Raw genomic sequence first — 67406 nt, forward strand, 5'->3', positions numbered from 1 at the left:
TCACCATGGTGCCGTAAGCCGCCGTCGTTGGTCGTCTCTTTGGTGCCTGGAGCGACGAAGCAGTCCATTAAGTCGCCAATCACCTTCTCGCCGGCGCCGGCACCAAGGTCCACCGCCACGATAGCACCCTGTTGTTAAGCAATTCCATGCTACAAAGCAGACCAGGAGGTGTTGATCGGCTCTTGGGAAGTCAATTACTCTCATTAGCTCATCTGGTATAATTGGCAAGCAGCCCCAAGTCTATCTCGTCCTCGCATCCGCTGCCTGTTTTTCTATCATTGCACGTTAGGTAGCCAATGGAGGAGTTAATGATAAATAGTCGATAAAGGATCTGTGACAATAGTTCATTGGCTCTGTGATATTTTTATCGGCTCAAGAAAATGAAGGATCTCGATTACGAAGCAATCGGCTGTTTGTGTTGATTTGAAAGCCGACAGATGACAGCAGTTGTCGTTGAACTCGGAAGCTTGCTAGTTGGAAATTCATTCGTGAAGGCAATAAGCTGATAGGACTTGCATGTATATATGTGGTTACATCACGTGAAGAGTCCTCGTTAACCAAATATGATTAGCACCTGGCCGGAATATTTTATGAATCTGTGACGGCATACATCTCTGCAAATCAATAGGAAAATCGGCTCATCTAAAAAAAAAATTCTGCCGGGGGGCAGGAAGAGCCGATTTACAATATACAACGGCCACTGGTGCTTTTACGGTACCGTCGTCATCAGCTACTTCAGCTCTGGCATTGGAGTTTCACACCTTAGCCGGTCGATTCAGCCATCGTGCTCCTTCGGTACGCATGTATCGTTTCCATTATATATATGTTTCATTTGTCTACTGCAGGCTACAGATGTTCGGCTTTCCAATGGCCGATAGTTGTGATGAGAATGCATTATGGCAAGTACGGACCAGGCGGGATTTTAACCATCGACTCGTCAACAACCAATTTGATTGGTAATATTCAAACCCACCATTGCATGATCATACAATATATGCGTTTATCACTTGCACTAGCTTCCTTGTATGCTTCCGTGTTTCGTGTATACATTTTGAGGTGTGGATGCTGGTGACCATGTGTGGTTAGGCTCATTTGAATATGTTGAATATCTGATACCGAGCATGGCTTTTATTCTTTTGAAAATCTTAAATATGGTCACCGCTTTACTTGGCTACTAGTATGTGTAGGCTGACTTTGCTTTTACTATCTTGTACACGCCTAGTAGCTATATCCTTTTCTTGGAATCATTTATGCAGCTCGAGTCTCAATGCTTATATGATAATCTTGTGCTAAATTACATTAAAATCTGAATGATGTCCATGTTGTGCTATAATGAAAAGATCCAGGTGGGTTTGTTTTATCTCACTGATCTAGTTCGAGACTGCTTGCTATTGCACTTTAGCATGAACTTGGACTAGGCTGTGAATGACCAAAACCTTGCTTTAAGCTTCTGATGGTTCAACGGACCTAGGCTTAGCATTGGTTGGTAAGAAGTGGCCTGATAAGCAAATAACCCCTGGCACAGAACAAAAGGCTTGTTTGAGTTTCAAATGCAATGTGTTTTAACCTGCAAGACCTGAGGGCATGAATAATCAAGCTTGTTAAAAGATCCTTGTATCGGAAAGAGCTCACTGGTGTAGGTACTTGCTGGTTTTTGCTTGTTATGCTTTAATGTACTAGTTGGTTGGGCTAAGTGGTGATGCTTTTTATTTTGAAAAATCCTAAAAATTGCTTGCTCGTGTTCTAATATAGATATATTCTTTTGAGCTTTTCTATGCGGTGTCTTTATGCTATACCCTCACTGTATATACATGCTAGCACTTGTAAATGCTTTAAGACATACCTGGAAGCTCACACTCACTCTTTGCATGACATAGCATATTTTTGTGGGGGGAAGAAATTTTTATCAATGATGATGGTTTGGTTTATGTGGACTGTTTGGCTAACCGAATATGATTCATCAGCTTTTAGCTGATTCACAATGATCTTTGTAGCGTCGGTTCGGCAAGTGATTGTTTTGCAGGAGAGGCCGTGTGTGTTGATGCTGAGCTGATGAAGCACGAGGATGATCACATAAGTCAGTGCCATCCATGGAATGTGAAAACTAGGACCGGTCTGCAACAACATTGAGATTGGTCGAGAAAGGCGTGAGGCCAGTTCAAGCAATCGGTCACAAAGTCAGTTGGCTAATAGCCGATCTATCGGCTCGGGGGGCAAGACCATTAGTGGCATAAGAAGATAATTTGAGGAGATAATGTTCTTATTTGGTTTACGGCTGGCGCTTAGAAGATTCTGTCATATTTGGCCAAACCTGGGGGGCATGTGTTATCGCCAGAATTTGACCAGGATTGGTAGGCCAAATGTCAGAAGAAGCCCACGGTAAAAGAGTCCATTTAGCCAGGCTTATATCATAAGTTTGGCCAAATATGATGATAACTGTGCACTCAAGGCTCAAGCCGAGATGGAGTTACAGGCCTAATCCATGTTGAAGCCCAGTTTATTCGCGAGGCTGGTTCGGACTGCAGGAAGAGGCCGGACGAAAATGGACGCCCAGGCCACATACGGACTCCGTTTGGGGCGTTCTATATATGCATGGAAAGCTAAGGAGATAAGCTTTCCAATACAACTGGAATCACGTCCAGATTCGTTTGGAGTCGACGGGAATTGCCGAAATAATAGGACGACCAGAATCTGCCACAACTATACGGCATGTTTCGGCTAATATTTGGAAGCTTCATGAGGATCTGGGCCGGTGGAGGAAAGAGTCCAGATCATATTATTTAGTCTTAGAAATCCTTATCAATTTGTAATCCATTATTTTAGGAAGTGTTTGAAGTTGCCTTGCACGGCAAGAAGTCTCCGGACTATAAATATGTACCCATATGCTATTGAATAAAGATGACGGCATTCATTTACACACGGCGGGTGTCTCCACCACAACAATCTCGGCGCATCGCCACCCCTAATCTTAGGGTTTCATCCAAGTAAGTGCCATGCTGCCCTGATCGCGTCTTGCGATCAGGGCCTGATCGCGTCTTGCGATCAGGGCAGTATTGTTCTTGCTTTTACCTTGGTATTACTCGTACTGAAGCGTTTTTGATGGCGAGTAATGCTAGTTATCCTGATGTTCGTAGCATGGTTTTTAGTAGATTCATCGTGCTTTCATTGCTTATCATCTACGAATATCATGTTGTCTCTGTGCAGTCACGTTTCAATCTTATGCTAGTTCTTGTCACATAGAATTAGTTGCACGGAGACAACACCCTGCTTCTCTTATATCTAATAGATCCAACCTGTTACGGTTTGCTCTTGTACATAAGAGTTGGCGTAATATCTGCTAGGTTAGGCCTTGCAAACGGGTTGGATAATCCGGTGGCGTATTTGATACTCTGTCTTAGCCTTGATAGGGATTGTTCCGGGAATCGGCTGTTGCTAGTTCTTAGGCCTCTGTTCTTGGTTATGGTTTAGTTATCTGTTACATTCATTAGGCCCAATCACGTGTAGAATGTCCCGATCTTGCAGTGAAGCTTTTACCGTTGTGGATTAGATTAGTTAGATTTAATTGAAACAACTTTACAGATATTTGCTTTATTTATCAATATCCGGATGCAAACAGATCCAATCTGACACCGGGACTCGATCGGCTCTTTAAAGCCGATGCAAGAGTCGTCCCGGGGAGCCGACCACGGCTCGGATTTTACGTTTACATATGTCTGTGCATGCAGGTAAATCACTGAAACGCGTTTCGCACCTTCCTGATCAGGTATAGGTCAGGTGGCACGCCCCGCGACCCTCGAAACAAAGGCGTGTGCCAGATTGCGGGCCGTTGACCGAGGGAGCAGTGCCTGCCAGCGCCCCGGCGACCTCCCGGCTCTTCGTGTTGCCTGTCGCTACTCGCCTGTGGGTTTTGACCGACAACAAGATCATGCTTGTCATTAATCCGATGCTCAACAATAAAATCCGCTACAATTTGGCCTCTCATAGATTTTAAAGGCTCACAAGCCAAATCATATTCAACCAAAACATAAGCCCACTTGCCGATTCTACCACTCAAAATCGGTTTTTGTAACATATGCTTGATCACATCGGTTTGACATACTACTGTGCAAGTACTAGATAGCAGATAATGCCTTAATTTGGTACAAGCATAATAAAGAGACAAACACAACTTCTCAATAAATATATACCTCGTCTCCGCATTAATAAGTCGTCGGCTTAAATATGTAATGATATAATCCTCCCCTTCGGTTTCTTGAGTCAAAACAGCCACAATAACCTTGTCTTCAGCAGCCACATAAAGTCTGAAAGGTACTCCTCTCCTAGGTGCTTTGAGTACGGGTGGCGAAGACAAATAAATCTTGATCTTCTCAAACGCTTCTTGCTGTTTTCCCCCCAAGTAAATTCGGTTTCATCTTTTAACCGAAGAATAGGAGTAAAAACATCGATCTTTCCAGACAAGTTACATATAAACCTTCTCAAGAAATTTACCTTTCCCAAGAACTTCTGTAAATCCTTCTTGCACGTAGGGGCTTCAACCTTCCTCATGGCTTCAATTCTTTTAGGATCAACCTCTATTCCCTTCTCATGAATAATGAAGCCAAGAAACTTTCCAGCTGATACACCAAAAGCACATTTGAGTGGATTCATCTTCAAACCATACTGGCGCATCCACTCAAGAGCAAGTCTCAAATCGGCTAAATGATGATCCAAACCGGCCGATTTAATGACAATATCATCAATGTGCACCTCCAAGATGACACCAAGCAAATCATGGAAGATTAAATTCATAGCTCTTTGATAAGTAGCACCCGTATTTTTCAAACCAAAAGTCATAACAACCCACTCAAACAAACCTTCAAATCCTGGATATCTAAAGGCCGTTTTAGATATATCTTCTTCGGCCATGAATATTTGATTGTAACCGGTGTTACCATCAAGAAAACTAATGACACGATGTCCGGAAGCCTCATTGATCAACATATCGGCTATAGGCATAGGATATTCATCCTTGGGAGTAGCTTTATTAAGATCTCTAAAATCAATACACACTCTAATTTTCTCCGAATCATTTTTCTCAACGGGCACAATATTAGAGATCCAATCAGCATAACGACAAGACCGAATAAATCTAGCATCAAGTAAATGAATAATTTCAGTTTTTATTCGGTCATAAATAATGGGATTGAAACGCCTAACCAGTTGTTTATAAGGTCTAAAACCGGCTTTAATCGGTAAACGATGCTAAACAAGATCACGACTTAAACCGGGCATTTCATGATACTCCCAAGCAAAGCAATCAACATATTCCTTCAATAAATTAACCAAATCGGCTTTATATTTAGCCAATAAATTTTTGTTTACAAAGGTCGGCCTAGGGATAGTTCCATCACCAATGTCTACCTTTTCTAACGGATCGGCCGATGCAAACCCTTGGCCCAGTTTGTCTAGATCATCAGAATCTTCAATGGCTTCACACATATCGTTCGTACGCGCCCGATACTGATCTAGCCTCTGCTGTAACCACTCTGTGTTGGATCGGTCTGACCGGTCGGGGTGTCCGGTCTGACCGGTTGGCTCTGTGCACCGAACGGGACTGGACCGGTCTGACCGATCGGCACAAGCGGTCTGACCGGTCGCTTCTGGAGCTTCTGTTGTACTCATCTGATTTACATTAAATGATTTAGCCGATTATCCATCGGCTTTAGTACAACAGAAACAAAACCATCCTTAGTGCAACTAATCAAATCATAATCGGACAGATCCATGCCTGATAAACACTTGACGTTGTCGTGTGCACTAATAGAATCCGAATCGGCTAAAGCAACAAAGGATGAAGTGTCCCCATGGACAATCTCAACCTCATCGCCGATCCACTGAACAAGAAACTGATGTAAGGTAGAAGGAACACACTGATTTGCATGAATCCAATCCCTCCCAAGAATCAAATTGTAGTTACCTTACACCTCCGAGACGAAGAAAGCCGTAGCAAGCGTCTTGCTCCCAATGGTGAGCTCCATGGAAGCAACTCCCTTGGCGCTATGGGGCTCGCTCCCTCCAACACCATTGACCGTCATGTTTGTCTTGATCAAGTCCTCGTCTTGGCCACCGAGCTTCTTGTACAGCGAGTAGGGCATAAGATTTACAATGGCCCCACCATCCACTAGCATGCGAGTCACCGGCTTCCCGTTGATGTGTCCCCTCAGGTATAGAGCCTTCAGATGGTTGTCCTTCTCGCTTGGCTTCTGGAACACAGCTTCACGGGGCCCAAACTGAAGATGAGCCAAATCCTCTTCCGGAACCATGGAGTAATCCGAAGACAAGTGCACCACATTAATCTCCAAGTTGGTGTGCTCCGGAGACGCTTCATAATCCACCAATTCCTCGTCTTCTGTTGTCAGAGGAATTGCTGGGGCTTCGTCTACAGAAGTAACCGAAACGGGCGGTGCCGATTCGGCGGCTGGCTCTGCAGTAGGCTCTACCGGTCTGACCGGTTGGTCAGAGCGGTCTGTCCGGTCGGCTGCGGCGGTCCGACCGGTCTGGCTGGCTGATCAGCTGTCTTGACCTTCCAAACCTTGCTCTGAGGGAATATGGGCCTGTATCTGTTGATGTCCTCATCCCTCATCTTCTCTTTCTCCTGCTCCTTTTTTTTGTTGCGAAGGCGCTACAATTTCCTCTTCTGTGTATGAGTTAAACCTGAAGGGGCACCACCTAGGCTGATGGTACTTGTTCGCTGCGCTCTTGTTGCTACCGGCCTCATGATCATTAGCTATGACCGGATTTTGTGAAGGAACATCAGCCGATTCTTCAATATCCATCGGCTTTTTGCCCGTGTCTTTTATGGGCACTTTGATTTCACCAATTTGAATAACATCGGCTTTAGGCTTCTCTGGATCAGCAACAGGCTTCTGCTCCTCTTTCTTTTCCTTGATGCGATACTCGAATCTTGGAGCAGGAATCTGGCCCGGCCTCTGGTGAGACTGGTCTGACCGGTGCAGCCTGCTGCACTGGACCAGATTGGCATGGTCCCAATCGGTCGTGCACGAGCACTCTGGAGCTTTCTCCTTGATAATGTGGAGGATAAGGCATCGGAAAGCACTGCATGCATATCCCCCCATGCTCCCATGCCGGATTTGTCGCATTTGAAGCCGGAAGCACCCATGGCATGGTAGCACACATCTGGGGAGGATACAATGTGACAACATCACCCCTGCGCCTACTGGATTCCCTCCTTGGGGACACTAGACGGTCTTGACGCGGTGGTGATCGCGGTCTCTTTTTTAGCGTCCGATCGTTTTGAACGGTCTTTGTGTACTTGTTCAACAACTGGTTGAAGGTGGGCTTCTAATTAGCAGCCCTTCCCTGCACCTTCACCTCGTTGGTCTTTCAAGTACCCACTTCCGAACGCTTGGGCTTGAAAGTCCGGGGACGGTCACCAGAGCGGTCTGACCGGCTGGAGGAACCGGTCTGACCGGTCGGACCGGTCTGACCGGTCAAACCGGTTCCTCCAGCCGGTCAGACCGCTCTGGTGACCGTCCCCGGACTTTCAAGCCCAAGCGTTCGGAAGTGGGTACTTGGAAGACAACGAGGTGAAGGTGCAGGGAAGGGCTGCTAATTAGAAGCCCACCTTCAACCAGTTGTTGAACAAGTACACAAAGACCGTTCAAACGATCGGACGCTAAAAAAGAGACCGCGATCACCACCGCGTCAAGACCGTCTAGTGTCCCCAAGGAGGGAATCCAGTAGGCGCAGGGGTGATGTTGTCACATTGTATCCTCCCCAGATGTGTGCTACCATGCCATGGGTGCTTCCGGCTTCAAATGCGACAAATCCGGTATGGGAGCATGGGGGGATATGCATGCAGTGCTTTCCGATGCCTTATCCTCCACATTATCAAGGAGAAAAGCTCCAGAGTGCCCGTGCACGACCGATTGAGACCATGCCAATCTGGTCCAGTGCAGCAGGCTGCACCGGTCAGACCAGTCTCACTGGGTTTGGCCTTTGATGGCCAAATAAATTCAGCAGCGTATACCTCCTTGCTATCATCGTCCGAACTATCTGAATCATGATCAAGAATATGCGTGTTGGACCGATGAGGCTTGAAGGTATCTTTGGCATTTTTAAGTTTAAACTCTAAACCCATGACTTTGACTTGCAAGAAATTCACGGTATGATATTCAAAGCCCTCGAGTTTCTCTTTCAAATAAGAACGTAAACCATTAAATGTCAAATCCACCAAATCTTTTTCAGAAATCGTCAAACTAAAACACCAATTTTTAATTTCTTTAAATCTTTTGAAATAATCTGAAGAATATTCATCACGTCCTTGCTTAATCGATGTTAAGTCCAACAATTTCGCTTCGGTCTCCCCGCTAAAGAAGTGATCATGAAACTTATGCTCCAACTGAGCCCAATTGCGAATAGAATTAGGAGCAAGCGAGGAAAACCAAGAGAAAGCCGTTCCAGTCAAAGATAAAGAAAATAAACGCACACGCAAAGCATCATTGAAACCGGCATCTCCAAATTGCAAGACATATTGATTAACGTGTTCCCAAGTTTGTCGGTACCCCAGGACTGGGGTACCCCCTCTTGCTGTGTCTAGGCAAGGATCTTATAGTTATCCTTAACTACATCCAAACAACCGGACCCCTGCGGTCCGGAATCCTGTTCTCCCAGCAGCGGCCTGGGCAGTTCCTCAGTTGGGAAAGGTCCGGAGACACCACGTGTCCCGGAGAAGGCAGGAACTCGTGCGCAAGCAGTCGGGACTCCGGACCTCCCCGAGGAGACCGGACCCCTGTATAATAACCGGACCCCTCGCTAAGGGAAGAGATCGACGCCCCGCGTCGGGGTGGTCCGGGGCCGCCACGTGTCTGCAAGACATGGCCGTTTGGGTTTCCATACCAACGTTCACCCACCATTGCATTTATTGCAGTAGGTGAACGTCTGCATTGATATGACAGAAGCTGAGGCGTTTCATTGACCAGGGGATACTATTGATCGCGTATTACCAAGGCAGTGGACCCGCTGGCGCCGCCCATACTGCGTCTGCCAGATGGATACGACGGCTCAGCTTCGCCCATTATGACGCTACATAATAGCCTCAGCAGGCCACGCCGCAAGCTACGCTACTCCAACGAGCGCCTAGTTGACGGGACAAGAAAAGACCCCCCTGAGTCAGGAGAGCAGCAGTAAAGATTCGCTACCGCTGTAGCCACAGTCACGTTGGGCCCACCTGTCGGGGCATCCACGCCCTATGTACCCGCTCCCCCTTGATCTATAAAAGGGGGAGGACGCCGCTAGAAAACCTCAGGCTGAGCAAGAACCAAGGCCAGCAGAGGATAGGTTCATACACAACCAAGAACAATACATCTCACAGTGGACGTAGGGTATTACGCTCCGGCGGCCCGAACCACTCTAAATCGTGTGTTCTTGAGTCCCCTTTCTCAGCGTAGATCTAGCCCCATTGCCTAGTACTTCCCCGAGTACTCCCTCACTGGGAATAGGCGGGTGCGTTCCGCCACCCGGCTGTGGGTACCCCTAGAATCCCCACGACAAAGTTATATGAGAATCACCACCATTAAATTTAGTAAACTCAGAAATACGCCAACCAGCAGGAAAAGGAGTAAAATCAAACTCAGCGGGATAAACTTTTTGATATAAACGTGTAGTACCCATATCCACCCCAAACTTACTTTTAGTCGCATTTGCCAGATCCTCTTTGAACTTAAGGAGATCGGCCTGATAGTGCTGGCTGGTATAAAACTCAGAAAAACGATGTGCATTAGAATTTCCATGCGCCATCGTCTGTAAAGAAGTCGGGATCGGTCCTTGATTAGGTCCAGATCCTCGTGGCCCTTCCGCTACAGTAGTAGTGCGAGGTGGTGTATACAGTGACAATTCATTAGTTCGGCTAGGGCAGCCGAACCTGGAATTGTCTCGAGAGGCGTCGGCGACGGTACTGAGTAAGCGGTCTGACCGGTTTGATAACCGGTCTGACTGGTCGGAAAGGTCTGACCGGTCTGTGGGACCGGTCCGGCTGGTGCTGTGTGCACGGTCTTCGGTGGCGGGGTTTGCCCTGAGAACGAGTTCAGCGGCATACCATAGAGTGGTTCAGATGTGAACTCAGGGGTAGCCGAACTCGGATCTAATGAGTTAGGATCTGACATGGATTGTTTACCTTTAAGCGCATCAACATCACTACTCAATTTAATCAAAATGTCACCCGCAACAGCTTGTGCAGCAACAATCTTTTGATCCATTATGGATGACATTCTATCAAACATATCAGAGGGAGAGAGGCTTACATTGGGGATCTCTTCAATCTTATTCTTGCTAAGCTTGAGAGACGGCAGTACGAACTCCTCCACCCTCTTGACGGGGCCACCACGATCCTTCTTGAAGCCTTTCAAGAATTGTGCCTTGACGTGCTCCTCCACAAGAAGATAGGCCTTGCGCTCCTCTTCGGTGAGCTCCTCCATTGTAGCCGTGATGATGTTTTCCTTATCGATCTCTGAAGAGCCCATCTTCTTCAAGGAGTAGATTAGATCGGTTTTAAAACCAGATTAATCTGTCACCAGCGGAGTCGCCAAAAAGTGTGTTGACACAGAATCGCGCCAACACACTCGAATGCGCTAGAACGCGCAGGAGATCGTTAAAACGATCTGAACCAGCGATGCCCTGGCGGATCGGTCTGACCGGTGTGGAGCAGAGAACCGCGAAGACCTAGAAACGCGAGCTCGAGAGGGATCCTGTCGGAGCTTGCGCGGCTAGGGTTGCTCTGAGGTCGGCAGGCCACTCAGAACGTCTTCGAACGTCGTCGAGACGAAAGAAGAAAGTAATCTAGGGTTGGAAAAGACTAGAGTTTGAGAGATAAAAAGTAATGCGATATTTTGATTGATTCGATTGGGAATACCCTCAATCGGCCTTAGCCTTTATATTTATAAGCCGGAGAAGTCGTATCCCTCTCCAAGTCGGTTTATACAAGAATTTCCAAAATAAAACGAAGCCTACTCGGATTACAACTGGACAGGCCGGTCCGGTCAGACCGGTCGGCCTCTGAACCGACAGAATTGGCTTTTTTTTTTCTTTCATCCGTTTTCATCCATATATCTCTCATGGAGGTGGGATAGATAACCAAGACAGTACTGATTAGTAATTACGTGGTCATCAAAATCAAGCCATACGGCTGCTCCGTGGTGATTGAGGCGTTAACGATCCTATCCATCAGTCCATCGATCCCCATTCCTCTTCCCTTCTCTTCTCCACCGGATCGGATCGGATCGGATCGATGGTGCCCCGGCCCCTCTTCCTGTCCCCCCTGCTGCTTGTGCTTGTGCTAGTGCCAGCGGCGCTCCCCCTTCCCCGCGCCTCCGCCGACATCTGCATCGTGGGCGCCGGCATCTCCGGCGCCTCCACCGCCTTCTTCCTCACCAACTACTCCACCTCGCTCCATGGAGCACAGCTCCGCGTCTTCGAGCGCCATCACAGGGTGGGCGGACGCCTCGCCACCGTCGCCGTCGCCGGCGACCGCTTCGAGGCCGGGGGCTCCATCATCCACCCGCGCAACCTCCACGCGCGCCGCTTCGCCGACCTCCTGGGCCTCGCCGTCAAGGCCGGCGGCGACGACGATTGGCTAGGGATCTGGGACGGCAAAAGCTTCGTCTTCCAGACGCTCCGCCCGCTGCCGCCCGGAAGCTCCTGGTGGCGTCGCAAGCTGCACGGCCTCCTCAACTCGCTGCTGCTGCTCAGGCGATACGGCCTGTCCCTGCTCAAGATGGACAAGTTTGTCCAGGTCCCTTAATTTGCCCACCTCTATCTAATTCGCTGCTCATGTCTATGAAATGAAATTGACGGCCAATTTAACTTTGCACTAGCTCAATTTAGTAATACTGCGTACATGCAGGAAATGCTGCAAAGGTTTATGCTCTTCTACAATGGCTTCGAGTCTCGCCCAGTCTTTGCCACGGTTGAGGATATGCTCAAATGGACGGGCCTCTATGGCCTCACACGCAGGACCCTCGAGGAGGAGCTGCTTGATGCCGGCCTCAACTCTCGGACTATAGCAGAGCTTGTCACTGTATGCTGCTGCTTCTCCACATCCCGCGCACTATACTATACTATACACTGTCTTTTCCTCTCATCTCAAGCCAGCCACAGCTCTGCGCTTCCATAATTATATGTAGTCAAAAGTACTCTTCCACGCTTTCTTCTGGTCAATTGCTCTCTGTATTGTTACCAGAGAAACCTCTAGCTTCCCCATAAAGGCAAGGCAATCTCTTTTTGATAAGTGTGGTCAATGATGTATCCTCTCCCTTACAGGTGATCACAAGGATCAACTATGGCCAAAGCATGCGTATAAGTGGCCTGGCTGGCGCTGTTTCTTTAGCTGGGTCCGAGTCAGGATTATGGGCCGTCAAAGGAGGAAATTGGCAACTAGCTGACGGATTGCTAAAGACCTCTAACGCCACCTTGCATCTCCAAGAAGGCATAGACTCAATTACTGATGCTGGGGATTATTATGTTCTGAGATCCAATACTGGGAGCGAATACAACTGTACCGTGACGGTGGTGGCAACACCACTTGATGAGGTGAATATTACGTTTAGCCCTCCAATATCCATTCCACCGAGGAAGATGCAGCACACACACGCAACCTTTGTCAGAGGCCTGCTGAACCCTGTAAGTCTTAGATTATTGGCACTTCTTTTCCTTGTGGTTCCTACTTCCTAGCATCAAGATGGCAGCAAAATGATAATGAGTAGTGGGTAACCGATAGCCTGTGAACTTGTTGCTAGTGAAAGCTTCTTCTTGGTTGGGATCACTTACTTACGAGAAGTCACTTGGCTTTTGCTGGTTTCTATGGTTTCAGGGATATTTCGGTCTAAACTCAGCATCAGATATTCCAGAGCTGATTGGTACCCTAGAGCTCCCTGATATCCCTTTCTCATGCATCTCAGTTCTGAAGAGGTACAGCAAAGATGACATGACCTACAAGATGTTCTCACGCGCAAAGCTGGATGATGGTTTACTGGATCAGATCTTCAGGTAAGTATACTAGTTTTAATTGTAGCAAGCTAGTCGCTCGCATAAGACGAGGTTGGTAAGTCAATGTATGTTGTTTTGTTGGTTGTGAGAGCAGCACAAGGAAAGAGACGATCCGGATAAATTGGGCTGCTTACCCGCACTATGAAGCCCCCGAAGAGTTTGCTCCTATATTGTTGGACGGGAAGCAGCTGTACTACGTGAATACCTTTGAGAGCGCAGCGAGTGCCATGGAGACAGGCGCTGTGTCAGCGGAGAATGTGGCGCGGCTCATCATTTCTAGGCTTTCTCTAACGGAGCGAGGAGTCGAGCCTCCTGCCCCTCATATCAAGTCATTCACAGAAGAGGAGGAAGAAGGATCCCGGCGTCGGCATGTAGACCTGTGAAACTTTGTACTGGTAGGTTCTAGATGGGCATGGGGACTCTGTGCAACACATGTATAGCTGCTGCTGTTGAGTTGCAGCGTCATTTTTGGCACATTGATTTAGGTAATAAACATTGTGTGGATGGATACATTTTGACTATGATCTGGTTGAAGTTTTTTTCTTCTAAATATTATTACATCTCCTTGTGATCGAGAGAAGTTAGTGGTACATGGCGTACATGCAGCAGCTATACAGACATCTTTGGTGGGCTGGGCCACATGAATTGACGGGCTGGGCCAGGGTCGGCCGGCCGGCCGGGCCAGCGAGCGGTTCGGTCGAACCGCTGGTCCTGCGGCGACCTGGTCGCGTGTCTTGCTTGGTGTGGAAGCAACCAGCACAACCCTAGGAAGGAGTAAATAAAAAGAGTGAAAAAAAAACCACTGTCTATAGTCTACTCCTCCAGACAAGGGGAGGGGAAGGGAGGGAAGGGAGGAGAGGGAAGCATCCATGGCCGTGGGCGGCCTTCTCCGGGGCCTCGTTTCTCCGGCGGGGGGTGTCGCCACCTGGCTGCCATGCCACGAGCTCTTCGCCTCCTGGCACCACTGGCTCCCCTCGCTCCCGCGCCTCCGCCCGCCCGCCTCCGACGGATTCAAGCTTCTCCTCGTGCTGCTCCTCTTCTCCGCCGCCCTGGCCGAGGTCCGCTACATCGCCTCCTCCTCCATGGTGCCCACGCTCCGGCCAGGCGACCAAGCCGTCGCCGAGAAGGTTGTCACTCCTTTTCCCCTCTTTTGCTTTGCTTTTTATGATTATCAGTGCGGTGTTACAATAAGATGAATGCATGCGTTACTCCTGCTCTTGATTTACTAGTAGATGGCTAGATCCGGGCTGCTCAGGTATCACCGAAATGGGAAAGAGTGAAATACATGTTCCAGAAACAGACACATTTGACCAAGAAAAAAACTTGGAAACACAGGCCCAATTTGCTGTCCTGACCTGCCGTTTCAGCTTTGATTGCTTCATGTGCTTTTCACTGTCATAATCCACTACCCCAAGACCAATGTTTAGCACACTCAAAAAATTAGGGTGTTACTAAACCAACTACGGATCTTTTGTGGTTCGACCCCAAGTAACACACTAGGAGTATCCATTAATTCTCTATGCCATCTTCCAGGTTACATACTTATTCCGGAGGCCATCTATTGGGGATATAGTGTTCTTCAAAGTGCCGACGGCCGTGCAGGTTTGCCTTTTTGTTCTGTCCTGCTCTCTTTCAATTCATTGCTTGTCCACTCTGAAAATGTGCAGCCCCGAATTTCAGAACTATGGCGTCAATAAGGATGTTGTATTTATTAAGAGGGTATTGGCAACACCTGGAGATTTCATCGAGGTAATATCACTTATTCAATCCGATATGATCATTATTCTAGCAAGATGCATGGAGTCACCCAACATCCTCTTGCCTGATCTCTTTATTAGGTTCGCAAGGGGCAGCTTATTGTAAATGGTGTTGCACAAAAGGAGCATTACACAGCAACCCATGCGTTGTACACAATGGAAGCAATGGTTTGTGCACACATCTCTACTCTGTGAGCATTGTCTCCTTGAACAACATTGAGGAGTTGATATTGCCAGGTCCAGGGATTTTAAAGTGCTGTTAACAAAACGGTTAACAGATGTGATGAGAGAATTTTCATTCTCCACGAGATGATGATCAAAAGTGGACTGGCTGCTCCATGTTGTTGACTTCTTGAGTGCCTTGTTGTAATCAGCAGGCCTCAGATGGTGGATGATCTCTTCCTTCCATCTTTCCTCACTGGCCGCATACCTGGATCCTCCACTGAAACTATTCATACTCCTGCAGCGCCTACCTGAAGGTCATGTGTTCGTCATGGGTGACAACCGGAATAACAGCTGTGATTCTCGTGCCTGGTAAGAAAGACGCTTATGCCTGCACTAGCTCAAATCCTCTAGTAGTAGATATAACTGATTGTTCAGCTCGAGATGATCCTAGACTACTACATTTTCATTGAAAACTCTTGCTAAGCATAGTAAATGCTTGGTCTTGCTCCTATGCACATTTGGAGGCAATCCAGTTTGGCTATAGATTGATAAGAATCAGCAGTATAAGAGTGATTGCCCAATTACTAGGAGTTGAACAATAGCGATTGCTTCCTCACTAAAGAAAGAACAATAGTGTTTGCTGTTGCCTATTTACTTTTGTCTTGTCATTCTTGTATGGCTGATCTGCAGATTTTTTTTTCTTGCCATCTGTCTGGGAACTAATTAGTGATAATATCTGTGGTGCTTTTGATAACAGGGGCCCTCTTCCCATTGGCAACATTGTTGGAAGGTACATGACGTCCTTTACAAGATCCTCGTTCCAGTAACTGAGGTGAAGAGATGCCACTCATAATCTCCAACGTTCCTGACGGCTGATATTGCTTCGTACCAATGTAGTTACCGAGTTGTTCTGAGCCTGGGGCCAGGCCCGTATCTTTCAATTTAGGAGGCCCGTATCTGTCAACTTGTGTTGTGTGAGGACTTGCCCTCAAGTATGCTGTAGCATTGTTGTTGTATGTGTTGGCCTTTCTCCCAGCTTCTCCCAGCTGTGGAAGTCAAAGAGGTTTACCTCTGCCGCTTGCTGTTGGCAAATGCCCTCAGGCTGTCGTGTGCTGAGCTTATGATTGGCAACCTGTTGATTGGTAGAACCTGCAGAATGTATCTAAAGCTTGCAAGAGGTTACCTTAGGTGATGAAGCTTATGGGCATTGGTAGATGTCAGAATGCTTGAATGCATTTTGCATCAAAACTTTGGACATACTGTGTATATTTGTACCCGATTGCGTGTTTTTCTTTTCAGTTAATCTGTGTCGTTCGCTACATTTACTGTTGGTATACCGCATGGAGATGTAAATTGCGTATCTTTGTCACGCATTGTTGAAACAAATGATGCCACTGAACATTTATAGTAATAAGCTTAGTATCTGCATTTTCTTCTCTCAGAGCTAGCATCGTCTGGTTTAGCACTACTGCATTACAGGAGCGTTTTGTATATCTTGGGCCAGGGACGAGTAGAAACATGCTGAGTTGCTGACTACTAGCCACCCTGCATGACCGCTTGAGATTTCCACTAAAACCGAACGACAACACTTGAACAGCATTTCCTCCAGAGCTAACCACCGGGCGTACATACAAATGTGCCATGTATGTGAAGTAAAAAGAAGAATGAGGGGTTCGCTCCATTGTATTAGCCTTGGTATAAGCTCATCCATATACAAACTCGTGTGAATTAATGATTAGCAAACATGCATCAATGTGATGACCGGAATGACTCTGACGACCTCAAAGGAATTCCTTCACCATCATTATCTGTTTGCTTTGAGAACCGCACTGATGAAGATGTAGGAAGACGGAAGGAAGATGAAGTCGAAAGCCCTACATTCATAGACGAAAATAATATGGTTTCGCAACATGCCAATCCACAAAGAAAAGATGGAGATGTCGGTATAGCGAGAAATTCGTACCACCATCAGCCATGTCTTTTGTTTTATGTAGAAGAAAAGTTCCAGAAAGGATCGTAACAAAGCCACACATCTCTGTCACAATCTGTGTTGGATTTTGCCTATCCCAATCCTGCACAAAGATGCAAAATGAAATTCCAACATATACCACCTTCTGTATTCTGACTACAAGCATTATGATCCTTGAAAGATGAGCTAAAGCAATTGAAACTCATACCTTGAACATGATGACACTAGCCAAGATGGTTAAAGATGTGAACATGGTATAATAAATGGGTGACACAACTGCTGTATTAAAAGTGTCAAGTGCCTGCATTCAGGGACAAAAAGAAATCACTGGGGGTTGCTAACTAAAGCTTCGTCATCGAATCATATCACCAATATAACAGGACAATTCATTCTAAGCACCCTTATACTATGCTACTATGCTACATCATGGAAGGAGGAAAACACCACTTAGTTCAGAGCGAAGAAATCAGACAACCTTTTTCTTAGTGACAAGATTAGGGGAAGCCCCTACTGCAATCATATTTTTATATATAAAATAAGAAATCAATAAAACAACTGTACAATGCCTATATGGGCAAGGAAGTGCGGAAGAGATGATAATAGAAATGAGTTGATCCAATAAGAGAGGGAAGACTCTAATTGTGCTTTAAAAAAATTAGAATACCTTGTTCAAGTAATTCATTTGGGTAATGACACATGAGATGACAACAAGAGTAAATGCCCATGTCTGTGGATATATTAGTTGGTTCGTTCCTGAAAAGGTCAGCTTCAATGCTATACCAAGAGCTTTCACGCTCATGACCTGCATAGTTTGGCTAACACTTTTGTAGAAAGCACAAAACCAGAGATAATAAATACATGCAATACCAAGAAACACATACCGAGATGGAACCAACAAGAGAACAAACACCTATATAGACCATGACATGTGTCTGCCCATAAAGTGGGACAAACCGATAAACAAGCATGGCAACTATAGCAATTACCACTGCTGCATAACACATGAAGGCTGCAACACAACATCAAGTGGTTAGGATTTGGTGTGGTTCAGTGTTATTTATCCAGGAAGCATTAGGCAATTTAGTATATTAGCAATGTAATAGCGAATACCTGGTTCCGTAGCTAGATCCCACACTTCTGTCACGGACTCAATTTCACGCTCTGGTGGAGCATGAAGGACAATTGTGGTGGATCCCACAACACATAGGACACATCCAAGAATGCCAAAGATGTGCAATTTCTCCCGTAGCATTACATGTGCAAGTACAGCACTGAAGAACAGAACATAACTCCAGATTAGTGAGAAAATCAACAAAGCTTGCAGTAAGGCAAAGTATACAGTTCCATGACCCAAAACTCGTGCCTGATAATAATGCTAAGAGCGCCAAGAGGAGTGACCAGAATAGCTGGAGCAAATGCATAAGCTGCAAAATTTGCAACCTCCCCAACAATCACTGCAAATTTTTTTTCCAAAACAGAAAGTAGGACAATAAAGTATCTATTAGAATGAAAGAAAAGAAAAGGAAGAGACGAGCACTGACTTGTTATCATGCCAACCCACCAAAGAGGCTCATATAAATACGAATAGCCACCAACCCCTGTCATAACATGGAACATGGAATTTAGATCACCGGTTATTAGCTGCAATGCAACACTTAGTTAACCAACAAAGTAGTTTTGTTAGGGAGAGATGTGTCATTTTGGTGTAGCAAATCAGTAAGCTTCGATCAATTGAACTCCAACTGCAGGTGTTATATGAACAACAACATGGAAAACAGCAGGTGGAATCTGCTTTCATCACTGATGGCTAGATATCAATAATGATTATTCAGAGAGGCATGTATGCACTGAGTTCAGTTCATATATGGGCGGTGAGTCCAAGTTAGCATGAACATCCCAGACATGTCAACTAGAGTGCTAATGGAAAAATCGAAATTTCAGGGGAATCCACTCTGCAATCACTCGTGAATGAGGCCACAGGGGGTGATTAGGCTGCTGCATCCCAACTTGGCGTCCGTTCTATGGTGAAGTTAATACAATTCAGCAATTCTCCATGATGCCATTGAAGAAGCATGCAAGGAACCAACAGGAGGGGGGAAGTAGAAAGGGTACCGGCCCTGACGCCAGAGGAGGCGGCCTTCTTGAGACCCTTCTTCTTGATGATGAAGCTGGCGCCGATGAAGAGGCTGGAGGAGAGGGCGAGCACCAGGCCCTTGATGTTGTCCGCCGACATGCCCGTGTACCACCTTCCCCCGCCCGAGGCGGAGGCGGTCGAGGCAACGTCCATGCGACCCGACGAGGCTATGAGGCTCACCAGAGGTCACCGCGAGGAGGAGGAGGAGGAGGCGTGGGCTCGCAGCGCCCTAGTTGGTGCCATGGGGAGGGGCGGTGCGCGTGCGGCAGCGAAGCGATCAAGCGAAAGCGAGATCCCTTTCCTCCTCTCCCACCCTCCTGGGAGGTCCGGCCGGATGGCGGATGGGGTATCGCAAGGAAGACGGCGGCTTTGCCTTGCTCGCTTGTCTCCACTCCTACCCCTCCTCACCGGGGTTTCCTCCACGGCCGGTGGTCGGTTCGGTGACGCGGCCGCGGCGAGATGAAACGGTTTCCTCCCAATCTTCTTCCTCTCGGGTTTCATGTTTTTTCCTGCCCAAAAAAAAGTTTCATGTTTTTCCACCTTTTTTTCTTTTCCAAACAAATTGGAAAAAAGCTGACTAATTTGGTGGCATTTTTTTTAAAAAAAACTTGGCCCTAGGGCAACCAATATCTCTCGGTTTCAGCATTTGATTTGATGGCTTATTACAGTACACAACTTGTTGCTTATTCAGGCGCATCAGAGAAAGAAAAACGATAAGGACGGTCCATTGTAAGCGAACTACCTGCAGGAGCACCGCATTGTCATTTATTAAGAAAGAGAAGCAGAGGTTCCTGGGTTCTTACAGTGCGATATTACAAATACAGAGTAAACACTCTAAACTCAGGAAAACAAAAACTACAAGAGGACAGCGCATTGGAAACTTTAGTGGATCACAGTCCCTCCACAGGCCAATCTTCTCAGCGTGATCTCTGCCTTGATCTCACTATCTACTTGCACAACATCCATTTTCACATTCTCAGAGTCAAAAACTCACCGATTCCTTGCTTTGCAAATGTTCCAAGCTGTGTACGTTAGTATTGCAGCCTTTGTTCTTCTCACTTGTTTAGGCAGATTTGCAAGCTCCATCTTCCCCCAGTCTTCCATCTGACCATCTCCGCATTCTGATCTGGTGCCTGAACCCAATACTTTCCCAGAGCACTCTAGCAAACTGGCACCGTAAGATGAGGCGCACTGAAGTATGGCCTCTTCTTTCTCAGCATGAGTATGTAAAGTACTTCCTTGATGGTTTAATGATTGGATGGAAATTTTCCTCTTTCTGCCATTTGCCTGAAGGTGGAATAACTTGGAATTACCTCAGCTACACAATAATAACTAGCTGATGGTCCCACTGACTGAGTCAGGAAAGATATTATCCAATATAGAGTGACTGATAGTAGAAGTACACAACAAAACAGTACCATCCGTGTTGCAGAAAGAAATGAAGCTGTTTTTGGTCACATAGACATAAGCCAAGCACACCACACCATACTATATATGCTCAGGGGGCAATGCATCATCATGAGAATAACTACAGTAGTAGAATACAACATGCTGCCACGGCGCAAGGCCACCTTGATCCAGTCAGATCAGAGTTTACTAGATGCTGCACCGAGATACTTGGAGTAGCGGGCTTGAGCAATGATTTTGCCAGATTTCTTCTTCAGTTCCACGACAGCTACCCCTACCGCCTTACCAGCACGCAGAACCTTTGCCTCGATATCAATCTCTTCCTGCGAGAACCAAACATGCCATGTCCGTCAGGACCTAAGATCCAAGTACACCAACATACACAACAATTCAACTCAGAAATCAAAACTGAATATTTATTTAATCAATAGTTTGGCATGCTCGTCCACACATAATTGGACAGAGGAAAAAGGAGAAATGCATTGGCTAATGTCAAACTGTGAAATGGAGTGATCTTGATACCCTACAATGACAATTCATAAACAAAAATGATGGAACCCCTCTCATCCCATGATAACATCATGACAAGGCTTGAGCGTGGTAATATAAGCAGAAACTGGAAAAGTGCTTATTCACAATGGTATGATGGCATAAGGCTTGACTGACTTATTCATTGGCATCGAATGCCAGAGGGCAGGACATGACATTGTCTTGTTTAAGATTAGATATAGGCTCTCATCACTTTGTTGCAGCCAATTGTTCCTTGTGGATAATTTGTCAGGAGCCAGAAAGTAGTAAAATACTAAATACTAGAGGGCAGGGCAGGGCAGGGCACCGGAGATGTCACCAACGTCGGCAAAAGCAGCATCAAGGTAGGAGATGTTCATCTCGAGGGGTGAGCCCCTGGTGCGGAGGCCGGCAGTGGTGAAGGCGGCGGAGGCAACCAGATCGACGAGGGAAGCGGTTGCGCCGCCGTGCAGGAAGCCGCCCGAGTTCTGGCATCCATCGAGAATCAATTAGTCAGAAACCACACGCAGAGAAAGAGAAAGAGACGGGAGCAGAGCACGCAAGCTTGCTGACGAGTAGCCTGGAGGGGACGGTGAAGTGGCAGAGGAGGGTGCCGGGCGGGAGGGCCTGGACGACGCGGATTCCCTTGAGGACGAAGGCGTCGTAGAACCCCGAGGGCAGGCTGGGCAGCTGCTCCGCCTCCGCCGGGGAGGTCTCCTCCAGCAGCCGCCGCGCCGTCAACAACGACTTGTCGTGCGAGCCGGAGGCCATCACGAATTCCCCTCCCCCTTTCTCTACCCCCAATTTCTTCTTGCGTTGCCTGCTGGCCTCGTTGAGGACGAGCGACGGAGAGAGAGGGAGAAGACGCCCTCCGCCCTTTTACGCTTTCAAAGGCTACTCACGTAATAAGCAGCGACCCAGATGGCGGCGGCGGCGGCGGCGGCTGAGATCAGGATGGCTGCCGTCTTCGGCGAGGCCAGGCCAGAGAACGGCGACCACGACGCCGATGCTCTACCGCGCCGCCCCGTGCTCTTCCACGCCCACGCCCACTCCCAGGGCCCCCTCCGCGTCGTCGCCACCGACCTCCGCTCCCTCGCCTGGCACTGCTCCCTCGACCTCGACGACCTCCAAGACCTTGTACGTGTGCCCCTCCTCCTCTCCTTCCCCAGGCGGACCATCCCCGGCAGACCCTAGCAACTACTAGTACCCATCTATTGATCTATATCTATATTATTAGGGTACCCATATCATATCATCTAGGAAATGAAGAACTAATTCCAGTTTGCACATCCCAACTGAAAGCAAGATGACGTTGGCATCGGTGGCTCCTGCTCCGACTTCCTCGACTACCTCTTTTCTTCCTTTTCCTCCGCCCAAGTCAAGCTCGTCTTCCCTGCCTCCCAAGGTATTCACTTCATCTCTTCTCCTGCTCCATCCTATCCTAGTCTGAACAACAAGGGAACAATGGCAACCTTCAGTTCAACAGTCAACACGATGCCCGTATGTTGCGCAGGTGCTGATACTGCTCAGCTTGTGGCTACCAAGGCAAAGGGGCTACCTCGCATCACAATCTCTCTCCATCCTGTTGCTACCTCTGCGCTCAAAGATGTCATTGCCGATTTCTCCCTTGCGCTTTATGCGTCTTACAAGACTAAGCAGGAACATGCATCCAGAGGTGGGTTCTTGTGTTCTTTTATCACTAATTGTTTTTGGAATTTTGTTCCTCGTCTTCGTCCCCAATTCTCTTCTACTTCTTTTGCAGAACAAGAACGAGTTTCGCGGCTCATGGAAAGTCTAGCATCTGAAAGAGTAGGTTATCCCCTGCCACTACTTATAATTATGCTGCTGCCTGAAAGGACTTTGACCGGTAATTAGAAGTGCCAAACAAAGGTAGTTTACAAAACCAACTCCAGAACCCCTAGGAACCCGGAACCCCGACGAATCTAACGAGGTCTTTGACCGCGTGATTAGAGAATGATTACTGTAGCCAATCATCGATTAATTACCATCATTAGATTCATCGCGAAAAGTTACACTCATCCGTAAAGAGGTTTTGCAAATAGACTTCATTTAATACTTCATGCATGCAAAAAAATTTACTCGGTTCGCGTGTTCTAGAATGTGTTGAAGGAAACCAAACAAGGCCACCTTTTGGCTGATAGAATACCAAACAGTTTAGCAGTCTACTCTAGGTTTGCATAGAATGCCAAAACAGTTTTTGGCAGTATAAAACCTGTCGCGTGGGTGCTTAATGTATAAAGTGCTTGTATCCAGCAGTCCCTTCTTTTCCCGGAATCCTTCTGTGCTGTGCCATGACAGTTCCGACATTTTGGTTTTGTGTATTAGCCTAGTGTTACAACAGATTAGATATCTCCCTCGATCGATTGATGGAAACATTGGGATTCATTACAATTTTATATGGCAAAGCACTCCATCCATTAGGTTTCTTGGTTCAATGTTTGGGTATTCTGACTGCACTATGATGATGTTTGTCCCCGGAAGGATTTATTGTTTCCTTTCGCAGCAAAAAAACGAGGTGATGCAGAAACAACTTGAAGCCCTTTCGTTCCTTGACAAAAGGAAGGCAACAAAGCCAAAAGTGGTGGCTGATCAGGTTCCAAGTGTATCCGGTGCACCTCTAAGCTCTGATCAAGTTATTGTTCCTGCGCAGCAGCAAACATCAGGTTACATGGCTTCTTATTGATGCATAATTGCAAGTGTGAAAGAACCTAGATCCCTGTAAGCTAACGCATTTGCATATCCGCAGTGGCTTCGCCTAGCAAAGTTCCTCCTGCTAAAGCTACAAAGCGGGTGGCCCATGTGTCTAGGAGGTTGTGCACAAACATTGGAACATACTTGTTTGATGTGGGTTGGAAGTTAATTATACCTTGCATCATGTTGGTACTGATGTTTGCTGCTGCTCTTTTAGGACAAGGGTACGAGGAGCTTTGTTGCAAGACGCTGATGAAAATGATGATGGCAATAGTTAGTTAGATATTGCTGACTTATTACTGTCGTTGATTAACTCTTTGGCATGTAAACATGTACCATTTAGGTGAGAATTAGTTTTGTGGTATGTCAAACTTGTAGTCTTCTACGGTTCTGCTGCTCTACATGAGATAGATAGCTTGATTTGGTGGCGACTGCTGTTGCCCTCCAAGTTTATGTGTATGTGTATCTGCTGTACCAGTTTGCAGAGCTTATACATCGTATCTGGCGCGGGTAATAGCACATTTTTTTTGAAACTAATGTAATAGCACATTTTTTAAAACTAAGGTGATAGCACATTTGAATTATTTGATCAGTCACACAAGCTAGCTAGCTAGCGGCTTTTGAATTCCCCCTGTTGCAGCTGCACCTGACCCTGAGCACGGCGTAGCCCAGCAGCCTGTAGGCCGCCACGAAGGCCACCATGACCCCCACGTTGCGCCACCGGCACTCCTCGCCGAGCCCCTCGCGCCGCAGCACCTCGTCCCCCGTGGCCACGCAGGCGCCCAGCACCCGCACCGCGCACCTCCCGCCGCCGGCGAACTCGTTCACCAGCAGCGCCTCGAACGGCCACTTGAAGAGCGACAGGTAGTGCATGAACACCCAGCACCCCGGCATGGCGGACCTGGCGATGAAGTAGCCGGAGAAGAGGAAGAAGGAGCCCATGACCCCCTGGATGGCGGCGTTGCCCACGACGAAGTCGGGCGCCGCCGCCGCGAAGCACACCACCACGGAGTTGGCCGTGTAGAGGATGAGCCACACGAGCAGCAGGAAGTAGCCGAAGGCCGGCGCCGTGCGACGCAGCCCCGCCAGCCAGTAGAGCGGCGCGGCGAAGACGACGGCCAGCGCGAGCTGGAAGGGCAGGAACACCAGCGCGTTGGCCAGCGCATAGGACGACACGCGGTACGCCCCCGAGGACGTCTCCTTGGCCAGGATGTCGCGCTCCTGCAGGAAGATGGGCAGCGCCTCCGTGGTGGAGGAGAGCAGGAAGGTGAGCAGGAAGGCGAAGAGGCCCACGCGCTCCGCCACCTGGTCCTCGCCAAGGTCGTAGAAGATGGAGCCCAGCGCCAGCCCGGCCACCAGCATGCACACGGTGCGGCACGCGAAGAGCTGCCGCGTGCGCGCCACGTTCTTGAACAAGCGCTGCGTCAGCACCGCCACCTCGCGCGCCCGCGAATTGGCCGTGGCCGTGGGGACAGCAGCAGCCACCTCCTGCTGCTGCTTGCTGCTGTGCAGCTGGAACAGCTGCTGCAGTGTGCACCGGGAGGACGCCGTCTGCTGGGGATGCTGCATACCGTCGGCGCGGCGGCGGTGGGCGCGGAGCGCGTCCACCGAGTCGATGGAGAACTCGACGGCGTCCACGTGCGGGGGCAGGCCGAGGCCCGCGTCGGCAAGCAGGGAGCGCAGCTGATCCACGGTGCCGTGGTGGAGGACGGAGCCGGCTGCCAGCAGGAGGACGGAGTCGAACATCTTGACGATGCGCGCGCCCGGCTGGTGGATGCTGAGCACCACGGTGCGGCCCCGCGTCTCGGCCATGGCGCGGAGCGCGCCGACGATCTGGAGCGCCGAGGCGCTGTCGAGGCCGGAGGTGGGCTCGTCGAGGATGAGCACCGCGGGGTCGTGGACGGCCTCCACGCCGATGGAGACGCGCCTCCGCTCTCCGCCGGAGAGGTCCTTGATCCTCGTGGCGGCGACGCGGCGCAGGGTCAGGTCGTCGAGGAGCGCGTCGACGCGGGCGTCCATGTCCTTGGCGGGCAGGGTCGCGCCGAGGCGGAGGCGCGCGCTGAAGAGCAGCGTCTCGCGCACGGTCAGCAGCGGGAAGAGGACGTCCCGCTGGGTCACGTAGCCGGAGACGCGGCGGAGGTCGGCGCTGGCGGCAGCGGCGCCGTTGAGGAGGAGTATATGCATATGCAGGTCCGGCGGCGGGGACGGGGAGAGGCGGCCTGCGAGGATCTCGAGAAGGGTGGACTTGCCGGCGCCGCTGGGGCCGACGATGGCGAGCAGCTCGCCGGGGCGCGCGCGGCAGGAGACGTTGCGGAGCACGTGGCGGACGCCGTTGTTGATGAGGTGGTTCTGCTCCTGGGCGTCGTCGTCTGACCTGCTCCACACCTTGAGAGGAGGGTTGGTGGAGACGGCGATGCGGTAGTCGATGCCGGTGGCCTGGATGTCGCAGCCGCCGCCGCGGCCTTTCTTGCTCGCCATGGCGGCGGCTATGCTATGCTTCATCTGCTGCTAGTACTAGCAATGGAGATCGAACACTGGGCCGGGAGAGCATGCAGCTGCTCGCGCGGAAGGGGGAGGGAGATCGAGGGATGGATCGTAGGAGCTGATGATGATGAATGAGCTAGGCAGCTAGCTAGCTAGCTTCAGAGACCGAGAGGAACGACGACGCCGCTTATATATATATATATACCTATTACTAAAGTGTAAGATTTCTACCCAAATTTTTAATTTAATATATTGGTTTGCTCCGACTGTGTTATTGATAAATGAGCTTTAGTTCATCCGTATGTGAATTGGATCAACCCTTCTGTTCACGACTCAATTTAGATCTCTACAAATTAATATATGAGCATCAATATGTATCTAATACGTATACCAATTTTGTTCGTAGCAATCACAGACATAATTATCTAGTTACCGCAGTGAAATACCACATTATAGATGCTAGCTAGCTGTGGTTGGTTGGCCGGCCGGTTCGTCTTTGCCAGTTTCTGGTTGGGCTGCTGGAGCATCATCAGCACGTGCACACATCCCGGCCAGGCCTCCCATTCATCATGTTCATGTGTAAAGACTAAAGAACAGTAGGTTTGTTTTTTTTGAAAGGACAGTACAGTACTGTAGGTTATTACCAGGCGGCAGGCATACACGCCGTGGTCGGTTCTTCGAGAAACTTCACGCACGCCATTCTAGCTAGGACCGAGATGACGCCATTCTGTGGCCAGGGAAGAGTCGGCGGTCACCGTCGATCACAACCACCGTACGTACCTTCCCCAAAATATCTCGCTCCTACTGTACATATCTCTTTCTTTTCAAAAACTGTACATATCTCTGCTATGGTTTACTGGAGGCAGGCAGCCGTGCTCGTGCAGAGGAGGACCGGTCACATGGACGAATGGCCATCGAGCTTAGCTTAGCTTAGCTAGCTAGCGGCCGGCCATGCTCCGCTGTGTCTGTCGTGTGTTTTGGCTGGAGTGACCCGTGACCTCCTCGGCCTCGCACCACACGACACCGGCATCGCCCGCCCGTGAATCTCCGCCCTCCCCCACCAGGCCACCATGCGCCTCTCAACTACTTTTTTTTTTGCGAGATGCACCACTCAACTACTAGCCAGGCACGCCTACTATCACACTGTTCCCTTCAATAAGTCTTTTTCTCTCACACCAAATCAGCACAAGCCGCCAACTACCACCAGTGCTTTTCTCTCACAACAAATCAGCACCAGTCACCAGCCGAACAGAGCGAATATACTTCACATGCGCGCAGGGCCAAGCAGCAGTTTCAACTAAAACAAAGACAATACTTACTTACTAGTAGAATAAGTATGATTATGCCTTAGTATATACCATAGTAAATATACTATGATTATACCTTAGCATTAGTATATAAGAATGAGTATATCTAGATACTCTATGTATAGTCACATATCGAACATATAATATCATCATATATATTATAGTTTGAGCACATACTCCACCTATATATTCTTCATTGGATCAGATACATCATATATGATGAGGTACACATAGACGGTGTTCGGCTGGCTGGTGTTGATTTTTTGTGAGAGAAAAATACTGCTGGCTGGTGCTGATTTTATGTGAAAGAAAAATACTGTTGGTTAGATGCAGCGAACAGAGTGATAGGAGTAGCTACAAACGAGTCTAGAAAAAAATTTCTATTTATATATGTATACGTTCATACCCACTTTTTGAAGGCAATCATACTTTTCGAAGGCAATCATACATTGTGCGGTGAGTCGGTGACCGAGAGCATCTCTAGCAAATTACTCATTTCTCGTGCTCTATATTTTTCTCTTCATTACCAATACTTTTTATTTATATTTTTGGTAGCAACTGCCATAGAAGACTTGAAGAGGAGGAGATGTCATAAGTAGAATAGATAATAAAGCTAAACCTCCATGCATTCTTTAATCAAGAATGGATAATCCTGAGGTAGACCCATTAAACATATGCATATGCATATATGATCCATCTCTGGGCGGCGCATCATTTGTTCTTCACAGCCAAATAGTTTAAACTACGATGTACTCCAGATCACAGTTGTAAACAATTCATATTGTCAGGTAGATTTAACTTAATACATTATATATCTGCTGCCAACGTAATGTTATGCATGTGGGGTCTAATTTTAGCATGGCAATATACAGGACCATAAGCAAAATAAATCAACGCAACAGAGCTTATCACTTTATGCAACAAAGATATCATCACCCCCAGGAGGGATCCGACCTGGATTAGCACGCAAGTTAGCAGCAGCTGCTTGCCGCTGCATCAGCTTCCGGTGGCTTCTGTTTGAAAATGTTCTTCTTGGCCCCTGACGAAGCATCAGCTAGGAGGCTTGGCGTGTCTAATATCTGCAACGTGCATACAAGTCACCTCAATAACTATAACTCATCTCTTCAATGATACAAAAGAATCGGCTAGACCAAAAAACCATGCACCTTCCTCTTTTCATCTCGCTACTATGTATTGTATGAATACTAGCCTGCACGAAGAATTGGCAGGTAACACTAAAGACATACTGTTTTCTGTCAGAACCAAGGCTAAAGAGACATTGCAAACAAGCAATACGCCCTACTAGAAAGTAACAAGAATACGCCCTACTAGAAAGTAACAAGAATACCCTCTGGTACTTCAATCAGACATTTGGTGAGCATGTATCGTCTAGGTTTCAAATTTGCGGTGCAGAATATTGTGAATAAAATAAAGCCTACTTGATATGGGAACTACAAAATAGTAATCTAAATAACATGGCCCAATACATACCTTTAGGACGAGTTCCTCAAAGCACTGTTCTACATTTACTTTTGTTTTCGCACTGCATTCCAGAAATAAACATCCGTATTCCCGAGCAAATTCGATTCCTTCTTTTTTTGTGACAGCCCTTTCACTTTCCTGCCAAAATGAAACATCAAATTAGATATAGCACAATAAACTATATAAAGATGAAAGGGGGTATCAAAAACCAAATCAAAGGCATCTCCGATGTATAGAACTAACCCCCATAGTGTCTTGGTTCAAAAAAAAAACCCCCCATAGTGCCCAAAACGATTGATGTCACATTTTATATTGTCTACAATGTATGGAACCAGGGTTGAGTATAAACAGGACCGCCCCTCACCCCTTCCTTTCTCTCTCCCACTCTCGCTATATTCTATTGCTTGGAGCAGGTTCTTGTGCTGTGGGGAAAGCAGTATGTCAGGCGCAAGAAGGTGGCTGGTTAGCTGTCACAGATCGTCGTTTGGTTAGATTAAGTCGAGTCTGTTTGGTTAGTTTGTTGGTCGTTCGATTTAGATTAAATCAAGTCAGTTTGGTTAGTTTGTTGGGTTCGGTCTGTTAGAGATTGAGTTAGTTGTTTGAGTTGGATAAGGAGAGATTTGTTTAGTTGAGGAAGAGTTGCTGTACGGGATATATATATCCCCAACCATGTAATCTCGGAACCAATCAATATACAAGTATCTTCTTCGTCCACCTCTCTTCTTAACAAGCGCAGAGCAGGGGAACCAACGATCCTCTCCCTCTGTAGTCAGCTATCGGCTGGGGAAACCCTAGCCATTACATTGGCATCAGCGACCAGGGATCCTACGCCATGGGTGACGACGACAAGAGCAAGGCCTCGGCCGAGTCTTTGGCTGAAGCTGAGAGGAGCACCGGGAGTTGATGGCGGCTCTCCTCAAGAAGCTTGACGTTCTGTCCTCGCTTGAAGAACGTCTCGGCCGCATCAAACAGACGCAGAAACAGATGAGTCTTCACGCGCAAGGACCCGAGCTCCTCCAGCAACGCAAGGAGGGCCCTCTCGGCCATACACGCTTCCACAAGCTGGAGTTCCCATCCTTTGATGGCACCGGCGACCCACTGCCTTTCCTCAATCGCTGCGAGCACTACTTCCGTGGCCAGCGAACGCTCGAGGAGGAACAAGTCTGGCTAGCTGCTCTCCATCTCCAAGGCTCGGCGCAGCAGTGGTACATGCGTCTAGAGCGAGAAGAAGGCGTTCCCTCATGGCGCCGATTCTCAACCCTCCTGGACATGCGCTTTGGACCTCCCATCAGATCCAATACACTCGGCGAGTTAGCAGCATGCCGACGCTCAGGATCAGTGGCGGACTACCAGGAACGGTTCCTGGTGCTTCTCACCCGCGCCGGACCCCTGTTGGAATCACAGCAAGTTCAACTCTTCATCGCCGGCCTAGGCGAGCCTCTCAGCATTGATGTTCAACTCCAAGGGCCAAATTCTCTGGAAGTCGCCATGAGCCTCGCCCGTGCGTATGAGCACCGGGAACAGATCACGGCACCACCAACGCGTCCGGGTCGTTCGGCGCCGTCGTCCTCGCGCGGCCTCCTTCCGAGTCCCTCGCTGACTCCGACGACATCTGCAACAGCTGCCCAGAGCGCCGCGGCGCCAGCACCAACGGCCCTGCCCGCCGCTTCGACAGTGCCAGGCATTGTCACTGTCGCCGGCCGCACCGTGCGCCGCCTCTCGCCGGCCGAACTTGAGGAACGCATGCCAGCAACGGCCAATGCTTCAATTGCGACGAGAAGTACGTCCGCGGCCACAATCGTGTGTGCGCCCGCCTCTTTGTCATGGAGGTGGAGAGCAGGGACGACGACGACGGCCTGGAGGAGATAGACGTTGAAAAGCCGCCGCAGATCTCTGATCTCTTTGCACGCCATCGCCGGCGTCCGCACCCGCGACACCATGCAACTAAACGTCCAGCTGGGACGCATCACGGTGACAGCAGTTCTCGAATCGGGGTCTACCCACAACTTCGTGTCGGAGGCGGCCGCGCGTCACACCGGCCTGTGCTTCATCCCCCGCACCGACTTGGCCGTCACAGTCGCCAATGGTGACCGCGTCCGCTGCCCAGGAGTCTTCCGCAACGCCGCGTTCGCCATCGACAATGAGCCCTTCCGCGCCGACGTCTACGTCCTACCTCTGGGTGGCTACGACATGGTCCTCGGGACGGACTGGCTAGCGACCCTGGGCCCAATCCTATGGGACTTCGGCCGTCACACCATGTCGCTATGGCGCTCCAACAGATGTGTCCGGTGGCGCGGCGTTCCTGGAACGCCCGGCGCGCGTCTACAGTCATTGCAAGGCCGTGAGCTTTTGGACCTCCTCCTGGATGAATTCACGGATGTCTTCGCCACTCCGGTCGGCCTGCCGCCCAAGCGCGCTCGTGATCACTCTATCCATCTCATGCCGGGGACTCCTCCAGTGGCCGTCAGACCCTACCGATACCCGCAGGTTGCAGAAAGATGAACTGGAACGGCAAGTGTCGCGCCATGAAAAACAAGGGTTGATCAGGCGTAGCTCCTCACCGTTCTCAGCTCCAGTACTCCTGGTCAGGAAGGCTGATGGCACTTGGCGCCTATGCGTCGATTACAGAGCACTGAATGAACGCACGGTCAAGGATAAATTTCCAATCCCAGTGGTAGAGGAACTCTTGGATGAGCTGTTCGGTGCTCGATTCTTCACTAAATTGGATCTCCGTTCTGGGTACCACCAAGTTCTCATGAATCCGGCTGATATTGCAAAGACGGCAGTTCAGAACTCATGATGATTTGTACGAGTTTCTTGTCATGCCATTCGGCCTCACCAATGCGCCAGGCAACCTTCCAAGCTTTGATGAATGATGTGCTTCGGCCATTCCTCTGGCAGTTCGTGCTCGTCTTCTTCGACGATATTCTCATCTACAGTGCATCATGGGCCGTGCACCTTAGCCACATTCGTGCAGTGCTGTCCGTTCTACGGGAGAACCAGTTATTCTTGAAACGTTCCAAGTGCTCTTTTGGTGAACCGTCAGTGGCATACCTAGGACATGTGATCTATGCTCAGGGGGTCGCCATGGATACCAGCAAGGTTCAGGCTATCCTTGACTGGCCAACGCCCTCGTCAGTTCGTGCACTTCATGGCTTCCTCGGGTTGGCAGGGTACTATCGCCGCTTCATCAGAGATTTTGGATCCATCGCAGCACCCCTGACAGCATTGTTGAAGGAGGCATTCCGATGGTCATCATCAGCAGAGGCTGCGTTCAGGGAGCTACAGCGCGCCCTCACCTCGGCCCCGGCCCTCACGCTACCTGACTTCGATCAAACCTTCACGGTGGAGTGTGACGCCTCAGGGTCGGGCATTGGCGCGGTTCTGCACCAAGACAGTGGGGTGATCGCGTTCTTCAGCCGCGCGCTTCCACCCCGGCATCGAGGACTAGCAGCTTACGAGCGGGAACTTATTGGTCTGCGCAGGCGGTGCGCCACTAGCGACCATACCTTTGGGGTCGCAGCTTCGTCGTCCGCACGGATCACCAACCCCTGAAGTTCATCCTCGACCAGCGCCTGGCTACTATTCCACAGCACCATTGGGTCAACAAGCTCCTGGGGTTTGATTTCACAGTCGAGTACAAGCCGGGCCGGACGAACGTCGTGGCCGACGCGCTCTCCCGTCGCGACGCCAAAGAAGCCACTCTTCTCGTCCGTGTCAGGCGCCGTCCTTCAATCTTCTAGGAGGCTTTTCGTGCAGCAGCTTCTACTGATGAGGGCATGCGACAGATGCTTGCACGGGTGGAAGCTGGCGCTTTGGGCGATCAGTGGAAAATCGTGGACGGCTTGATCACATACAAGAACAGGCTATTCGTGCCGGCCACGTTTCCCTTGCTACCAGAGATACTTGCTGCAGCTCACGATGATAATCACGAAGGGGTGCAACGCACTCTTCATCGCCTCCATCGTGATTTCCATGTGGAACATGCAAGTGCCGCCGTCCAAGAATATGTGCGCGCCTGCCCGGTCTGTCAACGGAACAAAGTTGAGCATCTCCAGCCGGACCGGCCTCCTCAGCCCTTGCCCGTTCCGTCTGCAGTTTGGCAAGATGTCAGTATGGACTTCGTTGAAGCATTACCCAAGGTTGGAGGCAAGTCTGTGATACTCACAGTAGTGGATCGGTTCTCCAAATACGCACATTTCATTCCCCTGGGACATCCTATACTGCTGAATCTGTGGCGCACGTCTTCTTTGCCGAGGTGGTCCGCCTCCATGGAATTCCGGCATCCATTGTTTCAGATCGCGACCCGGTTTTCACGTCTGCATTTTGGAAGGCTTTATTCGCAGCGTCGGGATCTAAGCTGCTCATGAGCTCGGCCTTCCACCCACAGACGGACGGCCAGACGGAGGCAGTCAACAAAGCAATTGGCATATATTTGCGCTGCATGACGGGTGATCGGCCGCGTCAATGGCTCCGTTGGCTTCCTTGGGCCGAGTATATCTACAACACGGCCTATCACACAGCCCTCAAGGACACTCCTTTCCGTGTGGTTTATGGCCGCGATCCACCGGTGCTGAGAACTTATGAATCTGGAGACATCAGAGTTGCTGCAGTGGCTCAGACCATGGAGGAACGCGACATGTTCATTGAGGATGTTCGCCTACGTCTGGAACAAGCTCAGGCCATCAACAAAGCTTCATATGATCGCAGTCATCGTCCAGTTCAGCTAGACGTTGGGGATTGGGTCTGGCTTCGCCTCCATCATCGCCCTCATGGTTCCCTGCCTGACTCGGCTCGCGGGAAGCTACGCCAGCGTTACTTTGGTCCTTACAAGATTATTGAGAAGATCAATGAAGTGGTTTTCCGTTTGGCATTACCCCTTGGTACTCGGTTGCACAATGCATTTCATGTGGGTCTCTTGAAGAAATTTGTGGGTCAACCGCCAGAGAGTCCGCCTCCACTCCCTCCGACACAGCATGGAGCAATCATCGTTGTTCCTTCACAGGCGCTGAAAGCTCGTCTGTATCGTGGTGTTCGACAGATATTGGTTCAGTGGGAGGGTCTGCCCCCATCATCAGCTTCATGGGAAGATCTAGCCTCGTTTCAGACTCGCTATCCATCCTTTCAGCTTGAGGACAAGCTGTTACTCGAGGGGGGGAGTGATGTGCTGTGGGGAAAGCAGTATGTCAGGCGCAAGAAGGTGGCTGGTTAGCTGTCACAGATCGTCGTTTGATTAGATTAAGTCGAGTCCGTTTGGTTAGTTTGTTGGTCGTTGGATTTAGATTAAATCAAGTCAGTTTGGTTAGTTTGTTGGGTTCGGTCTGTTAGAGATTTAGTTGTTTGAGTCGGATAAGGAGATATTTGTTTAGTTGAGGAAGAGTTGCTGTACGGGATATATATATCCCCAACCATGTAATCTCGGAACCAATCAATATACAAGTATCTTCTTCGTCCACCTCTCTTCTTAACAAGCGCAGAGCAGGGAGCCAACGATCCTCTCCCTCTGTAGTCAGCTATCGGCTGGGGAAACCCTAGCCATTACAGTTCTATAGATAGATAGAACTGGGTCTTCTATAGAACCAACCACACAATGTAACATTTAGTGTATGGGAACTGCTTAAAACCTACCATTGGAGAGGCCACAGCAGAGCTGCGTAGTTGGAACAAAAATATCACACATTTGTATGGAATTGGCAAGACTTAAAATCAGTTTTAAGAAGTACCTTGTCTACTTTGTTTCCAACAAGCATCTTTATACAATCCTGGTTGGTTGAATACAGGTCAATTTCCTTTGCCCATATATCAGAAAGATTGGTAAATGTTTCTCGTCGAGCGACATCATACACTGCAAATTTGATGAGACATTAATCATCATGTGTCTCCGTGCAAGAATTCAATGGAAACCGACAAGATCCGTGCAGACGAAGAAAGGGTAAATGTGCGCCACGACAGATACCAATGTACATGCATAAACATGAGCAGAAAATGCTTTCCCTACTTGTTAGCGACTCCAAAGTAATACAAATCTGGAAATATAATTTCTGCACTTTCTTAACTGAAAGACAATTCCCCCGTTAATAATTTAAACTTCAAAAGCACAGTATATAGTCATTAATTAGAGTGCGCCTAGCATAAAATTTGAAAGTAAAATTAACTGAAGGTTGAGTTCAAAATCAAACTTCACTTCAAGGCATTCAAGACTTTCCTCAGTGCCCTTTCAAAAAAAAAAGACTTTCCTCAGTGATATGACATTAATTTCATCAGATGTATCTGCATACGTCAAAAGGGACAGAAGGAAAAAAAACAGTAAAAACTCCATAAACAATGCACACGAAAGTACAGATTCACAGATCAAGGGTTACAAATAATTACCCATAATGATTCCCTGTGCCCCTCTGTAGTATGAGCTGGTTAAGGTCCTAAATCTCTCCTGTCCAGCTGCATATGAGGTAGTCGGTCACAGAACAACATAAGCGATCATATTCAAGAATGCAAAAGCTATGGGGGAAAGATGAATGAACTCAGAATAAGAATGATACTGCAATGGATGAGCTCTTTGAAACAGCTGGCTTAATTTTCTAATTTCAGGTATTAAGTACATTGCACACCCAATTCATCCCAAATTAATCAAGTCATACAGGAGAAAATAACTATACATCAGTTGGCATGTTGAGAGCAACTTGGACATTTACATGGTAAAACAAATTGGAAACAGGAGAAATGGTGAATGGATGGACAAATGATGCTAGTCTATGATGAGCAGTAAAGTTTGTAAAGAAGAGGTGTTTAATTTACAATTCCTATAGCACTAGGCACTTATTTTTCACCAGGTAACCAGGGGTCCGGTCTACCTTTCCTAGTTCCTCGAAAATTTCAGTAAGCAAACAAATGGTGTGAATGACAAGCAAGCTAGTGTTTAGGGCCTGGCCTACAATTTTGCCACTCTAAAGTAACCGTGAGCCATCAGATCGGTTGGGCACTTGAGCGAAGCGGTGGATGCATGGCCAAAAAAGAAGAAGAAAAAAAAGAAGTAGCACTGTTCTGGGAGATGGTGCTGCTGTACCTGTGTCCCAGATGGCAAGCTTGAGTTTCTTGCCACCAATGTTAACCATCTTCACCTTGAAGTCAACACCTGAAGGGAACGAGTAGCGGAATCGTATAGAGGTTGAGGCCAGACTAATGCGACGAGGCGATCAGATCGGGGGATGGAGTCAGAGTTGAAGAGGTCACCTATGGTGGGGGAGAGGTCCTCGAAGGAGTCGGCGGTGAAGCGTAGGAGGAGACTGCTCTTGCCGACGCCGGAGTCGCCGATAAGAAGCAGCTTGAAGAGGTAGTCGAACTCGGGCTGCTGGCTCAGGCTGGAGGACGACGACGACGACGAATCCATGGGATTCGGATCGGGGCGGCGAGACGAGATCTAGGGTTTGATCTGCTTTCGATTGCGGGCGACGCAAGACAAGGGAAGGGGAGGGAGGGAGAGGGGAGAAGACTCCGACGTTGGTCGGAACTCAGACGTCCAGAGGTGGCGGTGGTGGAAGCAGTACGAGTCCAGCACCCAGCCCAGCCCACCAGCACGCATGGGCATGGCTGGGCTGGGATGGGCTGGGCTAGGCCCTTCTCGTTCCCAATTTCTTTTTTTGCTGGTAACTTCACACCATAATACATACAATCTTCTTCATCCTTAAGGAACAAACATGAATCACTACGGCGGCACGTAATCTTGGCCCTTTGTTTTAGATCTGACAATATACATATTTATTTTCTACTCCACTGCGCTTGCTAAAAGTTCATCCAGCAGCTGAGAGTACGACTGCAAAAGTTGCTAACAAATCCATTCCATGAAACGAAACCAGCACATGTTACTACATCACAACAGCTGCAGGTACCCCACTCTAGCTAAAAGATGAAAAATTACATTAGGAGTGCATTATTCATGCCGAGCCCATTGCCACGGTGCGGGACTAGGGATGACAGAGGAATGCTCCTGGGTTGAGGCTATTCAACCAGTAGCTGCATAACAAAGATGACTCATGGTGTCAGCTGGGGACCTGCCTTCATGTCCCGAATTCTCAACAGCATAGTGCTCACTTCATTGAAAAGACTCCACTAAAATGCGAGCTTTGACAACTCACCTGCAAAATGAAAAAGCCAACTGTCATCCAGGTCTGTTATCAAGTATCGACACACACACATAAATTCGCAGTCACTAAACCTCAAAGAAGTGACGGTGAACATACTCTGAATCAGGTTCCATGCACATCAACCGCGCACGCTGAAGGAAATGAACCATCAGCTGTCGATGTGGAAGTATTAACAGTATTGGAGATGCAGCCCAAAGAGTCTCGCTCAAACCTGGGCTCAAGATCAAGCGGTTGCTCAACAGATATTTCATTGGACAACAGCATGCCACGGGAATCAGGGCCCTCAGCAAGAGAAAAGGATAGGTCATTTAGCTCCAAGTATTGTTCAGTTCCTCGTGCTTCCGGCATACGGTGAATCAAGTGTTCACACGAGTCACAATGGTTAGAGTTGTTCACCAAAGGCTGAGACGCAAGCTCATCCACTCCACAGAATATTGTTTCAATATCATCCCCTGATTCTCCATCATCATCATGACCAGCAGTTGAATCAGGCTGCATTGAAGCCGGAAGCAAAAAAGTAAAGTTACTGGAGCTAACTCAAAGGACAGAGGACACAAACAGAAAGGAACCAGTCATAAAAGAAATTACCAGTGAACCATCTTCAGCAGCAGTACATCGAAGATTTGTTGAGGGACATCTGATGATCTCAGCTAGCAGCTGTATGTGTATGCTATCGATAGGTATATTGGAAGAAGGTCTATAAGGATGAACATGATTGACAGCATGTTCGTTGTTGCTTTCTGACAAGAGGGGCAAAGAAACCTTGTCATCATAACTCACAGCCAGGTGTTGACCAGCAGAGTTCAACCCACCATGACTTGATTCAGGTGCACAAGGGGCCTTAGAAGATGCAAATGGTGAACACTCCGCATTGCTGGCATCATTCCAGTCCTCTTCATTGAATGGAGCACCATATTGTGCCCCAATCTTGGGTCCTGGACCACTTTTCTGAAAAATTTTGCAAAGAACGCAGGCATCCTGCAAGGAGAAGGTGAAAAAAGGAATTACACAATAAACCATGCCACTTGTGACTCTCATTCAGCAAGGAGGTACAAACTACTCTGGCATGTTTGTGCCATCCTGTTCTCTACTTAATTAACAAATTCATTCAGTTATGTAGGTTGGCAAATGATTCAGAGCTACAAACTACGCTCAACCAAATACTCTTTAACTGCAAACAGCCATACAAGAGCTTTCCGTTTGAGCCAGCAGGAGGGGTCTGATCTATCAATTCAGGGAGCAAAAAGAACATTTTTTCCCTCCACATATCTAAATCACCTAGCACACTTTTAGAGTTTCATCAGTTTTGTTCACTTTCCAAACTTCTCTATAAGAACCACATACAGCAAAATGAGAGCAACCTGCCCAAATAAGTATAGATTTTAATCATATTATGCAAAAGAATCCATTTCATAAGGTTGATAATGAAAGTGCCACAGACACACAAAAAGGCTTCATACCAGCTTAACACCAGAAGCAACTAGTTCCTCATCCTCCAGCCTATATTCATACATTACCCAGTCAGTTCTATCACCCCGTGGTGGCTTGCCAAGATGAAACACCAAAGTTCTCTTCATCCCAACAGTTCTAGAATTATAAAACACCGGCCTGTCCTTCCCAGTAGCTTTCCAATATCCGACTCCGGTTGATCGGTTAGTTCTTAACCCACTAGAATATTTCCTATCGCGTGGGCAAAAGAAATACCACACTAGATCATTACTCTCCAAGGAAGCTTTCTCTACAAGAAGCGAAAAACAAGTGATGATAAGCCATCATAACAGTTTAAGGACCCATCATCTGAAAGTAAGATACCTACAGCCAAATGTAAATATACAGGAGAATCAATACTGCTAATGAAGTAAACAATACAGCGATGCTCGCAACGGTACCGATCCTTTTGGCTCCTAAAGAAAAAGAAATTAAATGAAACAGTTCTGGTCCAATACCTGGAAGATCCCAAGGAGCAAACTTGTATAGATCAATCTCTGTAATAGCATTGCAGCGTAAATGTTTTCCCAACAACTTCCTCTTTAAATAGTAGACGGTGAGTTCCACATCAGTTGGGTGAAACCGGAATCCAGGAGGAAGCGATGTCTTGGCCATAGGGAGAATATTGCGGTCCTCTTTTAGTAGTAAGATATAGAATAGATAATAAAGAGATACAAAATTGGAAATGAAGAAGGAAAAGGTCTGGTTGTAGTTAGAAAAGAAGAAACGTCCTTGGTTGAAGCAGCAAGGTAGTGAAATCTGCAACGTGCAGTACAACAAAGATTGCCAAGTATTAAGTCCAATGTCGAAATATTGTGGGGCGCCTGAAGCGTCCGTGGCATCCACACCAGAGAAAGCAGGGGCAATCCTTTTCTGTGATATCAAAAGACATCTGAAAGTCCTGCATGAAAGAGAGCATGGGTGTGTTAGGAACACGTTTGGAAAGAAAACTGTCTGTCTCGTATGACAAAATGAGATCGCCTGAAGAAGCACGATTGGCACTACTGGAATATCTGTGAGTGAAATGTAGTGTGGGAGTGTGCGCAGTCTCTTTTCAGATCAATGCAGCAGTAGCCATCGATTGGAGCGGATTGGAATGGGGATGTGATGGCAACTGCAGTGCAGATGCAGGCAAGAACAGTGATCCGTTGGCAAGCAAAATTAGTCCGCCCGAGACGCGGACCAATGCTGCAGAGACGCGGGTAGCAATGATTGCGGGACGTTGTGGGCACCACCGCGATGCAATGCGATGGAATGGGATGAACCCTAGATAAACAGCAAGGGGCGTGGCAACTGAATAATGTCAGAGGTATTGGAGGAGAGATCCAGGTCCTAGTGAAAGGAAGAGCAAGAGGAATGCAGGCGGCACGAGGAGACTTACGAGGGGGAGGCGTCAGCGGTGGGGCTGGGAGCGCTGCCTCTGAAGCCGCCGTGGCGACAGGTACGGAGGTGGAGCTGCGGCGGGTTGCAATGGATTGCGGCGCCGCCGCCGCCACCCCAGCTTAGCCACAGTGAAGGAGCGCAGAGGAGTTTAGAGGAGAGACACCAAGGCCGGCGCAAGGCTGCTGAACCTCCACTGCGCTGCTCTGCTCTGGCGCCGCCGTCCTCCTCCTCCCTCCGTCCTCGGTTCCTCCCCGCCGCTCCCCACCTGCCAATCAATATGGGGAGTGCTTCGGCTGGGCCGGATCTAATGGGCCGAAATGCTGCTTGTTTGCGTTGGGCCTCCGTTTTCATTTCATCAACAACGCACATGCTGATTTTGTCTTCTTCTTTTTTTTAATCTCCTTGCGGAAGCATTTGTTCAATCTCAAAATTTGCATAAGCATATATCGTTGCATCCTCTATCCATCCATATTTTTAGCTTAATTATTAATGCACGTTTTTTATTCATAATCAATAAAAATATGAAGTTGGTACTTCCTAGGCTAATTAAAGTGATAATCATGTCGTCATATACATCATCAAGTATTAATCTTGATTAGATTGCACTCGGAGGTGATAAAGCTATAGGGCTAAGCCCTTCGAGTTTATACAGACTGTCCGCCTACTGTCCTTTAGTTCATCATGACGACTGACTTCGGTCAACCACGATCAAATCAAGTCTTTGCCACGTCAACACTCCCGGATGGTCCGCTAGTGCCTCTCCGTTGTGTGTCTAGCTCGAGGAACTTGGACGCCACGTATCCCTTGCCAGCCCTCTCTCTCTCCCCCCCCCCCCCCCCTCAAACTCCATTCTCTCTAACCTCAACCTATGGAGGAGCTCCACCTTATCTCCCATCATTGAAGCCTTTCCACCTCACCGGAGCTTTGCCGAAGGATGCCGGATGTAAGGAAAATGTCCCTTATTCCATTGTTTGTGTTTTGGTAATTGAATAACAACTTAACCATTGGGACTAATGTGTTTGTTAAGAAATACTTTGAAGAAGGTGTTTATTAGGTCTCAAGGATGTAACGGAAGTCATTCAAACAATCAAGTATAAAAGATTCATGAAGAAATGAAGCAAAACAAGCACAGAAACACTGGCCAACGCAATTGACAGATTCAATCGATCAGTAACAGAAAATGGCTTTGGAATGAGCGATCCATTCGGCCATGACTATAAGATAAGAAGAAGACCGAATCAACCCATGGTGATGCTGCGAGGATGAAGATAGGCTTTGGAATGACCGATCCATTCGGTCAATTCTGTTTTAGCATGCCAGAACCAATCAGTCAGGCTTTGGGTCTGGGTGTCAGCCACCCAACGGCTCCTATGCATAGTATGACTGATTCATTCGGTGCATGGTCGCTGGCAGAGTCACGCAAATAGCGGCGTCCAGCTCCTGAGCAAGGTTGCTGGCGGAGTCATGGAGATACACCGAGTCAAGTAGCCTCCAGCTAGTTGAAGATATTGGGTTGAACAGCAACGTGCATCCCCCTCCCCCCCCCCGCTCCCGTTAGGCGACTAGGGGGCTCCCTCGCATCGCCGCCTCCAGCCCCCAGCCCCCGCCTCCTCTTCTCGTCGTCGCCCGAGCAGGCCACCGGAAGTCCAGCGGCCGGCGAGGAAGGCGACGGCGGGGCATCTCTACCTGGGCGTGGCTCGCGCGTCGGGGCAGGACGGCGCGGAGCGGCCGGCTTCAACCTCGGCGGTCGGGGCTATTCCGACGCCGACGTCCCCAGATCCGGTGACCCCGGGACCGGATCCACGTCGGGTGGAGGCGCTGGCGGCCGTTGGTGGGCTTGGCTGGTGGTGGCTGGCACTTGTGAGCTACCTACCGCCTCGAGCCCCGCTCGCTCGGACCCCGCGTCGCCCTAGGGCGACTCGGACGGCGCCGCCGCCTCTCCGCGGCCAGGGCCGCAACTCCTCGCCCTTCTTCCTGCTGCGGCGGCGGCCGTCGTCCCCGGGCAGGTCGCGCCCCGATCCGGCGCCGGCGGGGCCAGATCCGGTGTTGCCTGGTCCATTTTTGGGGCCTCCACTAGAGGTCCTGTGAGGGCCCACCGGCGGCGGCGGCCATGGCAATGTTCTGGCCGGCCGGCTGGATGACTGCTTGCTCGAGCAGCACGACGCACTGCGTCGCGGGGACCCGCACCATGGTCTTCTCCGGGTGAAAACCAAGTCCGGTTACGGATGAGCGATGGCGGCATCCTCGACGTCGTGACCTCCTTGGAGGCATCGCTTTGGAGACCTCTGTGGGCGCTGTGACTAGTTGGTGACCTTTCTCCACTCTTGCACTCCTCAACAGATTTGGCCTATGTTTTGGCCCTGGCGTTGGTTACCATTGAGATTCGGCGGGTGCTCATTGCTGGCGCCTCTGCTTCGTCATCGGGCTCCTTGCTGACGCGGTCATCAAATCAAATGCCGTGTGTGTCCATGCTTAATGACCATCCCTCCTATGTGGATTCCTCCCCACAGAGGGCGTAGGATGGTGGTTCGTGGAGACCGGATGTGCTCTTAAAGGTGTCTTTGTCAGCTTCAAGGGAGGACGACGTTGTCCGGCTCACAATGGTTAGCGTGCTTCCCCCACTCTTAGTCCCCATCCTGCTGGGCGGCTCTTTCGTCCTTCAAGGATTCCTCCCCTTGCTGGAAGGTGAAGGGTGACAACAGGGAGGTGTAGCTACGAGGGGTGGTGTGGCGGTGCAATGGCTATTGTGGTGAAGGCAAGCATGCTGTTTGGTGGTGACGCTTCTTCGATTATTGGTGGTTGTCTTTATCTTGTTCAAGACTAGGGCTAGTCTGTTGGTGTCTGCTGTTTACTTAGCTCTTGGTGCTTTATCGCCTCCTCTTGTTTAAGCCCGTTATGCCTCGGGCATACTGTTGTAATCTGTGGTCTGCCACAACCTTTGTAACCTTTGATGGACGGACTTCGGCCCGACCTCTATATCAATGCATTGGGGATTCTCTCCCACCCGGTGACCATTCAAAAAAAAAAAGATATTGAGTTGATAGAGAGCACTGAGCCGGCGGTGGCCATGCATATGCATTGAGATTATGCAAAACTCACTACCGAAAATAGCAAGCATGCATGCAGACCAATGCAACCGATCGATGATTCCATTGCTCCCTCGCTCTGAAAGCCGGCCCGCCCGCTTCGCTGATCGCGCTACCTGCGGGCCTATTCTTAGTGTCTTGGCGATTTAACCCCGGCACCGATGGATCGTCATCTGTGCTAATTGTTAGTTGGTTCGACAAAATTCATCATCAGATCCATTACATGGCTTCCTTCGGCGAGGCCCCCGCCGGTGACGCCGGCAGCGGCGACAAGATCTTCCGCACCAAGTGCGCGCAGTGCCACACTGTGGAGCGGGGCGGCGCGCACAAGCAGGGGCCGAACCTACACGGCCTCTTCGGCCGCCAGTCCGGCACCACCCCCGGCTACGCCTACTCAACGGCCAACAAGAACATGGCCGTCGTCTGGGAGGAAGGCACCCTCTACGACTACCTGCTGCTCAACCCCAAGAAGTACATCCCCGGCACCAAGATGGTCTTCCCGGGGCTCAAGAAGCCCAAAGAACGCACCGACCTCATCGCCTACCTCAAGCAAGCAACAGCAGCTTAATATATAGAATTATTATTATTATTAGTTCATGCCTGCATCATCATATTAATCTTATCTCTATCCGATATGATCCATCACTGCTAGATAACGATTAAATTTCATCGATTTATGTTTTGCATACTACGGGTTACTTATTGTCAGTCGTTCAACGGTAGCAGCCACTGGACGTGTAACAATGAATATCTGTTATTACCTACATGTACACATATATACATATTATCTCTTTATATGCATATTTCTTGAGATCTGTGTCTATACATTGATGAAAGACTATTGTAAGTGCTGTGCTGCTTGGTTTAACCGGTAAATCACCATCAAACCATCTCACGGATCTTTTATATATAATAATAAAGTGTATTTTAAAAATATTAAATATATATTTTATATTCATAGAACACGCATGACAGTACCAAACTTCTTTTTTTTTTGAAATGATGTAATTTTGGATTCTAGACAAAAATGAACCACTTATAGTTGCATTGTTATCTAAGAGTACTAACTGGCCCGTTGGATGTGAGCCATGAAACACATCTACTAACATGCAAGCTTAATTAACTTATTATGGAATACATATGCCCAGATAGATCAGTTGCATAATAAAAAGGAAACACATGGGTGCAGCATTTCCTTATCCCTCTTCGTTCTTTCCTTCAGCAAATTAAAGATGAAGTAATTAAGAACAATCAGACATTCAGCAGGCCAACAAATTAAAGGAACATTAAAACTTCGCCACCTAATTAGTGCATCAAAACTGCAAATTGCATCCAACTAATAGAACTGCCAACAAAATGTAAGGGTCCAGGTCTTAGGACGAGAGTGAGTGAATGAGAGAGATAGAAAAACATATCATGCCGGCCGGTGTGGAGGATGACAGCTTCATATTGAGACCAGGAGAACCAAATCATTCCTTCCACTTATACTCCCAAATCAGTAAGCACATGCCACCTGCTTCACCTCTCTCATATCTCTTTCACGCCTCTCTCTAGTCTTCTCCCTGTTTTTTTTTCCACGAGCGGAGAAAGCAAGCAGGTCTGAACAACCGAATAATTTCACATGAGCCGATAAAAAAAAAGAGAATAATTTCACATGAGTGCACGGAGGTCAGGGTGGGAGAGCGAGTGACCGCTTCGGTACGTATCGGGGGCACCAAGCGCACGCAAGAGGGAGCCGCGCCGCGACGAGGACATGAGCCGCGCCGCGACGGGCACCAAGCGCACGCAAGATGGTCTTCGGGAGGCCCGCATCCAGCAGCCTCGACGCGGCGTCCGTGGCCACAGGAGCCAGGAGGCGATGGCAGCATGTGCTCCGGTAGTGGCAACCGTTACGGCGGTGCCGCGGGGAAGGCAAAGGCTTCGCCAGCAGCACTGTCTGGTGAAGCGCATCTAGATTGATTGATAGATGTATAAACGTGTGCTTTTGAAGAAAATATCAATTATCACGTATGTCTTATGAAATATGAAAGGGAACTCCTCAATTCAAATAATCATGCATGTCAAGGACTCGTTTACAAAGATTAAAGACCAATCAAGTGTCACAAGGAGATTAAGGACACTGATTTAGTTCAGTTTTTTATAGTTTTTAGTTCTTAACCGTACTATTAAGGGCGGTTCTTGAATTAGTAGCTTGACCTAGATCGAGTTGGCTTTAAAAATCTAGCACACTTGCTCAAGCTCAGTCCAAGACAGCTCAAAGAAGTCAAAATAATACTTGGAAGATGAAAAACTCAAAGAAAAAAAAATCAAATCCAAGTTAGTTGAGCATAAACAAGGAAATACAGTATCACCGGTTGAACCGACGACCAGCCGATGATCATCGGATATACCGCTGCCCCGTCATCTGTACAATTTTCAGTGCAGATGGAACCAAGTCACAGAAACTCTTCAGCACCGATATAACCGATGGTCCAAATACATGCATCTGTGTTTTCACCCTACCATTGTTCAGAGAGCATGTTTTAGTGGAACCAAAACATTCTTCAACACCGGTTTAACCGATGCCCCATCGAAGCATGCATCGGTGTATTGTCAAAAGCCTGTGCACTATGTCAGACTTTCAACGGCTACTATTGAAGCTCAGTGTGACCAGTTTAACCGATGCCCCCATCGGTTTAACCGATGCTCACGACTTTTGTGCAGTTGGTTGCCAATGGCTATGTGAGCCTCTCCACTCTATATAAGGTGACCCCTGGCTCGTTTATGATGCATTTGACATATTAAATACCTGAGGCCACCCAAAAGCAAAGGAGAAGAGTGTTTGAGCCATGAGATGAAGATCTAGAGCTTGAAAGTTGATCCAAACAAGAAGAAATCATCCATTTGAGTGTAGCAAGTGTGATTGAGCTTCGGGCCAAATTAGTGTGGGTCAAGTGAAGGTTTGAGAGTTTGTTACTCTTGGTGTTTGACGGTCTTGGTGACCGGGAGGTTCTTGGTGAGCTCTTGGAGTTTGTGGGAGCCCCAAGAAGAGAAGATTGTACACAGTGTGAAGCTCACCTTTCCGGAGATGGAGGAGCATTCTTAGTGAAGTCTTGCTTCTTTGTGGGGCAAGGGAGCTAAACTCTTAGTGGGTGCTCCAGCGTGAACTAGGAGGGAGTGTCAACTGTTCGATACCACGGGGAAAAATCCGTTTGTCTTGTGTCCTACTTCTTTACATTAGCATTGTCTTTAATTCAGTTTTTCTCTTGCTTGCTTGTTTGTTTGTTGACTAGAACTTGAACTTGCTAGTGTGCTCTCTTGACTAAGTTTTGTTCTTGATAGTGTGATCCTAACTAGAAAAGATGAGCATGTTAGTGTGGTTACCAACCTAGGATTATGATATTAGTGTGCTCTAGTTGATAGGTTTCAAATTTATAGATTGGACAATACTAGTGCTAGGTTGAGGACTTGCTAGAAATTTGAAAAAGTTTCAATTCAACCCCCTTCGGCCACGATTCTTTCATCTCGGCGTCTACAATGGCAGCACGAGTTCGGCAAGGGAGGGAGGCTCCGCAACGGCAGCACGGGAGGGAGGGAAATCTGTTCTTGATCATGTACAACAGGGTGTTCTTCACATCAACCTGCTCATCCGGTTTAAGTTCAGTGTGCATGGCACGGCAAGGGAGGAAGGATGCTGATGAAGGCGAGGAGGAACACGGGAGGAAGACGATGCGAGGGGGGGGGGGGGGGGGGTAAGGTGATAAGGTAGGACCTAGGGGGGGGGTAAGGTGATAAGGTAGGACCTACATGGGAGAGGTAACGCGAGAGCGCTCTGCGCGTAGTTGCCTCTTTTTTTTTTTGGGGTTCGTCACCCCCCACCTGGTGCGGTCATTTTGTTTCGCACGACGTTTCGTTTCGTTCCGTCCGCCGCCTCCCCGGCGTTTCGTCTGCCGCCTCCTCCTTCCCCCGGTTCCAGCGCTGTCCTACCTCGCGTGGCTGCTCCGTTGTCCCCGGCGTCGTCGACCCGCTCCGTCCCCGTCGTGGGCGGGACCAGATCCGCCATGCCACCGCGCCGTGCATGTTAAACATATACTGGGTAGTCTATTTTAGCTAAGAAGAAAAATGTGCTACCTAGAGCAAGTGCAAGTATGTCTTCATCGATTGCAAAAGCACAGGCGAATACTTGGACGTGGGCCATAGTAGTAACTGGAAATATTTAGAGAAAAGGACCCCTGGAATTTTCGTGCATTGTTGCAATGACAGTGTTTTTCTTGAAAAACATTGTTGCAGTGACAGTAAAGTCTCAGCGTTGAGTTCATCACAAGTTAAATGCTGCACTTGATAGTTTTCGTTCTGTAAACTGGCGAACTCTGAGCAGTTAAACCTATGTTGATCCTTGCATCAAGTTTTGGAATGACTAACCTATTTAATTTGTGACATCAATTTTCTGACACCATTATATGGTTGTAATCAAGACTTCTGTATATTGTAAATATTAGGAAAATACAATGGATTTGAGCCTTACTGGTTCCTGGCTGGTGTTTGAAGCATGAGTGTTTAACACCAAGCAAAAACTGAATAATTTAACGTCCAAGCAAAAACAACACTGCTGATGCTTGCTATACATGATGCTGAATAATCTTTCTCATGGAGTCTGAGAACCATTTGAACTGAATAATTGATCGTCATAATATCGGAGATGCTAGCTTGGAAGATTAACACAGTACAGGCCCTACTATTCCCCAATGTCCAAAGGTTTTCCATCCAGGGGAAGCGAGTAGTTCTGACTCATGACAACCATCATGTGCAGGATTAGGATTTTTCCATTAAAAAGATGCAACCAAGCCTGAACTCTACCAAGCATTTTTCCTTGAATCTTTAACTACCTCTGTATACACCGTACCGAATCTGATGGAACCAAAGTGCAAAGTGATGCGCACACGCACAGCATAGAACCTGGAGACGAATATGATCTAAGCTAGGATGGTGAGAGGTTCCGAGGAAAAAAAGGATTATTGGGCAGGATTGTATGCTGCGGACTTTCAAGACAAGCTGCTCGATGGTGTGAAGATCATGGCTGTCGAGCGCCTACGGAGTAGTGTTGGCCCAGCAAGCTCGCGCAAGCGCAACCGCCGTGCCACATCAACGTCTGCTAGCTCTCTTTAAAAAAATAGCTAAAGATAAAGATTATACGTGGCAGGGGAGGGGAGAGTGGAGGCGATGAACGCGGGCGCCGCGTCAACCGATCGGGCTTGCCTTGGCAGCAGCCTTGCCCATGAACCGCTCCCCTCCCGTCAGCGTCGCCCGCAGTGCCTGGCCGGCCTCCACGTGGCCATCTGCAGCTTAGCTAGCTAGTGCATGCACGCATGCATTCCCTTATTCCTGGGCGGCTATGGTCGATCGATAGATCTGGTACGGTGCTCAGCTTCTTCCTCGGATCCATAGGGCATTCTGCGCTAGCTGCTCGCTGTCTCTCCATCTGCTGCATGCCATCGATCGAGCTTCCTTCCCTGCTGCATCTTCGCCGTTTCGTCGTACGCGACATGTTTGGCTGAACAATGTACTCTCGAGAAATCAACAGCAGGCGCGGCGGCAACGGCAGTTGTGTTGATTATATTGAGGGCCGGGATGATGAAGCCGGGAACCCGCCTCAAGTCCCGGCGAGGCAGCGCCGGCGACGACGAGGAGGCTTCTGGCGGTGGGGAGTACAGCAGCTTCCCGCTGACCCCGCGCAGAGACTACTGCTGGTCGTCGGGGCTGCTCAAGGCGGTGGTGGCGCTGGCGATCCTCATGGCCGGCGTGCTGATCGGGCTGGCGGGCAGCGCCAACGTGTCGCGCTACTACTACTACTACTACAGCAGCATGGGATTGGGGTCGTCGTCTCTTTCCTCCCTGCAGGTAGAGGCGGCAGAGGTAGAGGCAGCGGCAGCAGCTAATAATAACAACAAGAAGAATGGCGCCGTCGTCGTCGTCCCCGCGGCCACAAGCATCATCAGCCGTAACAGTAGGAGGAAGAAGAAGAAGAAGATGATGGAAGACGACCACGACGAAGCAACAGCTGCCGCAGCAGGAGGCCTGCTGGAGTTCCGTGGGTTCTTGGACCCCGGGCCTCCGTGGGGTCACTCGATGTCGGACTCGGAGCTGTTCTGGCGCGCGTCCATGGCGCCCCGCATGGAGGAGTACCCGTTCCAGCGCGTGCCCAAGGTGGCGTTTCTGTTCCTCGCGCGCGGGCCGCTGCCGTTCGCGCCGCTGTGGGAGCGCTTCTTCCGCGGGCACGAGGGGCTCTACTCGGTGTACGTGCACGCGCTGCCGGGCTACGCGGGCCGCTACCGGCGCTCGTCGCCGTTCCACGGGCGGCAGATCCCCAGCCGGGAGGTGTCGTGGGGATCCATCACGCTGGTGGACGCGGAGAAGCGGCTGCTGGCCAACGCGCTGCTGGACTGGTCCAACCAGCGCTTCGTGCTGGTGTCGGAGAGCTGCGTACCCGTCTTCAACTTCCGGACGGTGTACGAGTACCTGGTGAACTCGGCGCACAGCTACGTGGAGTCGTACAACATCGACGTGCCCCAGTGCGCGGGGCGCTACAACCCGCGGATGGCGCCCGACATCCTGGAGGAGCAGTGGCGCAAGGGCTCCGAGTGGTTCGAGCTCAGCCGGGAGCTCGCCGTCGACGTGGTGGCGGACCAGCGCTACCACGCGCTGTTCCGGCGGCACTGCACGCCGTCGTGCTACCCCGACGAGCACTACATCCCGACCTACCTGCACCTGTGGCACGGCGCGCGCAACGCCAACCGGACCGTCACCTGGGTGGACTGGTCTCGCGGGGGCCCGCACCCGGCGCGCTTCGGCAAGGCCGCCACCACGGCCGCCTTCGTCGCCGCCATCCGCAGCAACGGCACGCGCTGCCTGTACAACGGCAAGCCCACCACGGTGTGCTACCTCTTCGCCAGGAAGTTCGCGCCCAGCGCGCTGGAGACGCTGCTCAACCTCAGCACCACGCTGCTAGACTTCTGATGATCAGATATTCAGAGCAACGTGACGTGCGTGCATTACTATATCTAGCTAGCTAGCTAGCTAGTTTCATATATCTCTACTATATATTTCTAAAGCACAAGCAATGATTCCCGGTCCATCAATCAGAATCCTAATCGGAACCTGAATAAATTAATCGGAATCCGAACAAATCCATCCAAATTCCAATCAGAACCCGGACAATCAATACCTCGAGCGGACACGGTATGACTTGTACACAGAGTGAAATAACACAATCTTGGTAATATTTATACTATCGCAAAACACAAGGAGCGCGGGGCCTATATTTCATGTCGTAGTATTGTAGTCGATACAGATTTTAGGTCATGTGTACATTAGCAATTATTGTATGTAGGTAAATGTATAAAATTTTGAAGTAATGTCATTAAGACAAATGTGTTGTTTCGCTATTTTCTCATAGGTATCATTATCTACGGTTCGTTGTTGCATTTGGTATATGTTTTGGGAACCCTAATGTGGCTCCACTATTATTTAAGCAATGTATTATTTTGAGTATCGAAATGGAACTACAATATCTTTTTTTGCTATATTTGTTGTGGTGAAAGAAGGGATAAAGTTATTTATTATTATGGAGGGCGAGCATAATTAGCCGGTACCTAAATGTAGATTGAAATGCGGAGAATTCGACTTTGGATCATGAGATTTGGCAATTAATAGAGGTGATCGTATTTTCTTTAAGGCGTAGTAGATGTTATATTAAAAAACTACGCGTTGTTGTGGAGGTACCATAAGAAATCATAGAGAAACGGTGGTGCGATGTTATGTTTTTAGCAAAATAGGATCTTTGCAATGTCCTGTTAGAGACTCTATATGTTCTCAGATCATCGCCCTATTAATTTTAAGCTTGAACTATATTTTATATTTTAGGTGTCTGGTTTTTTTAGTTTTATTCAGGCAATAGGCAATTTTTTCATTGTTTGCTATAGAAAAAAGATGTAAATTATCTCTTGTGCGTGAGTTGCCCTCTTAACTGTATTTGTATTAGACTGTTGCCTGAAATCATCTTTGAATTCAGGTAATTGAAGTATAGCAACTAAGCGGCACTCACTCCACTTGTCTGAGAAGAACCCAAAACTTAACTGGAAGCATATTTTCCATTTCAACAACTTAGTCATAGATGCAGCAGTGAAGCTGAAATTTTTAGCACAGATCAAGCATCACATTAATAGCCTATCATAAAACTTTAAAAGTGATTGGAGCAAGATAACTGCAGATATGTGGAGTGAAGATATGAATTTGACACTAAAAAACAAGGCCGAGCATCTACAACAAAAAATTTCTACTAAAACGTGTCATATTATGTGATTATTGCATAGATCTACATATGTGGGGCTCAACAAAACTGAATTTATTATTTTTTGGATTTATCTACGAATTAGAACACATTTACCAATTTTCAGCTGATTTAAAGAATTAATAAACCCACTAAAGACAGTGACTTTCCAACTGGAATCCTGAACTTCTAAGAAAATAACCCGCAGCACATGAGACTATGGAGCACTATTTGTCTGAGTCTAGATCTTTGCATTGAGAACCTTGGAGACTTCCCAAATCATTTTTCTTCTTTCCCTCTCTTCTCCCTCACCAACAGAGCAGGGGAAAGGGCTCGGCAGAGACGATACCAGGCAGCCGGCGGCCACGCTGGCGGTGAGGGAAAGCGCCAGAGTTAGCCCTGGATAGCTTGCTACCGTGGAGGGGCGAATCGAGGGCGGAGGGGGCTTGTAGCCCCGCAGCCACGAGCAACGGCGGCCTTGAGCCATGCCGCTCGATGTCGAGCAGGCTCATGGTGTCAGTCTTGGTCGGGGAAGGCCACGACAGTGGTGGCCAGCCGGCCGTCGAGTTGTGTCAGGCTCACGCTGTCCCGAGGCTGGCCATGGCTCGATGGGAGGCGAGTCATAGTCTGCTGGCCAATGGCCATGTGCGCTGGCCTGCTCCAGCGGTGCAGCACGACCGCACGACGGCCTCGAGTAGCCGCGCGACGATGGCGAGGATTAGGGTGGTGTGGGAGACCCGCGCCAAAACGCATTGGATGGACAAGATTGCCTGATCGCTTGATCCGATAGTTAACGGGTTATCCGACAACGTGGCACGCTGGTTTTGCCCGCTTTACACTGGTTTTGCCCGCTTTTGGTGCAGGACTCGTATATAGAGATGAGCTCCTACGTTTCATCTGATGTGATTGATCGATGATCACCATCGTCTTACATACATATAGTGTTGTACATTGTAAGTGTCCATTAATTGTATATATAGTTGTTGACAGCCAAAATTGGCAAATACCGCGAGGCCGACCGGTCAAACCGGTCAGGCCAACCGGTCAAACCGGTCTATCTGGTTTAATCCGAGTAGCTAGGTTTAGGGTTTTGATAAGAGTCCTTTTGTAAACATATTCGTGAAAGGGTACGACTTCCCAAGAATATATATATATATATATATATATATATATATATATATATATATATATATATATATATATATATATATATATATATATATATATATATATATATATATATATATATATATATATATGAAGGTTAAGGCCGATTGTGGGTTAACCCAATCGAACCAAACATTTGTCATTTACTTGTTTTTTTCTCTATCAAACTCTAGCTTTTCCAACCCATTTTGCTTTTCTTCTTGTGTCTCTACGGTGTTCGAGGGCATTTTGAGAGTGGCATGCCGACCTCATAACAATCCTAGATCCATTAGCTCCGACGGGGTCCCTTCTAAACGTAAGGTTTTAGATTTTCATGGTATTTCTGTCTATACCGGTCTGACTGGTTGGCTGCACCAGTTTGATCAGTCCGCGGGACATGGACGAAGATCAAGATAAATCCAGCCCACCCTGACCGCAAGCAGGTTCATCGTTCTTATCCTTTCACGTGAGTCCAGGAGGACCATCCATTTTTATTGTTTCTTATCTCTCGGTAATAGCAGCGAGCATCACCCAGCTTGCTGGAGGAGCCAAGATCACAGCAACAAGGCCGCCCGAGTCGCCGGAGGAGATGAGGTTGCGGCGCCTGTTGGGATCAGACTAGCGAACCCCAAACAGAATGAACGGGAACGAAAGATGAACGAAAGTCGAACAACAGCATAAAAATAGCACAATCGTAATTGTACTATAATTCCAAAAAAAATTCCACCCATTATAGTGTTGTGGGAGGGGGCTATTTATACCCCTGCTTTATTGCATCATTCCCTAAATACCCCCTTCGTTATTTTTGGAGGTCCAGAGATTAGGTAATTTCCTCATGTCGGAGTGTTCGATTTGTCTACTCCTACCTCAGATCACTTCTCACGCGGTCTCTAACCTGACCTTCAGCCTTGACCTCCGGTCTTCGAGCAGGGGTGACGAACATGAGACAGACCTTCGGGTCCAACCTTCGGTCTGTCAATCAGCCTCCGAAGGTTCTTTATGGCGCGGAGGGCCAAATCGCTTGCATCCTTCGGCCGCTGCCACCTTCACTGGGGGCAATCCCCAACAGCACCGGTACAGCCTCTCTCGCCGGAGGAGTTAAAGGCACTGCCAAAGCTTGTGGGAGGCCAGTCAGGAGAGCGTGGCCATGGCAACCATACGGGAGGAAGATTTGATGAGCACCAACTGATTTTCAGGGATTGGGAGTGCGAGCGAGGAGCACAAATATGGCTCTGTTGGCTGCAGAAATTGGGAGTAAATTTTGGGCAGTGTTGGAGATGCTCTTAGGAAATAGGAATGCTGGAGTAACGGTGGTTGTAACCGTGTGGTTCAACGTGGTATAACATGTCTGCAGGTAAATATCTAATGCTTCTGTCATATTGACAAATATGATGTGGTGCTGATGCTGCGCATTCTTTTCACATTCTTTGTTTTCTTGGCACAGGGGAGGGGTCGATTCATGTTCCGTGGTTTCACTTTTCGTGCAGTCCAGGTGTTCTGATCTGATGCTGGTTGGTTGAATTGTTCTTAATTTCCTACTAGTAGAGCGCACGTGCGGCATCGCACATGTTTGAAGAACAATGTTGCGAAAAATAGCCACCCTAAGTTTAAGTTGCAACAAGCATTTTGTGACAACTAACAAACATCTCAATTGTGGTGAAAATAGACAAAATATTCGAAGCATGAAAAAATATATAATTATAAAAATAGGTAAATAGCGATATGATATAATAATTAAAAATATAAAAATTTAGCGTGCTATACGTTAATACGATACTAACTAAAATTTTGTTATAATAGAACAACCCTTATTTACACTCATAACAAATCTATACAAAAATTCAATAGTCTTAAATTCAAAGAAATACTTGACATAAATAGATTCAATCCACACGAATGAATGATCATTGATGAAAGGGGATTAGCTGATCGTTTTTTGATGAAGTCAACGTTAATGTGATGATCACCACAAGAATGACCAGTGATATATTTTGCTTGTCCACAAATGAAAAGGATGCGAACATACATATAAATAAAATAGTCAAGGTGACACTGGGGAAATGATTCCAATAGCTCTGGCAACCTCTATCTTCTTTCTGATATAGTCTGCATATAACTTTGGCCTGGTCCTCTGAAAAAAAAACTAATTATGAAAACATCACGGTGCTCAAGATGAGGGAACCGTTCAAACATTGCTGGCTATATTTCAACTTACAAACCTTGCCTCAACTACTATGGCCTGATGCCATTTTGCCTGCTCATAGAGCTTGCACAGTCGCCAGCCAACGAGAACAATGGTCTGAATGTTGCCGAGCATCCGAACAAGCTTTTCTTGGTTGAGCTGAAAAGCTTCCACTAGAGCTCCAAATTGCTTTCTTTCTTTCTTTCTTTCAAAAAGATAACTACAGATTGAGAGATATTGGAAGTCTTACATAGATCAGAATTAATAAACTAAAAGCAGATATGGTGATGTGATATACACCTATGGCACATGTCAAAAACTCTACAAGGAACATGGCCCATCTAGGGCATTGTTTGTGATTTTGGTGATTGAGTGACAACATAATCAATGGGATTAACAAGTTTTTGAGATCACATTTGTAGGAGTCTTTAGGTCCCATGGATATGATTCAACACGTCTAATTCATCGTCAAGACGCAATGTCCAATCTATTGTCGAGATGCCATGTCCAATCCACCATCAAGATGACAAGTCCAATCAGTCGTAGAGGTGCCAAAGTATAGTGAAAATCAAGAGATAGAATATATTTCAAGGATCCAAATGATCGCCGCGACGAATTAGACGAGAAGATGCATTTCTGCTGCACCGGTTTAACCGATGCCCCACCATCGGAACATCCGATGGTTGTCGGAAGAACCGGCGCCACTGCATCTGTGTAATTGGGCGTGCATACTGAGCCAAGTGAGGAAAACTCAGTAGCACCGGTTGAACCGACGGGGTTAAGTCAATCATTGGTGCAATCAACATACCATTGTCCAGAGACGATGTCAAGCGCGTAGCAGCCAGGCCTTCGGTACCGGAAGAACCGATGCCCACTGGAGCAATACATCAGTTCAATGACGTCAACAGAGAAGGATCAAGTGCAACGACTACATGAAGATCAAGTGTCACCGGTTTAACCGACACTCTAGCATCGGTTCAACTGATGGTCTCTGAAGATTGCTGCAGCTGTGTCAGAGAAGCCAACAGCTACTTCAGAGCGCAGAGTGACCGGAAGAACCGATGCCCTCAGCACCGGAAGTTCCGATGCTTACGCAGAAAACTGGCCAACGGCTCTAAACGGCTAGTTCAAGTTGAAGGCCTATATATGTGTTCCCCCGGCCATTTGAAGCTTGCTGGAGACTAGAGAGACCTCATACACATTGAAGAACACCTCCAAGCCAACCCAAGTGCATATTGATCAAATCCTTAGGTTTAGCACTACTTTGTGAGTGTGAGTGCTAGATTAGCTCTTGAGTGAGTGAGTAAGCAAGGTTGAGATCCTTGTGCTGTGGTTCTTGAGTGAACCAACCATTGTATCTCGGTGCGCCGGCCTCTTGGAGCATTGGTGGCTCGCCGGCACGTCAACGACCCTCCGGCTTGGTGTGGAGCGGCGTCGACAACATTGTGCGGGGGACAGAGACCCCTCCTTCGTGGGCAATCTCCCTTAGTGAAAATCGGGATCAAGGTGACTGTGATTGTGTTCACGGAAGAGACTTGATTGCCGGAAAGCGACACTCTTCGTGAGTGCTTCAACAACGTGGATGTAGGGGCGCCTTTGTGGCAATCCGAACCACGGGATAAATCTTCGTGTCGAGAGTTTGCTTTCTCTCATCCCTCCTTTAAGCTTCCGCATTTCATATTGCAATCTTTGTGTCTTTACTTTCATAGAGTAGTATCTTGATAGGATTGACTATACGTTGTTAAACTCTTTTTGGGATGATGGTTTCACACTAGAAGAACCATAGTTGTACATCTAGATAGCTTGTTTTAGTTTTAGTTTTTGTGCAAACTATTTGGAACCATAGGTTAAGGTTTTAGAATTGCCTAATTCACCTCCTCCCCCTCTTAGGCTAGTGCATCCGATCACTTTCAAACTCCCATTGATATGCCTATTGGCTGTCATACCACCATAATGCGAGACATGGCAAACTCCCATTGAATGGATGCATGGTAATCTGTCTTCCTCAGGGACAAATACTTTATTTAAAACTATATCTCCATTTTGTAGCACTCTGAGTCCGATTCTGTTTCCATTTTTTGTGGCTTTACATAAGGGATTTAGGTATGAGTACCACATGATGGCTGTAAATATTCGTGGTAGTGCTAGTCTACAAATTGAAGAGTGGCAATTTAGACAAATTGGTTCCAAACATGGCTTTAAGAATATTAAAGAAAATTCCAAAATTAAAGAAACCCGCAAGGGCTTTAATAATATTTGAAATCTCATTCAAATATGGTTACAGCCTAGAAAATTGCTGAGGCCAGAATATTCCTGTTATCTTGATTATATGACTTACCTGGCCACAAAGTGCTGTTTTCCTTCTCCACCATCCAAGTGTTGCTTTCCAAACTTGATTGAAACCTAGCATTAAGAAGTATATGGCTGTGAAAGAAAAAGGTAAGTGTCACTGTTAATGAGGCCTTTACGGAGGCGGGGATTGAAATCAAAAGGTAAGTATCACTGCAGGAATTTAAAAAACAGTTTTTAAATGGACATCTAGGAGCTCTGTCATACATGTTACAGCCTATTTGGTTACAGTGCAGAGAGACTCATACCGAGTATACATAATTTCAGCCATTTCTAAAATGAGAAATGGTTATGGATAATATGACAACAAGATAACAAATGTAAAGGTGAGAACTGCAAATAATAGTAGTGGTACCACACTAATGCATGAGCTCAGTATCTCTGAAAAAAAAACTATGTTTATGAATGAATAAAAACACACATCAGGGGAATCAGGTTAACAATATAGACAGGCTGAAGTTAACAGCTCTTTTTACCAACCGGTCATATAGACATGCTGAAGTTAACAGCTCCTTTTACCAACTGGTCATCCAACAAGATCATTTAAACAGATAAAAAAAATAGAAGATCATTTGGCTGCAAATTAGTTTTAAAGTTGAGCACAAGCACATCAATCATACAAACCACATTCACAGTATAGATAAAGCTCACAATTCAGTTGAGTGGGACCTACTTTGAGTGGCTTTCTGTCAACTAACTTGCTATGTTTTCCAAAAACTCGACCTGCGAGGGGCTAGCCGCCCCCCTGTAGCAGCACCGTCCAAATTAAACCGGCTTAAATGCACTAACCATCATCTTAATACTTAATCCAGTTACTGTGCACTTAAAACGGTGTAACCTGACAGGCTGTCGGGTAAAACCCCGATTAAACTACTGTACTCCAGGATCACAATTGCACTTAGACCCGTACGAAGACGAGCACAGGTGTTACCAGCATAAAGAAATCTTCAAATTAATTTACAACACCAGTTTTACATAAAAGTCTTAAATACAACCAACAGAGTTCAAACGCACAGCGGAAGTTTAAAACTGAGTTCGAAATACAATACGATAGCTACGACGACGATAAAAGGTGAGCTCCACATCCTGCCCACCGATGTGACGCTAACCTGCCCAATCTTCACGGGGAAGACGGGGCCCACTCGACGGTCCAACCTGGAGGAAGCGGCTGTCCAATCCAGGACGCACAGATCTCCTCGAAGTCCGCCGGGACACAACCTGCTCAGAAGGGTTACAACAACAACAACTCTGAGTATACTAATACTCAGCAAGGCTTACCCGACTCTGGGTATACTTAGCCCATTACCTAGACATGCAAAGCTTTTTGGCTCTGAAGTTCTTTTGCTGAAAAGCTGCTAGAAGTGAATCCTTACTTTCAATATTTTAGCTCCGTTTAGCATCTCAAGTATTAACTAAGTTTGCCTAATCATCTAGAGCACACATGGTAGATTAGATTAATTTTTCAGAACAACAGGTAAAGCATTCCATCGCTACCTTACAATACTTATTCCACTTCTTACTACGATGTGACGCAGTGACCAAGGTTCTCTTAACCGAGAGAGACGGCGAATCGATCCGATTTAACCTTGCAAGGTGGACCTAACTCACACGACACATGTAAGCCCCGCCGGGCCATGCGCGTCAACTGTTCCCACATTACCACGGCATCTGAACTACGCCTGCTAAAACCCAGGTGATGGGCCCCTCGCGGTGAACTCCCGGAGAACCCGGAGGCGGCATCCTATCCAACACCCGCCAACTCCCACGCCCAGCGTAGCATGGCGGAATTCAAATCACCGCTGTAATGTGGTACACAGCTTACCGGTTTCGACTACCTCCTACTTCTGGTATGTGGTTAGTACTGTTCAAACTCGGTCATCAGGGCCAACAACGGTACGGTCCTCAATCGACACAGGCGGGAGTTCATTTTCTCACCTAATCCAACTCATTCCCGCCCGGTCTCCAATTCTTTTTACTCATCAACACATTTCCAAGCCAAAGCTAAGGGATCAAGATCCTAAACTCGCGAGTGACAGCAATCACTCGACTTCTACCGGAATCCTATTTAGCAAAGCATTTCTATCGACACCTGCATACTAGTATAGGCCCACGGTACCTAGGGAAAACATGCATACTATGGTTCCATTCAACTCCTAGAACATAAATGCACAATACTTAAATAAACATTGAATAATTTTAAATTATGGTTATGCTCCGGGGCTTGCCTTGCAGGTCAGCGGGGTTAACAAAATCTGCTGGAGCGTGCTCAACGGCGTCCTCCTGCTGCGCTCCTGCTCGGGGCTCCTGGACCGGCTCAGCGACTAGCTCGTGGACAGCGTCGTTCGTGGCGTCTACACGAATAAAAATATGTAATGCAACAAATTAGAACTCAGCGCAAAGCATGAGAGCTTACGATGCGAAAACAAAGTTTAAACATTTAGCCTGAAGTGTTTCCTTCGAAAACAACTACTAAAACGACTTAGGTTAGCATGGATTAACAGGAATTTGCTTTGCATGCATGAAACAATTAACTAACCATAGTAAGCAAACGAAGTACAAATAGATCTACCCAAAAGCGCATAGCAACAAGCCATGAAACTTTTACAGTGGACTAAACATGAAATGAGTAATCCACTGCGAATTTCCCATAATTTTTAGAGCAACAAAAAAAGTGGTACAAAATAAACTACCTTAAACGCAAACTGAATTTTTCAGCAGAGCAAAAGTGGTATTTCACATGCACAAGTATTTTTCCTCAGAAGCTTGTGATTTTAGAAACCTAACAAAATTTATTTGGCATTTTTCGCATTTTTCTGTGAATTTCTACATAATTATGAATTGCCAGCCGAAATAATTGAAAGAAAAACATAAAAGATAAAAGGGGGGGGGGGGCGCTGACAGCCGGGCCCCACTTGTAAGGGAGCCCAGGCCCAGCTCCAGGCGCCCCCTTCCCCTGCTTCGCCCGTGCCGCGCGCCACGGCACTGGGCCGGCTCGGCGGCCAACAGGGCGGCGGCGGCGGCGGCCTGAGCCGGCCGCGGCACGCCGGCGGCGCGGCCTAGCCTGCCCACGGCCAGGGCAGGGCGGTGGGGTAGGGCGCGCGTGGGGCGCAGAGGGCAGGGCGCGGGCGCGCAGCGGCCTGCGGCGGAGCTGAGGCAGGGGCGGCGCGGCGCGGCGGTTCCCCGCCGGCGGCGGGGTCAACCGGCGGCGGACGGGGCGGTGCGGGCTCAGGGAGGCCGAGCGGCTCCCTGGCGCGCGGCGGTGGCTCGCGGGGAGGCGCAGAGGGGCTCCGCGACGGCGAGCGGCGGCGCACGGCCAAGGCGGCGGCGACACACGGCGTTCCGGCGGCGGCGGCTTGCGGCGGCCGCGGGGTGGGACGGAGCAAGCTCCAATGAGGCCAGGCGGCCCTAGGGCGCGCGTCAGCGGCGAGGGGCGGTGCCCAGGGAGGTCCGGCGGCGTGTGCGCGCGACGGGCGGCGCGTTCGCGACGGCGCGGCTGCGATTCGACGGCGGCGGCGCCGATTCGGGTGGGGAATAGGTCGAGGAGTAGGAGGAGGCCGCGATTGAGCTCACCGTGGGTCGATTTTGGGCGGAGGAGACCTCGGAGGGGGAGCTCGACGACGCGGGGTGGAGTTCGGGGCGGACAGCAATGGTGGCCGCGGTCTGGAGCTCGACTTCGGCCGTGGTGGAGCTCCAACGGGCTCGCGGAGGGTCGTAAGAGGTGAAGGACGAGGTGGATAGGGGTTGGGGGGGGGAATCGGGGCGCGAGGAACGACGGCCGGACGACGAACGACGGCCGGGCGACGAACGACGGCCGGCGCTGCGAGTGACGAGCTAGGGTTCGCTCAGTCTGCTCGCTGCGCGAGGAAGGGGATCGGGATGGATTGCACTGGAAGCCTCTCGACCTAGCGAGGAGAAGAGCGGCGCTCGGACAACGAGGATCGCCGGGATGAACGACGCGTGGAGTCGCTCGCCGGCGTTCAGTCGCCGGTATGGGCGCGGGCGTGCACAGTGCCGAGCACTGCAGTTCCTGCTCACTCGTTGACGATTTCTAACTCGATTTTTGACCAAATAAAACTCCAAATTTCATATAACAACTTGAAATTTGGCCAAAATAAAAGTTGTAGAGGATTAAAAGATCTACAACTTTCGTTTTGGGCGGAAGTTGATTTGGAGCTCAGATCAAGGACAAAAAAACGAGATCAAACGCGGCTAATTAGATGTTTGCTAAGCGAACGCGATTAGCGTTAACGACGAATTTGAGTCCACACTTAGCGAGTTAACTCATGATTAGCGAGACGATTAACACAGGGGTGTTACAGCCTTCCCCCCTTAAAAGAATCTCGTCCCGAGATTCAAGCATGAGAGAATTCAAACAGGCGGAAAGGGTTCGAAGATGTAGTACCTGGATGAGCGTTTAAAAACTCCGGATACTTGGATTTCAGAAATTCCTCCTTCTCCCAAGTAGCTTCATCTTCGGAGTGATTACTCCATTGAACTTTGTAGAATCGGTTGGTTGTGCGACGTGTAACTCGATCCTTGCGATCAATAATCTTGATAGGATGTTCAGAATAAGTGAGATCAGACTCTATTTGAATCGAGTCGCTTTCAACCGCTTCCGTCGGAACTCTAAGGCACAGTCTGAGTTGCGACACATGGAAGATGTTATGAACTGCAGAAAGATTTGCTGGAAGATCCAACCGATAAGCCACAGGACCGCATCGTTCCACAATTGGATATGGACCGATGTATCGGGGAGATAACTTCCCTTTAATTCCAAATCTTTGCACGCCTTTCCATGGTGATACTTTCAGATAGACGTGATCACCGACCTTAAAGACGAGTGGATCTCTTCTTTTATCTGCGTAGCTCTTCTGTCGAGATTGTGCAATCTTTAAGTTGGCTTGGATAAGACGAACTTGTTCTTCGGCCTCTTGTACCATGTCGGGCCCAAAGATAGTTCTTTCTCCGGTTTCCGACCAATTGAGAGGTGTACGGCATCGACGACCGTATAAGGCTTCAAATGGAGCCATTTTGATGCTTTCTTGATAACTATTGTTATAAGAAAATTCAGCTAATGGCAGACATTGATCCCATTTCTGTGGATAGGTCAAGACACAAGCACGGAGCATATCTTCCAGAATCTGATTAATCCTCTCTGTCTGGCCATCTGTTTGAGGGTGGTAAGCAGAGCTGCAAATCACCCGAGTTCCTAAGCATGTATGCAATTGTTCCCAAAAGCGAGCAGTGAATTGGCTACCACGATCAGAGATGATAGTCTTGGGTATACCATGCAGGCATAAGATACGCTCAACATATAACTCAGCATATCTTTTTGTGGAGTAACGAGTACTGACTGGAAGAAAATGTGCTGACTTGGTTAGTCTATCGACCACAACCCAAATAGAATCGTAACCCTTTTGAGTTCGAGGTAATCCGATGATGAAATCCATGCTGATATCCTCCCATTTCCATTCAGGAATGTTCAAGGGCTGGAGAGTTCCAGCTGGTCTGAGATGACTAGCCTTAACTCTTCTACAGATATCACACTCTGACACATATTTGGCTATTTCCCTTTTCATCCGAGTCCACCAAAATCGTTGCTTCAGGTCTTGGTACATCTTGTTGCTACCCGGATGAATTGATAGTCGTGAAGTATGGGCTTCATCAAGGATCTGTTTTCTATGCTCAAAATTCTTAGGCACCACTAGTCGGTGCTTGAACCATAACACATTCTCAGCATCCTGGTGGAAGCAATTCACTTTAGGGTCTCCTTCTGATAGTCTTCTCTGAATTTCCTTCACCCCTTTATCTTGCTTTTGTGCCGCTATGATGAGATCGCGAAGAGTAGGAGTAAGCTCTAGATGAGTCAATGTGCCATGTGGTACAATACTTAAATTCAGCTTTTCCATTTCATAGCAAAGAGATTCGCTTAATGGTATAGCTGAGATGCAATGGCAGTGAGCTTTGCGGCTTAATGCATCGGCAACTACATTTGCCTTTCCCGGATGATAATGCACTTCGAGCTCATAATCTTTAATCAACTCAAGCCATCTCCTTTGATGCATGTTCAAATCAGCTTGAGTGAAAAGATATTTGAGGCTCTTGTGATCGGTATAAATATTGCACAATGAACCTAAAAGATAGTGTCGCCAGATCTTCAGAGCATGGACCACAGCTGCTAATTCAAGATCATGAGTGGGATAGTTTTCTTCATGACGCTTGAGTGATCGAGAAGCATAAGCAATCACTCTGTTCTCCTGCATCAAGACACAGCCAAGTCCTGTGCCTGAGGCATCACAGTAGACATCGAAAGGTTTTGTAGTATCAGGCTGGGCCAAGATTGGAGCAGAAGTGAGAAGTGTTTTCAATTTCTGGAAAGCTTCCTCACATTGAGCACTCCAATAGAATTTAACACCTTTTTTCAGAAGTTCAGTCATTGGCTTCGCAATTCTGGAGAATTCCGGAATGAACCGACGATAATACCCAGCTAAACCCAAGAAACTGCGGATTTCCGGGACTGAAGTTGGGGCTTCCCAATCGAGTACATCTTGTACTTTACTGGGATCCACAGAGATGCCCTCAGCAGATATGACGTGACCGAGGAATGGTACTTCCTTCAGCCAGAAGTCACACTTGCTGAGTTTGGCATAAAGCTGGTGCTCTCTCAGACGCTGAAGTACTATGCGAAGATGATGAGCATGCTCTTCCTCATTCTTGGAGTAGATCAAGATATCATCAATGAAGACCACGACGAACTTGTCTAACTCCGGCATGAATACCGAATTCATGAGGTACATGAAGTAAGCGGGAGCATTGGTTAATCCGAAAGACATTACCAAATACTCGTATAAACCATAACGAGTAGAGAAAGCTGTTTTTGGTATATCCACCGGTCTGATTTTGATTTGATGATAACCAGATCGTAGATCTATTTTTGAGAATACCTTAGCTCCGGCTAGTTGATAAAAAAGAATATCAATACGAGGAAGTGGATATTTGTTTTTGATGGTCACTGCATTCAGAGGTCGGTAATCCACACATAGCCTCAGCCCGTGATCTTTCTTCTTCACGAACAGAGCCGGGCAACCCCAAGGTGAGGTGCTCGGTCGGATATAGCCTTTATCCAGCAACTCTTGTAACTGGATTTTTAATTCAGCTAGCTCACTGGGAGTCATTCTATATGGCCTTCGAGATATGGGCGCTGTGCCAGGCTGTAATTCAATGACAAACTCAATATCCCGATCGGGAGGCATGCCAGGCAAGTCCTCCGGAAACACATCGGGGTATTCACAAACCACCGGAATTATTTCTAGAACTTTTCCCTCCAGATGGTATATGACAGTGGCTGGAATTGCATGCTGGGAAAGATGAATGTCCATAGAACCATACATGGAAGAGTTGAACTGAAGGATACGAGAAGAGGTATTGATGATAACGCCATGCTTCTTCATCCAATTCATTCCAAGTATGATATCTATCCCTTGACTTGGAAGAACAATGGGAGTGAGTGGAAAATTTTTCCCACCCAAGGTAAGGGGAATATTTCGAACTACTTGGCCAGCATTTAACCGGGTGCCAGGTGTCTGAATAATGTATGGTCTCTCTAAGCATGTTACTTGTAAGTGAAGTCGTGCCACACATGCTTCACTGATAAAATTATGAGATGCTCCAGAATCAAATAGCACAGTAACAGGGCAGTGATTAACGGAGAACGTACCCGCCATCACTTGAGTGCCCTCCGGAACTTCCTCCAGAGTGGTGTAGTTCACACGACCAGTCTTGGCAGGTACAACCTTCTTTTTCTGATCTTTCTGGCTGGAACCTTGACTCAGTGCTGGAGTCTTGTAGATGTTCTGCCGAGGTGGCAGACGACAGTCTCGTGCAAAGTGCCCCAGGTTACCACAATTGTAACAGGGGTAGTTGTTGGGGCGTGGAGCTTGTAGCATTAGGGGCCTCTGCTGCTGTATCGGAAAACGGGGTGCCCACTGCTGCTGTTGCTGGGGTGGCCTAGCGACCCAACGGCCCTGCTGTGGAGGACGGTTTGAAGCCTGCTGATTCCCTGTCTGACCCAGCTTATACCTCTGGGGTGCATTGCTGGAGGATCCAGCAGGTGCCTTTCTCTTCTTGTCAGCTTTGTGCGCCAGTGTGGCATCTTCCTGAGTGATAGCTTTATTAACCAGATCAGTAAAGTTGTTGCATGCGGTGAGAGCTAGCTTGTCCTGAAGCTTTGTGCTGAGTCCCCTTCTGAAGCAATCCTGTTTCTTCTCATCAGTATCCACATGAAAACCGCCATACTGGGATAGCTGATTGAAGGTCTGGGCATATTGGAGCACAGTGTTGGTCCCTTGTTTCAGGGCTAGGAACTCTGCCATCTTTCGCCTCATTAAGCTCGTAGGGATGTGGTGAGCTTTAAACGCTGCCACAAACTCATCCCAAGTGAGACGTGTACCAGCGGGAAGTAGAGCCTTGTGATTTACCCACCATATTTTCGCAGGTCCTCTCAGCTGTTGCGCCGCAAAGGCGGCTTTGTCCATCTCTGTGCAATTGAGGATACTAAACTTATCCTCAATGGTGCGAATCCAGGCATCAGCCTCAAGGGGATCATCGGCCTTGTGGAACAGAGGTGGCTGGGTGGCTAGAAAACTGACATAGTCAGTTTCTGCTGGTGCTAGCGGGGGAGCATGTCGACCTCTGCCGGCATTGACCTGGGCTTGCACCAGTTGCCTTATCAACTCCGTCTGCTCGTTGCGGTCAGCGATAAGAGCTGCAACAGCTTGAGCCAAAGAGGGAGGTTGTTGGGGCAGTGCCTCATGATTGTCATTGTCATGATTATCACCCATCTGCAAAAATAATCATTCCCCTGGTTAGCCATTTCGCTATCAGGACTAATTCATGCAAATAAATAATGTGCATATATAATATGAACACATAGCATGAATCCTTCCCCTCGCGATATGGTTCACCGAGGGAAGATAAACTAACTTGCTTTGGTTGAAAGCGCATCAACTCAACAAGTTTCGTCCAGAGTAGCTCTAACGTATGCAATACTAAACATCGCTCAACAAAAATTTCAGATTTGAAGACAGTCGAAGCGCAACTCAAAGCTGAAATTTCACACACTGACAGAAAAGATCACCAAGAAAGCAAATTTTACATTAAGCAGCCACGCTGCTTAAGCTGGAACAAGGTTCAGTACAAACCAAGCCGTGCTACGACATCAAACTAGCATGGGAGAAGGGTTCACAAACGACCCTACAACACACCACTACTAAAAGAAAGGTCTTGCCCGACCCGGCTACACACCATACTAGCGAGGAGTTATCCTACATGACTCGAACTACTGAGCCACAAAAGAATTCTCAACCCAAGGTTAGCCTAGAGCACTATGTTGGTCATTCTACCCAACTATCCTACAGTTAGGCTACACTGCAAGGGGAGAATCAATACTATCCCGCTGCGTCCTCACGGAGTCCCAGGTCCCGACTCGACTCCAGACACTCCCTCGATCTCCTCAGGGTCCTCTTCCTCTTCTTCTTCTTCTGGCTCCTCCTCTGCTGCATCAGCCTCCATCTCTGCTGCTGCCTGCACCTGAGCCTGGGCGTCCTCAATCCACTCCTGGGCCTGCTGAAGCTGCCCCTCAAGGTGCTGCACCATCTGAGTCCTGTTCTCTAACTCCTCCTGCAACTCCTGAATCCTAATCTTCCTCGCTCTGGACTTGGCCTTCAGGGTCTTGATCTTGTCCTGGGTACCAATCATGTGCTGCTCATGGAGGTGAGCCTCTCGAGCCTTGCTCCTGCATATCGCATTCTCCTTACGAAGCTGCTCATACATGTTGCTCAAAGCTGAGGAGTAGCTGAACGAGAGTGCTGTCCTGACGCTATAGTCGGGCATCATGATGTTCAGGTTGCGGTTCACCCGATCTGTATAGGCCTGAGTAGTCTCATCCCTCAGAGGAAACACACTGTAAGGAGTATCTATCACCTCTGCATTATGCTTCTCTGAGAACTCCTCAATAGCCTTCCTAGCTGCAATCTCCCAGGAGTCTGCCAGCTTCCTACCATAGACAGTGAGCTGCCACGAGTCCCAATCCAAGCGAGCGGGGCAAGCAGGAATCTTCACAATCATCTGACAGCGCTCGGTGCCCAGCAAGCTAGACTCGTGTCCGGAGTACTGTGGGGGCTCAGTGTAGTCAAACGCCCTGAGCATCTGCCACAGCAGACGAGGAAAGTGGCCGGTGTGGAGGGCATTGGAGTGCGCCCAACCCTCAGCGTCCACGATCACGTGCGTGAAGCTAGCCATCTGTAAGAACACAAAGCGCTAACGTAAGTCACAGTTTTCAAAAGAAACAGGTTTAAACTTGG

At 48.3% G+C, this 67406-nt stretch overlaps 10 protein-coding genes across 13 annotated transcripts; 5 read left to right on the top strand and 5 right to left on the bottom strand.

The window, feature by feature from the left end:
* Positions 1 to 11162: 11162 nt before the first annotated feature.
* Positions 11163 to 13591, top strand: LOC120642230 (farnesylcysteine lyase-like). Its single transcript, XM_039918694.1, has 5 exons — positions 11163 to 11788; positions 11900 to 12073; positions 12316 to 12675; positions 12866 to 13041; positions 13136 to 13591. Exons 1-5 carry the CDS (start codon positions 11285 to 11287, stop codon positions 13422 to 13424), a joined length of 1503 nt encoding a protein of 500 aa, XP_039774628.1. The 5' UTR covers positions 11163 to 11284; the 3' UTR covers positions 13425 to 13591.
* Positions 13592 to 13846: 255 nt separating this feature from the next.
* Positions 13847 to 16284, top strand: LOC120642236 (thylakoidal processing peptidase 1, chloroplastic-like). 4 transcript variants are annotated; one of them, XR_005662540.1, is made up of 7 exons: positions 13848 to 14168; positions 14575 to 14643; positions 14722 to 14790; positions 14880 to 14966; positions 15036 to 15185; positions 15265 to 15332; positions 15721 to 16220. XR_005662540.1 is itself a non-coding variant. In XM_039918700.1 (6 exons), the coding sequence occupies exons 1-6, from the start codon at positions 13911 to 13913 to the stop codon at positions 15788 to 15790; spliced, it is 621 nt and encodes a 206-aa protein (XP_039774634.1). In that variant the 5' UTR covers positions 13851 to 13910; the 3' UTR covers positions 15791 to 16284. The 4 variants fall into 4 exon arrangements, 1 of the variants encoding a protein (XP_039774634.1); XR_005662538.1 differs by having other exon boundaries at positions 13847 to 14168; positions 14880 to 15185; XR_005662539.1 differs by having other exon boundaries at positions 15036 to 15332.
* A 249-nt stretch (positions 16285 to 16533) lies between these two features.
* Positions 16534 to 19565, bottom strand: LOC120642233 (probable magnesium transporter NIPA4). Its single transcript, XM_039918696.1, has 9 exons — positions 19045 to 19565; positions 18474 to 18530; positions 18296 to 18386; positions 18043 to 18203; positions 17814 to 17941; positions 17597 to 17734; positions 17141 to 17233; positions 16927 to 17035; positions 16534 to 16837 (listed from the first exon to the last, which is right to left on the bottom strand). The coding sequence occupies exons 1-9, from the start codon at positions 19217 to 19219 to the stop codon at positions 16713 to 16715; spliced, it is 1077 nt and encodes a 358-aa protein (XP_039774630.1). The 5' UTR covers positions 19220 to 19565; the 3' UTR covers positions 16534 to 16712.
* Positions 19566 to 20460: 895 nt separating this feature from the next.
* On the bottom strand, positions 20461 to 22554 carry LOC120642237 (acyl-coenzyme A thioesterase 13-like). Its single transcript, XM_039918701.1, has 3 exons — positions 21554 to 22554; positions 21325 to 21468; positions 20461 to 20796 (listed from the first exon to the last, which is right to left on the bottom strand). The coding sequence occupies exons 1-3, from the start codon at positions 21749 to 21751 to the stop codon at positions 20653 to 20655; spliced, it is 486 nt and encodes a 161-aa protein (XP_039774635.1). The 5' UTR covers positions 21752 to 22554; the 3' UTR covers positions 20461 to 20652.
* On the top strand, positions 21554 to 24284 carry LOC120642234. The gene is made up of 7 exons (XM_039918697.1): positions 21554 to 22117; positions 22283 to 22385; positions 22494 to 22655; positions 22743 to 22789; positions 23505 to 23664; positions 23748 to 23811; positions 23910 to 24284. Exons 1-7 carry the CDS (start codon positions 21902 to 21904, stop codon positions 23968 to 23970), a joined length of 813 nt encoding a protein of 270 aa, XP_039774631.1. The 5' UTR covers positions 21554 to 21901; the 3' UTR covers positions 23971 to 24284.
* Positions 24195 to 26362, bottom strand: LOC120642229 (ABC transporter G family member 5-like). Its single transcript, XM_039918693.1, has one exon. The coding sequence runs from the start codon at positions 26192 to 26194 to the stop codon at positions 24299 to 24301; it is 1896 nt and encodes a 631-aa protein (XP_039774627.1). The 5' UTR covers positions 26195 to 26362; the 3' UTR covers positions 24195 to 24298.
* A 1854-nt stretch (positions 26363 to 28216) lies between these two features.
* On the bottom strand, positions 28217 to 36586 carry LOC120642235 (ras-related protein RABC1-like). The gene is made up of 6 exons (XM_039918699.1): positions 36196 to 36586; positions 36029 to 36097; positions 35338 to 35403; positions 34689 to 34810; positions 28975 to 29103; positions 28217 to 28562 (listed from the first exon to the last, which is right to left on the bottom strand). The coding sequence occupies exons 1-6, from the start codon at positions 36350 to 36352 to the stop codon at positions 28455 to 28457; spliced, it is 651 nt and encodes a 216-aa protein (XP_039774633.1). The 5' UTR covers positions 36353 to 36586; the 3' UTR covers positions 28217 to 28454.
* Positions 36587 to 36709: 123 nt separating this feature from the next.
* LOC120642232 (protein ATAF2-like) lies at positions 36710 to 40249 on the bottom strand. The gene is made up of 6 exons (XM_039918695.1): positions 39976 to 40249; positions 39053 to 39495; positions 38567 to 38844; positions 37695 to 38084; positions 37203 to 37598; positions 36710 to 37097 (listed from the first exon to the last, which is right to left on the bottom strand). The coding sequence occupies exons 2-5, from the start codon at positions 39207 to 39209 to the stop codon at positions 37209 to 37211; spliced, it is 1215 nt and encodes a 404-aa protein (XP_039774629.1). The 5' UTR covers positions 39210 to 39495; positions 39976 to 40249; the 3' UTR covers positions 36710 to 37097; positions 37203 to 37208.
* Positions 40250 to 43286: 3037 nt separating this feature from the next.
* On the top strand, positions 43287 to 43631 carry LOC120643172 (cytochrome c-like). The gene has a single exon (XM_039919688.1). It carries the CDS (start codon positions 43287 to 43289, stop codon positions 43629 to 43631), a length of 345 nt encoding a protein of 114 aa, XP_039775622.1.
* A 5042-nt stretch (positions 43632 to 48673) lies between these two features.
* On the top strand, positions 48674 to 50056 carry LOC120643173 (glycosyltransferase BC10-like). The gene is made up of 2 exons (XM_039919689.1): positions 48674 to 48967; positions 49127 to 50056. Exons 1-2 carry the CDS (start codon positions 48674 to 48676, stop codon positions 50054 to 50056), a joined length of 1224 nt encoding a protein of 407 aa, XP_039775623.1.
* Positions 50057 to 67406: the final 17350 nt, after the last annotated feature.

This window comes from Panicum virgatum, chromosome 7K (genome assembly GCF_016808335.1).
Source record: "Panicum virgatum strain AP13 chromosome 7K, P.virgatum_v5, whole genome shotgun sequence".
NCBI classification, from domain to species: domain Eukaryota; kingdom Viridiplantae; phylum Streptophyta; class Magnoliopsida; order Poales; family Poaceae; genus Panicum; species Panicum virgatum.

What these genes read in the sequence shown, in the direction of transcription:
- LOC120642237 (XM_039918701.1), bottom strand. Translation starts at nt 21,751, where the DNA reads ATGGCCTCCGGCTCGCACGACAAGTCGTTGTTGACGGCGCGGCGGCTG. An exon ending in CCGTCCCCTCCAGGCTACTC is followed by an intron (nt 21,469 to 21,553) that starts GTCAGCAAGCTT and finishes GATGGATGCCAG; the next exon opens with AACTCGGGCGGCTTCCTGCA. An exon ending in TTGATGCTGCTTTTGCCGAC is followed by an intron (nt 20,797 to 21,324) that starts GTTGGTGACATC and finishes TGGTTCTCGCAG; the next exon opens with GAAGAGATTGATATCGAGGC.
- LOC120642230 (XM_039918694.1), top strand. Translation starts at nt 11,285, where the DNA reads ATGGTGCCCCGGCCCCTCTTCCTGTCCCCCCTGCTGCTTGTGCTTGTG. An exon ending in AGATGGACAAGTTTGTCCAG is followed by an intron (nt 11,789 to 11,899) that starts GTCCCTTAATTT and finishes GCGTACATGCAG; the next exon opens with GAAATGCTGCAAAGGTTTAT. An exon ending in TTACTGGATCAGATCTTCAG is followed by an intron (nt 13,042 to 13,135) that starts GTAAGTATACTA and finishes TTGTGAGAGCAG; the next exon opens with CACAAGGAAAGAGACGATCC.
- LOC120642229 (XM_039918693.1), bottom strand. Translation starts at nt 26,194, where the DNA reads ATGAAGCATAGCATAGCCGCCGCCATGGCGAGCAAGAAAGGCCGCGGC.
- LOC120643172 (XM_039919688.1), top strand. Translation starts at nt 43,287, where the DNA reads ATGGCTTCCTTCGGCGAGGCCCCCGCCGGTGACGCCGGCAGCGGCGAC.
- LOC120642233 (XM_039918696.1), bottom strand. Translation starts at nt 19,219, where the DNA reads ATGGACGTTGCCTCGACCGCCTCCGCCTCGGGCGGGGGAAGGTGGTAC. An exon ending in GTGGGTTGGCATGATAACAA is followed by an intron (nt 18,387 to 18,473) that starts GTCAGTGCTCGT and finishes AAAAATTTGCAG; the next exon opens with TGATTGTTGGGGAGGTTGCA. An exon ending in GGATCTAGCTACGGAACCAG is followed by an intron (nt 17,942 to 18,042) that starts GTATTCGCTATT and finishes GTTGTGTTGCAG; the next exon opens with CCTTCATGTGTTATGCAGCA.
- LOC120642232 (XM_039918695.1), bottom strand. Translation starts at nt 39,209, where the DNA reads ATGGCCAAGACATCGCTTCCTCCTGGATTCCGGTTTCACCCAACTGAT. An exon ending in TGCTCCTTGGGATCTTCCAG is followed by an intron (nt 38,845 to 39,052) that starts GTATTGGACCAG and finishes CGCTTCTTGTAG; the next exon opens with AGAAAGCTTCCTTGGAGAGT. An exon ending in CTGCTGAAGATGGTTCACTG is followed by an intron (nt 37,599 to 37,694) that starts GTAATTTCTTTT and finishes GCTTCAATGCAG; the next exon opens with CCTGATTCAACTGCTGGTCA.
- LOC120642234 (XM_039918697.1), top strand. Translation starts at nt 21,902, where the DNA reads ATGGCGGCGGCGGCGGCGGCGGCTGAGATCAGGATGGCTGCCGTCTTC. An exon ending in TGCGCAGCAGCAAACATCAG is followed by an intron (nt 23,665 to 23,747) that starts GTTACATGGCTT and finishes GCATATCCGCAG; the next exon opens with TGGCTTCGCCTAGCAAAGTT. An exon ending in GTGGCCCATGTGTCTAGGAG is followed by an intron (nt 23,812 to 23,909) that starts GTTGTGCACAAA and finishes CTGCTCTTTTAG; the next exon opens with GACAAGGGTACGAGGAGCTT.
- LOC120642236 (XM_039918700.1), top strand. Translation starts at nt 13,911, where the DNA reads ATGGCCGTGGGCGGCCTTCTCCGGGGCCTCGTTTCTCCGGCGGGGGGT. An exon ending in CACCTGGAGATTTCATCGAG is followed by an intron (nt 14,791 to 14,879) that starts GTAATATCACTT and finishes TCTCTTTATTAG; the next exon opens with GTTCGCAAGGGGCAGCTTAT. An exon ending in TGTACACAATGGAAGCAATG is followed by an intron (nt 14,967 to 15,264) that starts GTTTGTGCACAC and finishes ATACTCCTGCAG; the next exon opens with CGCCTACCTGAAGGTCATGT.
- LOC120643173 (XM_039919689.1), top strand. Translation starts at nt 48,674, where the DNA reads ATGAAGCCGGGAACCCGCCTCAAGTCCCGGCGAGGCAGCGCCGGCGAC. An exon ending in CGGCAGAGGTAGAGGCAGCG is followed by an intron (nt 48,968 to 49,126) that starts GCAGCAGCTAAT and finishes GGCCTGCTGGAG; the next exon opens with TTCCGTGGGTTCTTGGACCC.
- LOC120642235 (XM_039918699.1), bottom strand. Translation starts at nt 36,352, where the DNA reads ATGGATTCGTCGTCGTCGTCGTCCTCCAGCCTGAGCCAGCAGCCCGAG. An exon ending in TTGGAAACAAAGTAGACAAG is followed by an intron (nt 29,104 to 34,688) that starts GTACTTCTTAAA and finishes TCATTTTGGCAG; the next exon opens with GAAAGTGAAAGGGCTGTCAC. An exon ending in TTGAGGAACTCGTCCTAAAG is followed by an intron (nt 28,563 to 28,974) that starts GTATGTATTGGG and finishes TGCACGTTGCAG; the next exon opens with ATATTAGACACGCCAAGCCT.